The sequence below is a fragment of the Hyperolius riggenbachi genome, chromosome 2, assembly GCF_040937935.1.
Source record: "Hyperolius riggenbachi isolate aHypRig1 chromosome 2, aHypRig1.pri, whole genome shotgun sequence".
NCBI lineage: Eukaryota > Metazoa > Chordata > Amphibia > Anura > Hyperoliidae > Hyperolius > Hyperolius riggenbachi.
The window spans coordinates 266,494,234-266,566,322 of record NC_090647.1 but is presented as its reverse complement, the minus strand read 5'-3'; the positions used below and the strand labels follow the sequence as shown (position 1 = coordinate 266,566,322).

Below are 72,089 nucleotides of genomic sequence, written 5' to 3'. Positions count from 1 at the left end.
TCCAGAAAGCAGGTAAGTCCTCTCCGCCCGCTCCTGCCCGTATATCTTAAGCTGCTGCTAATTAGGAGGGGGGAAGCACCAGAAGGAGGGGACCCAGGTGAGTGCCACCCCTCCTTCCAAGCTTTCCCCATACCGGGGGCAACTATACTACTGGGGCAACTATACTAGCTATCCTGGGGGCAACTATACTGGGGGCAACTATACTAGCTTTACTGGGGCAACTATACTGGGGGCATCTATACTGGGGGCAACTATACTAGCTTAGCTGTACTGGGGGCAACTATACTAGCTATACTGGGGGCAACTAAACTAGCTATACTGGGGGCAACTATACTAGCTTTACTAGAGGCAACTAAACTAGCTATACTGGGGGCAACTAAACTAGCTATACTGGGGGCAACTAAACTAGCTATACTGGGGGCAACTAAACTAGCTATACTGGGGGCAACTAAACTAGCTATACTGGGGGCAACTAAACTAGCTATACGGGGGGCTACTATACTGGGCAGTGGGGGCAACTATACTAGATATTCTGGAGGCAACTATACTAGCTATACTGGGGGCAACTATTCTAGCTTTACTGGGGCAACTATACTAGCTTTACTGGGGGCAACTATACTAGCTTTACTGGGGGCAACTATACTAGCTATACTGGGGGCAACTATACTAGCTATACTGGGGGCAACTGAACTAGCTATACTGGGGGCAACTGTACTAGCTATACTGGGGGCAACTATACTAGCTATACTGGGGGCAACTATACTAGCTATACTGGGGAAACTACACTAGCTAATACCTTAAATTACAGTTAGCTCCGTCCTCATCTGGTCATGACCACGCCCATTTTTCGCCACGCTAAGCACGCCACAGGTTGTGGCCATGCCCATTTTGCTGGGGGGGGGGTGTTTGAGGGTTGGGGGGTCTTTTAATACCCAGCACCGGGTGCCAAAAGCCCTAGGTATGCCACTGTCCTGATTCAAAACTCTCTGCTCTCACTGATGGCTAAGAGGGTACAATTCTCCACTGCTACAGGAAAGTATAAGGAATAAGGATGCCAAACCATGCACACTAGCATAGAGGTAGTAACAGCTCAGGTGACAGTTTAGCAATGCAGGGAAGCAAACTACATTTTTATTCTGGCAATTCTCATAGATGGTAGAAGTAGGACATAAAATGAGTCAGGAAAGAGTTAACTGAAGCAGGGAAGAGATCACTGCTAGCTAGGGAAAAAAAAGAGAAACAGTCATAAATTAGGGTTAGAAAGTAATTAACAACTGCTGGGGTCAGTGTCACAGCTGTAAAAGAGGTGAAGAAACTAGCAGAGCTCACTGATGTTTGGGAATGCCTGCATTAAAACTCAGCAGAACTTCGTTCTATCTGCTTTGTAATGTAAATCCCTGGTATTTCTCACATCCACTTGTATGTCCATCATACAGAGGAATGGATTATCAGGTGAGGTGACAGCAGATGAGATGTTGATTGTCATAACACACCAGGAATTGTGAGAGAGAGAGATGCAGGAATTGGGGAACTGTGGAATTCAGCTATTAGTGCAGAACTGGGCGCTGGCTGGCTGCGCTACGGGACCAGACGAGATTATTTACTTTGACATATGACCTCTTCTCTTCCAAGTCTTGCCGCCCTTCTTATCTGATTTTAACGCCCTAGGCCATGGCCTTTCTGGCCTTCCCAGAAATCCAGCCCTGGAGCTGACTAATCCGCTTAGGGAGAGTTGACCAATCCAACCAGTCAATCACCTATATGCTGTTATATACTGGGTACCACATACAGTACAGCACCAATATCTGTTCATACCTTCCACCAGTATATGATGTTTTTTAAAAAAATTTTTAGGGTGTGTTGGAAGAGTGCCCCTATACGGCGAGTATATCCCAAACTCTGTATTTTAACTGGAAAAGTTGAGGGGTCGTCTTATACGCCGAGTCATCTTATACGCCATAATATAAGGGTATTTAATGCATATTGTATTTACCTACAATGCTTAAAGAGTACCTAAAGTGTAATTTGGAGTAGAAATCTTGATCTTTCCCAAATAGTACCCCTATATAGGTCCGATGAATAAATGTGACTATAAATAGCCAGTCCACCAGGAAATTACCATAGATGGTAAACCCGCCCCATCACAAACCGAAAACCTCTTCATTGAAGTTCGGAGCCCTGCGGTGAGTGGTCACCCCCACTGTGTTGCTCTGGCCTGCCTTCAGCTTGGAAGGAAGCTGGGGGCTGGTCACAGCAACACAGTGGGGGTGGTCACAGAGCTCTGGACTTCTTGACAGACTTTGGCCAAAAACTGCCGTGGTGTTTTTTTTTTACGGGGACGGGTTAACCATTTCCTGCAAAATGGACAATTTATATCAAAGTTCATTCGCCAAACCTACATTGGGATACAATTTGGGTAAGATTAATTGCATTGATTTTATACTGGATCTAAACTTTTCTTTGAAAAATGTAATTATGTTGTGAGAAGTTTAGTAGCTTCCTTACCCCAAGCAAGTTCCATAAGCCTGACTTCATTTAAGTCAAAAATACCAATGACAGCTTAGTGACAATCAGGGATGTGACAAAAAGCTAGCATTAATACATTGCATAAAGGATGATTTATCAATACATCACCAAGCATTGTAGTGGCTTACAATGAGTTGGCAGAAGAGTTTAAACTTTAAAGGGAACTTGAGGTGAGAGGAATATGGTGGCCGACCGTGGTGTTAAACCCCCTTAGTGACCAGGCCTTTTTTCACTAAATAGGCCATTGCAGCTTTAAGGCCTCGCTGCAGGGCCACACAACTCAGCACACAAGTGATCCCCCCCCCTCCCTTCTCCCCACCAACAGAGCTTTCTGTTGGCGGGGTCAGATCGTTCCCAGGAATGTTTGTTTATGTTTAATAAATATTTATTTTGTTATTTTTCATTAAATTTCCTTACTTTTTTTTAATTCCCCTTCCTCCCTCCCCACGTCTGCCTATCACAGCGGATCGCTCCTGTGTCCCCCAGGGGGGCAGCTGTGTTTTCTGCACTGTTCTGATGAAGGGGACCCTTTGTGGCCCCGAAACGATTGTTAACCTTAGTGTTGACATGTGATTTATATTAAATTTTGCTCATTGAGAAGCTGGTGTGCTGACCAACCTTTCTACTACTTGGACTTTACTTGGGATGTCGCTTAGTATTCAAGGTCATGCACCCGAAATAATCACCAGGACAAGTGTGCCTCTCTGCATCTTCTTTACCTATTTGTCCCCAGAGTATAGCGCTGCCTTAGATCGCCGCGTTGTACAGTACTATTAGACAGCGGTTCCGCTGTCTAATAGTCTCCGAGCGGCGATTGCCGCTGGGAGACTGAAGGCAGAGCTCCATGACGGAGCGGAGCTGCGCACGCATCAGCGCGCGTGCTCTCCTGAAAAGCCCATTCCCAGCCGTTCACGCCAATCGGCGTGGAGCGGTCCTGGGGCTGCCACACTGCTCACGCCAACTGGCGTGGAGCAGTCGGCAAGAGGTTAAGCAACCCTGACCAAGCACACAGGTCAGCTCTGACTAAAGTCTGACTAGATTATTTGCATGTTTCCGGTGTTTTATTCAATAACTACAGATGCCAGAAAGATCAGCAAGACAGCCAGGCAACTACGGTAATACAGTACTGTTTTATAGAGAAGTAACAATGGCAGCCTCCATATCCCTTTGACCTTTGGTTCCTTTTAAATCTCCTAATATAAATTGATGTTCCTTCGAAAATAGGTAGTTGAAAGCTGCATTAATTTAATAAATCTACTTTATATTCTAAAACTAATAAATAACTTGTCAGAAGGTGATTCTGCACACATAAACATACATCATCTAATGGAGTTTTTATTTTTTAAGCTCTAATTACTGTTGGGAAATAATAATGATTCTATTTTTTCTCTCATTGCTTTTCACATAAACTGAGTCTTAATCAGATACTCAGTTTTAAACTATAATTGCTAATCATAATTATTACATGTAATTTTTATAACATGAATACATTTTTAGAAAGTACTTTGTTGAGATTTTGAAGAGTGTAAACTCTGCAAATGAGAATAAAAGAGTATTCAATTATTTCACAATATAAAAAGTCCATAAATGTGGCACAGCAGGACCTCTGCAATCAATCAAGACAATGTTCTGCCTGCTCTCCTCATAGCGAGCAGAGATAGGATAGTATAGTCTCTACCACACACTTAGAAAGGGACTCTCACATATCTCTACTTAAAGTACACCTGAACTGAGAGGAATATAGAGGAATATAGAGGCTGACATTTATTTCCTTTCAAACAATGCAAGTTGCCTGGCCGGCCTGCAGATCCTCCGTTTCTAATACTCTTATGGCCTGTTTCCATTACAAAGCTGCATTACATCGTAGGCGGGGCCGGATTTACCATAAGGCACTGTAGGCACATGCCTACAGGCACCTGATGATGGAAAGGCGGCTCACTTCCCTCTCCTAGCGCATCACTCCTTCCTTCTTATGCAGAGTCCTGATGAGAGTCTGATTGAGAGGTTACTCACCCTGCTGTCTGTATTCCACTGATGAGTGCTTACTTCAGTCAGGGGCACCAGTAGCTACTTAATATTGAGGGTACTTCTGGCTACCTAATGCTAAGGGGCACCTATGGTTGCCTATGATGGCGGGCAAGGGAAGTAAGGGAGAAGTGACAGCTGGGCCAGCCAGCACACTTGCGGAGTGGTTAAGTTGGTGTTTTTAGGTTCACGGAGAGCAAAGTCTAAAAGGTTGCATCCGCGTCCTGTCTCCTCTATTCACTTCCGCATTGGGAGATGCGGAAGTGACGCAAAGGCAAGCGGAAGTGATGCGATGCGGCGAGGTAGCCGCATTCGCATCACTTCTATAGTGGAAACAGGCCCTTAGCCATAGATCCTGAACAAGCATGCAGATCAGGTGTGTCTGACTGGATTAGCCACATGCTTGCTTCAGGTGTGTGATTCAGACACTACTGTAGCCAAAGAGATCAGCAGGACAGCCAGGCAGGCAACTGGTATTCTTTAACCCCTTCCCAACTGCCTCATGCCGATAGGTGTCGGGAAGGTGGCAGCCCCAGGCAGGGCCGGATTTAGGCCAAGGTCTCCTAGGCCATGGCCTAGGGCACCATAGGAGCAAGGGCACCAAAGCAGCAGGCTAAACTGTTGCAGCATTTGCAAGCTTGCAAGCAGGGAGATCAGGCGAGCACCTGACCGCGGTACTCTGCTGCCAGCCACCTGTGCTGCAGCCACCCTGCTCTCTCTGCACGTTGGCGTTGTGGCCGGCAGCTATGGACTTGGGCAGCGGACAGTTACAAGCGGAGGATGTGAAATAGCAGCTGCCAGTTGCTCACATCTCTGCTCGTCTCCAACATAGAAGCTTCCTCTTCCCGTCTGACTCGCTGGTAACATGCCAGCAAGTCACAAGTAAGAGATACTGGTTGGAGGGACAGATGTACAGCAGCGGCTGATGCTGATGCAGGGGAAGAGGAAGCTTCTACGCTAGAGATGAGTGGGCAGGTGACACTGATGGCTGCTGCGGTGTAAAGGCGAACTGGCTACCTATACTGAAAGGTGGGAGTGGGAAAGGGAGGGATTAAGGGAGTCATCTAGCTATCTATACTTGAGGGGGAGGGGTCATAAGGCTACCTATACAAGAGGAAAAGAGGGAGGGGTCATCTAGCTACCTAAACTGAAGGGGGACGGCTGGTGACAGGGGCCTTGGGCGGTAAAGAGTACAAATCCGGCCCTGGCCCCAGGACCAGCTAATGCCGCAAGACATCAAGTCTTGGGGCGGGTTTTGCAGGGGATCACCGATGTGCGCGCATCACCTCTTGAATGACAGAGCTCTGCTTGGTCATCAGTCTACCAGTGGCGATCGCCGCTAGCAGACTGTTAGACGGCGAAACCACCATTTATTTACATTGTACAGCAATCTACTGCAGCACTGTACTGGGGACAGTCTGTCACTCAGCTGTCCCTTGGAGGGGAAAAAACAAAGGATCGCTCTCATAGGCTGATACCTATGAGAGACGATCCCGGTGATTTGCTATATGCCATGCGCCGTGTGAAGCACAAATGGAAGAGTGGGAGGCAGAAGACAGATTGGCACCGCACGGTGGGTGACACAGGACAGGTTATGTTTATATGCACACATGGGGGGCACATTTATACACTAGGGGGTGGTGGCGGATGCAGAGTACTTAGCCGATTCCCGAGAGATTTCATGCGGAAATTGATTGGGAATCAGTCTGCGGTGTATAGGCAGCTGACAGATCTCTCTCTAATCAGATTCGATCAGAGAGAAGTCTGTCTCTTAGTTGAATCTGCCTATCATCACTAGATGTATGGCTACATTTACTATAGCCTGGCAGCATTAGGACCTTGCTGTGTCATTCCTGCAAGTCCAGGTCCTTATCAGTACTGCCAGGAGTGGAGGGGGGTAGGGAGAAGTAGAGGTGACCATTAACAATACAATCCTGAGAATGATCGATTGTTTCCAATCCAGCTATCCAATTTGAAATGGATCAATCCCAGTAATCTGATCAAGTTGACTAGCTGGTTTCCATCCATTAGTGGGCACAACCGATTGCTTCCGATCGCTCATATCGATGGTGAGAAATGATCAATCGTCCATGGGATTGCATCACTAATAGCCATCTTTACACTCAGGCCTACTTTACGTCAAACTCTTTAGAGCCAAAGAAGATTAGAAAGTGGTCCATATAGGTCTGTTCTACATTCAATTTTAGTTTATCTCAGTTGTAAGCAAAAACACTGCAAATCAGTAATAGGACCTAACAGACCCTTTACTCATATGTGCATAATATGATAAATTACATGTAAGATGCTGGCGGGACAAATCTAACATCTGCCAAGATGGCTGACTGCCTGACTGGGGTGTAGCTGTGACACCAGGTAACTATGGAGACAAGTCACAACATATACACTGAAGCTTACTTCATTATTGAGTGAATAATGCTAATTCTTTTTGAGGCTAAATGTACATTCATGATGAGTTATGCTCAAGCCTTCATCAATGCTGATTTTTTACATTTTTTTATACTTTTAACTTTGTTATAAAATATTTGTTTTGTGTTTTTCTGATTATGTTTAATATTTTACATTTATTGGTCAGTTTAAAGGTTCCCATTAATGGTCCAATCTTTTTATCCGATGCAATCTTTTAAAGCAATTTTTAGGATCAACTGTAATCAACAGGTTATCATTGATTGTTTCCCATGAACAGGTTGATTTGGGCATTTTCTATTCCAACCAATTTGATTGCAAAATCCAACATTTGGATCAATTACATTTTCTGATCCAATCGACCATAGAATCATTTTACATAGATTTTCACCATACACTGTGCAGTTTTCTACAAATTGTATTGAAATATCGCATCTGTTGAAAATTTGTACGGTTTCAGATGGTCCTATAGCTAAGTAAACTAGGGAAAGCTGACCACAATCACAAGCGTGTTACAAGATAGGGTAATTAAATGCTATAGAAAATGTATATTACAGTATTTTCATGAAATATGATATGAGGGTATTGTAAATGCATTGAATCCACATTATACAGTCCTGGCCAAAAGTTTTGAGACTGTCAAAAATATTAGTTTTTACAAAGTTTGCTGCTAAACTGCTTTTAGGTCTTTGTTTTAGTTGTTTATGTGATGTACTGAAATATAATTATAAGCACTTCATACGTTTCAAAGGCTTTTATTGACAATTATATGAGATTTATGCAAAGAGTCAGTATTTGCAGTGTTGGCCCTTCTTTTTCAGGACCTTTGCAATTCGACTGGGCATGCTCTCAATCAACTTCTGGGCCAAATCCTGACTGATAGCCAGGAGCGCCTCTAGCCATTTTGTCACTCCAGGCGAGAAAACCTGTGGCATCTCCCAACCCCCCCCCCCCCCAATGCCCCTCCCCCCCCTCCAATGAAAATAATCTTAATGCAGCAGTGTTTCACTAGGAAATAACCATAATGCGGCAATCTTTCCCCAGAAAATAATTGTAATGCAGCAACATTGCACCAGAAATTGCACTTATTGTGGCAGTGTTTCAGCCAGAAAATACATGTAAGGAAGACACACGGGGGACATAGGGAGGCACAGTGGGAAAGAAGGAGGAACGAGGGTCAAATGAAGTCAAAGGAGGACAGAAGGAGGCACAAGGGGACAGCAAGAGGCACACAAGGGGACAGCAAGAGGCACACAGGGGGACAGAATGAGGCACAATGGGTGACAAAAGGAGACACAATGGGGGGGGCAGAATGAGACACAAAGAGGACAGAAGGCGGCACAGGATGACAGAAGGAGGTATACAGAGGGGCAGTGGGAGGTACAGGGGGACAGAAAATGGTATGAGGGCCAGAAGGAGGCACAGAAGGAGGTACACAGACGGAAAGAAGGAGGGACAGGGGGACAGAAGGAGGCACACAGGTGAACAGAAGGAGGCACAAAGTGGGGCAGAAGGAGGCACAATGGGGACAGATTGAGGCAGAAAAAGAGGCACAGGAGTAAAGAGGAAGGCACAGGGGGGCTGAAAAAGGCACACAGGAGACAGAATGAGGCACAATGGGGACAGAAAAAAGCACAAAGGAGGCAGGAGGAAGCACTTGGAGACAATAGGAGGCACAAAGGGGGACAGAAGTATGCACAGAGAGGGACAGAAGAAAGCACAAAAGGGGGACAGAAGATGGCAGAGAGGCACAGGGGGACAGAAGGAGGCACAAAGGGGCACAGAAGGAGGCACAGGGGGGCCGAGGAAGGTGCAGGGGACAGAGGTGGCACATGGAGACTGAAGAGGCACATGGAGACAGAAGGAGGGACAAAGGGAGACAGAAGGAGGCACAGGAGGACAGAAGGAGGCAGAGTGGGACTGAAGGAGGAACAGGAGACAGAGGTAGCACAAGGGGACAAATAAAGGCAAAGGGACATAAGAAGCACAGGGGGACAGAAGGAGGCACAAAGGGGCACAGAAGGAGGCAGAGGTGGCACAGGGGGACAGAAGGTGGCACAAGGAGACAGAAGGAGGCACAAAGAGACAGAAGGACAAACAGGGGGTCAGACATGGCACAAGGGACTGAAGGAGGAACAAGGAGACAAAAGGAGGCACAAAAAGGACAGAAGGAGGTACAAAGGGGGGAAGAAGGATGCACAAGGCACAGAGGTGGCAGCTGCCTGCAACTTACGCTAAGTAGATGCAGCAGAAGCAAGTTATGGAACAACCATGGGGGTGGGGCGTAGTCCTTGGGGCATGGCTTAATTTGGGGGCGGGGCTTAATCCAGCAACCTGGCTCCCCTCAGGACCAATGGCACTCCAGGCAATGGCCTGTACTGCCTATGCCTAGAGGCTCCCCTGCTGATAGCAACCCATTATTTCATAATCACTTCTTTGAGTTTCTCAGAATTAGTTGTTTTTTGTTTGTCCACCCACCTCTTGAGGAATGACCACAAGTTCTCAATGGGATTAAGATCTGGGGAGTTTCCAGGCCACAGACCCAAAATGTCAACGTTTTGGTCACAGAGCCACTTAGTTATCACTTTTGCCTTATGACACAGTGCTCCATCGTGCTGGAAAATGCATTGTTCTTCACCAAACTGTTGTTGGATTGTTGGAAGAAGTTGCTGTTGGAGGGTGTTTTGATGCCATTCTTTATTCATGGATGTGTTTTTTTGGCAAAATTGTGAGTGAGCCCACTCCCTTGGATGAGAAGCAACCCCCACACATGAATGGTCTCAGGATGCTTTACTGTTGGCATGACACAGGACTGATGGTAGCGCTCACCTTTTCTTCTCCTGACAAGTCGTTTTCCTGATGCCCCAAACTTTTGGAAAGGGGCTTCATCGGAGAATATGACTTTGCCCCAGTCCTCAGCAGTCCATTCACCATACTTTCTGCAGAAGATTAATCTATCCCTGGTGTTTTTTTGGGAGAGAAGTGGCTTCTTTGCTGCCCTTCTTGACACCAGGCCATCTTCCAAAAGTCTTCAACTCACTGTGCATGCAGATGTGCTCACACCTGCCTGCTGCCATTCCTGAGCAACCTCTACACTGGTTGCACTCTGATCCCGCAGCTGAATCCTCTTTAGGAGACGATCCTGGCACTAGCTGGACATTCTTGGATGCCCTGAAGCCTTCTTAACAAGAATTGAACCTCTTTCCTTGACATTCTTGATGATCCTATAAATTGTTGATTTAGTTGCAATCTTAGTAGCCACAATATCCTTGCCTGTGAAGCAATTTTTATGCAACGCAATGATGGCTGCATGCGTTTCTTTGCTGGTCACGATGCTTAACAATGGAAGATCAATGATTTCAAGGATTATCCTCCTTGGCCTTAGGTTTCACAGCGCCCTGAGCAAAACCAGATTTTGGTGCCCCTCCCCCACCATTCATCTTTTTCGCGCAAGCGTGCGCAAACACACACAAAGGTCAATATGCAATTCACCTTTTCTCCTGAGATATCTCTTAGGAGATAATTTTTATCTTTGCTTTAAAATAAGGTAACCTTTCAGGATTTTACAATTGAAAAAGTACCTAAAAGTTGGTGGAAAAGTGCTACTAAAATTATTGTTTTTTATTGCTTGCTGGTGATTTAAAATGCATTTTATGACAAGTTGTGAAAATATCACCTAGGAAAAAACTCAGGAGAAAAAGTGAATTGCAAATAAGCCACTAACTCTTGTTTTAGCAAGAATAAAGAGTAACAGCAAAAAACAGTCTTACATATTTATGGAAACATGCTCTAAAGTCATTGTAACAGTTAACAAAACTCTGAATTGGAATTTGAATAAAAATGATAGAATTTCAAAATGAAATGGTACGTGAACCCTAGGATCCGTTTACGCTTCATACTGCAGCTAGGCTCAGGAATCAAGTAACTGAGCACAGGAGGATCATCATTAATCCCCCCCTTCAGTGCATATAGTCAGATCCCACCCCCACACATCTTTAGTGTATATAGGTAGATCCCCCCCTTAGTGTATATAGGCAGATCCCCCCCTTAGTGTATATAGGCAGATCCCCCTTTAGTGTATATAGCCCGCCCCCTCCCACCACCACCACCACCACCACCACTTCCCCAACTGGGATGCAGTTGGGGAACCTTACTTTTCTGGTTAACGAGATAAACAGAGGAACACCAAGAGCCCCAATAGTGTAGTATGTATTAACAAAGGGGGTAATGACAAAGAGTAATAGTTGTTATACTCACAAACATGGGTCACCAATAGGCAACCACTGTAAAGGCAGGTGGGGAGATTATCCTGACCCCACTCAGGAATAAGAAGTCGCTCTCTGTAGATAGTAGAAAGGGTCGCAACCCTCCACCAAGGGTGGATACAATATTATATAAGAGAGAACAGAGGCGCCAAAAGGATAAAAGGGGTTTTAAAGGAGCTTAAAAGCCAAAACTTGGTAATTAGAGGAGGCAGTGGTGGACTTACCCCCTCCAAGTAGACACAACACGACTGTACATTCAGTCTATTTATTAACGAACTCCAGATAAAACAAAGCAACGCATTTCACGGGTCAGCGCCCGCTTCCTCAGGCAATAGAAAAAGGAGTTACAGCATCTAGCAAAACAAACGACACTCAGCACCTCTGCAGAGGCGCTGAGTGTCGTTTGTTTTGCTAGATGCTGTAACTCCTTTTTCTATTGCCTGAGGAAGCGGGCGCTGACCCGTGAAACACGTTGCTTTGTTTTATCTGGAGTTCGTTAATAAATAGACTGAATGTACAGTCATGTTGTGTCTGCTTGGAGGGGGTAAGTCCACCCCTGCCTCCTCTAATTACCAAGTTTTGGCTTTTAAGCTCCTTTAAAACCCCTTTTATCCTTTTTGCGCCTCTGTTCTTACTTTTCTGGTTGTCTACTGTGTAGCTGGGGCCAGAAGATGGCCAGGGCTCAGAAGTCAGGAGTGACAAGTCTCTGGAGCTGCCTGCATCCCCCATAGAAGCAGCCATCCAATCAGACATCGCTGTGAGCGAGGGGCGGCACTGCTGGCACGCACGGCTCATACACACTCCGCAAGAGGCAGCAGCAGGTTCCTGTAATCTTAACCCCAATCACCCCCAGTGGCACCAGGGCGTGGAGGTAGCCAGTTAGAAATGCGGCCATAGCCAATACAGACAAGGTAGATGAATGCACGTGCGCTCCCTGGAAGCCGACGCCCTGAGCGACCACTCCAGCCACTCAGGTCAAAGGCCGGCCATGAGCCTGACATAATGATTCCCAACCTTGTGCTCGACAACATTCTCACCTGAGTTAACAAGACGATTACTGAAATGATCTCAGCAGGTCCTTTAACCTCCTTAGCGGTAACCCCGTGTGTGACACGGGGTAAGCCGCCGGAGGGTGCCGCTCAGGCCCTGCTGGGCCGATTTAAATAATTTTTTTTTTGCTGGACGCAGCTAGCACTTTGCTAGCTGCGCCAGCACCCCGATTGCCGCCGCCGCGCGCCCGATCACCACTATCCGGTGCGGCGCGCGGCCCCCCCCCCCCCCCAGACCCCGTGCGCTGCCTGGCCAATCAGTGGCAGGCAGCGCCGAGGGGCGGATCGGGTCTCCCAATGACGTCCCGACGTCGCTGACGTCATCCCGCCCCGTCGCCATGGCGACGGGGGAAGCCCTCCAGGAAATCCCGTTCTTTGAATGGGATTTCCTGATCGGAGATCGCCGAAGGCGATCGAAGAGGGTGGGGGGATGCCGCTGAGCAGCGGCTATCATGTAGTGAGCCCTGGGCTCGCTACATGATTTAAAAAAAATTAAAAAAAAAAAAAACTGCTGCGCTGCCCCCTGGCGGTATTTTTCATACCGCCAAGGGGGTTAACCACTTGCCCACCGCGCACTCATAACGCGCGTCGGCAAAGTGGCTCCTGGAGGACCAGCCACGCACATGTGCGTCGCCAGGTTCTCGGTGATTAATCAGCGATCGCGATCGCTGTGTCACGTGGTGCCGCCCCCTTGTGACTACAACCCGCCGGCCAATCCGCAGCGCCGGCGGGTTGTAACTTTTCAAATTAGCCACTTGAAATCGTATAATACAGTTTGTTTACCTAACAAACTGTATTATACTGCCTGCCTCCCCGCTGGTGGTCACACTTAGCGATCGACCACCGGCGAGGAGAGCAGGCACAGTGAGTGAACGCACCACACTCTTTAGGAGCCCCACAGACCCCCCGATCACCCTCAGCACCCATCAGACCCCCCCTGTACACCCCTGCAGCACACAGCTTAGACCCAACCACCCTCCATATCACCCATCAATCAATCCCTGACACCACCTGTCACTCTAATCAATCAGATCAGACCCCCAACTACCCCTTAGGGTTATCTGATCACCCCCCACCCCTTCAGATCCCCCCCTGTATACTGCATATCTCTATCTCCCTCTAATAGCCCACTGATCAACTGTCAATCACCTATCAGTCACCTGTCAATCATCCCTTGTCACCACCTGCCACTGCCCCACATCAGATCAGACCCCCCACTGCCCCTTAGGGACTTCTGATCACCCACCCACCCTTTCAGATCCCCCCGAGACCCCCCCCCCTGATCACATCAGCAGTCCATTGTTTACATCTTTTTTTCCCTGTAAAAACCAACTTATCACCCATCAATAACCCATCTATCACCCCCTGTCAACACCTGTCACTCCCATCCATCAGATTAGACCCCCAACTACCCCTTAGGGGTATCTGATCACCCACCCACCCCTTCAGATCTCCCCCACCCCTGACCCCCCCCCCCCCCCTGTATACTATCTATCTCCCTGTAATCGCCCACTGATCAGCTGTCAATCACCTATCAGTCACCTGTCAATCATCCCTTGTCACCACCTGTCACTGCCCCACATCAGATCAGACCTTCAACTGCCCCGGGGCTTCTGATCACCCACCCACCCTTTCAGATCCCCCCGAGACCCCCCCCCCCCCCTGATCACATCAGCAGTCCATTGTTTGCATCTGTTTTTCCCTGCTGTAAACACCCACTTATCACCCGTCAATAACCCATCTATCACCCCTGTCACCACCTGTCACTCCTATCCATCAGATCAGACCCCCAACTACCCCTTAGGGGCTTCTGATCACCCACCCCCTCAGATCCTCCCCACACCTTACTAGTGCATTACTTGCGTATATTCTCCCCCCTGCCATTGTGTATCTTATCTCCTGTCTGTAAGGCTTGATTGTGCTTTGTTTGGCTACAATTGTCTCAATTGTACTGTGATTGGCATCGATTGTCGTGTGATTGGCTTCGATTGTCACGTAATTGGTTTTCAATTGTCGTGTGATTGGCTTCAATTGCCCTGATTGGTTTTGATTGTGCCAATTGCCCTCTGATTGGCTGTTTTGCCCTGTGTCTCGATTGTCTCAATTGCCCTGTGATTAGCATCGATTGTCGTGTGATTGGCTTCGATTGTCACGTAATTGGTTTTCGATTGTCGTGTGATTGGCTTCAATTGCCCTGATTGGTTTTGATTGTGCCAATTGCCCTCTGATTGGCTGTTTTGCCCTGTGTCTTGATTGTCTCAATTGCCCTGTGATTAGCATCGATTGTCGTGTGATTGGCTTCGATTGTCACGTAATTGGTTTTTGATTGTCGTGTTATTGGATTCAATTGCTCCTTGATTGGCTTTGATTGCGCAGATTGCTGTAATTGTGTTGTAATTGCCTCGTGATTGTTTTTGATTATTTGTGATTGCTCTCTGATCCCCCAACCCCAACCCCCCCTCACCGTCACTATCCTAGTGATCTAAAAACAGTGATCAGTGAAAACTGTCACTTTTTTAGTATCACTAGTGGTAACAGTTAGGCCAGTTAGCTAGGCAAAAGGGTTGTTAGTGTCAGTTAGTGCTCAGCCCACTGCACCACAGTCACTAATTAGCGTCATCACTGTCGCTAATCAGCTTTGGTACTATATAGTATCTGTAAGTGATCATTAGTGATCACAGTCAGATCTATATTAGGGTCACTAGGATCCACAAAAAAACACAGTGTTTGCCCGATCAGACCTGATCGTTCGCCTGCACTGCGTTCAGCCCGCCCCACCGCAGTGACAGAAATTTATTTTTTCTGATCACTGCAAAAAACACTGTACACTAGCTGTGGCACTGTAAACAGCAGTTTTGATTTTTTTTTAAATCAAAACTCAGTGACCACAGCTTTCTACCTCTCAAGTACTCCATTTCGCTAGGTAGGTGCTCTTTTTCCTGGGTAGTCTCAGAGAAATACCTCCTAAATTTAGCAGGCCACCATGGCAAAAAAGAGGTTTTCCAACATCTACAGGTACATGGACCAGTCGGATGAGGATGATTGGGTCGACTTATTCGACGAATCTTCTGGTTCAGAGTACGATCCTGTAGACAGCAGTGGCTCTCTGACCGATAGTTCCGATGACGAGGTTGAGGTCCCGGCTAGAGCCAGGCGTACCACACCCCATGTCACTGGACTGCAGGTGGCGGAAGATCAGTCTCAAGGGCAGCAGAGTGATGCTGGCGTTGATCTGATTTTTCTTGGTGAGGCATGCACCAGCAGCGCAGCATCTCCTGGACCTCTCAACACCAGTACTTCCGTAGAAGACCCTGGTGAAGTGGCAAACACCAGCCCGGAAGTAGAAACTGGTTCGGTGGTACGTGAATTAAGACCCGATTCGCAGCCACCAAGTAGACGGGCCCGTACTCCCATTGGTTTTCCAGAGGTGCTGGCAAACCCTGATTGGCATTCCCCTGATCCCGCCGCACCCGTACTGCCCCCTTTCACCGCCCAGTCTGGAGTCCAGGTGGAGACAGTTGAACTAGGATCGGCCCTAGACTTTTTTTGAACTGTTCCTCACCCAGGATCTCCTTGACTTAATTGTGGCTGAGACCAACCGTTATGCCACACAATTTATAACTGCCAATCCGACAAGCTGCCACGCCCAGCCTTTTCAGTGGAAACCACTCCAAGTTTCCGAACTGAAAATTTTTTTGGGCCTTCTCCTCAACATGGGTATTACCAAAAAAAATGTATTGCGCTCTTATTGGTCTACACGCCAAATACATAACATGCCCGTGTTCTCTGCTGCCATGTCCAGGACGCGATTTGAGATCATCCTGCGCTTCCTGAATTTCAATGACAACGACACCTGTCATGAAAGAGACCACCCAGCTTATGACCGGCTCCACAAAATTCGGCCCCTCATAGACCACCTGTCATCCACATTTGCAGATGTTTATACCCCTGAACAGAACATCTGTGTAGATGAGTCCCTCGTACATTTTACCGGGCGCCTTGGCATCAAACAGTACATACCAAGCAAGCGCGCCCGGTATGGGGTGAAACTGTATAAGCTCTGTGATAGGGCCACAGGCTATACATCTCGTTTTAGGGTCTATGAGGGAAAAGACTCAAAATTGGAGCCGGTCGGATGTCCTGACTACCTGGGGAGCAGTGGAAAGATTGTGTGGGACTTGGTGTCACCCTTGTTTCAGAAGGGGTACCATCTTTATGTGGACAACTTTTACACAAGTGTGGCCCTCTTTCAGCACTTAAAGTTAGAAGGAATCCGATGCTGTGGCACCGTGCGGCCTAGTCGCCGGGGCTTCCCCCAACGGCTCGTTAACACCAGACTTCAACGGGGGGAGAGGGCCGCCTTGTGTACCGATGACTTGCTCTCGGTGAAATGGAAGGACAAGAGGGACGTTTACCTTCTGTCTACCATTCACACAGACACGACAGTACAAATTACACGGGCAACAGAGGTCATTGAAAAGCCCCTCGCCGTCCACAGCTATAATGCCAACATGGGAGGGGTGGACTTCAATGACCAGATGTTAGGGCCCTATTTAATTTCCCGGAAAACCAGACGCTGGTATAAGAAAGTGTCTGTGTATTTAATTCAATTGGCGATGTACAACAGCTTTGTTCTCTACAGTAAGGCTGGGAGAACTGGATCTTTCCTTCAATTCCAGGAAGACATTGTTTCGGCACTCCTCTATCCAGAAGGTGCCAGAGCCCAACCCCCAAATGCAACTAGCCGGCTGCATGGAAGGCATTACGCCTACCCGATTCCCAGTACCCCAACTCAACGCAACTCCAGAAAAAGATGTCGTGTCTGCAGCAAGGCTGGAATAAGGCGTGACTCCCCCGTTTACTGTCCCCGCTGTCCTGACCAGCCTGGCCTATGCCTAGGGGAGTGTTATGAGAGGTACCACGAGAAGGCACACTTTTAGAACCTAGGGAACTACAGACACAGCAGTAGGCACACAAGGGTCTCTCAGTGCTATTTCACACTGGCGCGATGCGTTAGGGCAAATTGCCTAGCAAAAGTCACACTTTGCGGTCCCCCCCTACGCCGGAAGTGCTTGACTTAACGCTAGTGCATGCCTACGTTACTGCGTGGCTTCTGCGGCAATTTGGGTCGGCCCGGAAGTCATGTTAGTCTACGGCGACGCAGTTAATTACTAGGCCGAATGCTACTCTTGTGGTATTCCCTGAAGATCTATTTTGGGCGAGACGGTGCGGCGGGCTCGACCGACCGGATAGGCCAGTATGCAGTGTGAACCCAAACATCAGGTTTTGAGAGATCCAAATACACTGGCCTGCCAGAAACCTCTCCTTTCACTTGGGACAGAATGCATAATGTACTTCGCCACATATCTGTGCGATTTGCACTTTGCACATTGACCCATGGGGGAGGAGAAGTTTATCCTCAGCTCGCAGGTAAAAAAAACAAAAAACAAAAAAACAGGTAAGCAAAAAAGTTCATATTTGGTTACCAATGTTATTGTTTGGTTTGAACATATTTAATAAAGTTTAAAAAGTTAATGTTATTGAAGTGCTTTGCTGCTTGCTTGCTTTTTTTTTTTTTTTTTCTTCTTCTCTCTTTTTTTCCAACCGACCAATCAGCTGCAGCACTGATGATGCATCCTGACAGAAGCATTGCGCTTCTGTCAGGTTACACAAAATCGGTGCATGCAGCGCTGTAGGACGAGATTTCTCCTCCACAGTAAAAAAGATACGTTTGCCGAGGCATATGGGCCAAGGTGTGGTGTTGGGGATTCATATGCTTTGGCAAGCACTTTGTATCAAAAAAGAACTCAAGCAATGATTTCTCCATTCACATCGATCAATGTGGATGAATAAATCAGGATTGCCTGGGCATACGAGCTGGTGGGTTTGGATTTTTGGGGTGGCAGCTCCTATGTCCAGGCGGACACCTTCCCCTCCTTTTTGTTTTGTTTTTTCGTTTTTCTTCTCTCTTTTTTCTATCCAGACCGACCGACCAATCAATCAATCAATCAATCAATCAGCTGCAGCACTGATGGTGCATCCTGACAGAACATTGCGCGTCTGTCAGGTTACACAAAATCGGTGCATGCAGCGCTGTAGGACGAGATTTCTCCTCCACAGTAAAAAAGATACGTTTGCCGAGGCATATGGGCCGAGGAGCGGTGTTGGGGTTCATATGCTTTGGCAAGCACTTTGTATCAAAAAAGAACTCAAGCAATGATTTCTCCATTCACATCGATCGATGTGGATAAATAAATCAGGTTTGCCTGGGCATACGAGCTGGTGGGTTTGGATTTTTGGGGTGGCAGCTCCTATGTCCCTCTTTCTTTTCTTTTTGTTTCACATTTTTTGGCAGATATTTGTTCATCCACATTGATCGATGTGAATGAAGGGATGTTTGCCGTTCATTTTTCCTTTCAGCCCAGAATGCACTACCTGTATGCCCAATATAAGGAGTATAGCAGAAATACTGGCCATACATGTAATGATTGCAGAGGCCCTAAAATGCCAGGACAGACCCCACAAATGACCCCATTTTGGAAAGAGGACACCCCAAAGTATTCCGTGAGGTGCATGGTGAGTTCATAGAAGATTTTGTTTTTTGTCACAAGTTAGCATAAATTGTTGTTTGTTTTTTTTTCACAAAGTATCCTTTTCTGCTAACTTGTGACAAAAAATATTTTTTTTTATAAACTCACCATGCCCCTCATGGAATAATTTGTGGTGTCTTATTTTTAAAATGGGGTCATTTGTGGGGTTTGTTAACTGTCCTGTCATGTGGGGGGGGGGCTAAATTGTGAGCACCCCTGTAAAGCCCAAAGGTAGTCTTTGCACGTTGGGGCCCCTTAGCGCAGTTAGGCTGCAAAAAAAGTGCCACACGTGCTATCGCCGTACCCGGGAGAAGTAGACCAATGTGTTTTAGGGTGTATTTTTACACATACCCATGATGGGTAGAAGAAATCACTCTGTAAATGGCAATTTTTTGTTTTTTTTTACACACAATTGTCCATTTACAGAGATATTTCTCCCACCCAATATGGGTATGTGTAAAAATACACCCCAAAACACATTGTACTACTTCTCCCGAGTACGGCAATACCACATGTGTGGCACTTTTTTGCACCCTAACTGCGCTAAGGAGCCCAGAGTCCAATGAGTACCGTTAGCATTTCACAGGTCATTTTGAGAAATTTAGTTTCAAGACTACTCCTCACGGTTTAGGGCCCCTAAAATGCCAGAGCAGTATAGGAACCCCACAAATGACCCCATTTTAGAAAGAAGACACCCCAAGGTACTCAATTAGGAGTATGGTGAGTTCATAGAAGATTTTACTTTTTGTCACAAGTTAGCGGAAAAAATGATTTTTATTGGGTTTTTTTACCAAGTGTCATTTTCCGCTAACTTGTGACAAAAAATAAAAACTTCTATGAACTCACCATACTCCTAACGGAATACCTTGGGGTGTCTTCTTTCTAAAATGGGGTCATTTGTCGGGTTCCTATACTGCTCTGGCATTTTAGGGGCCCTAAACCGTGAGGAGTAGTCTTGAAACCAAATTTCTCAAAATGACCTGTGAAATGGTAACGGTACTCATTGGACTCTGGGCCCCTTAGCGCAGTTAGGGTGCAAAAAAGTGCCACACATGTGGTATCGCCGTATTCGGGAGAAGTAGTACAATGTGTTTTGGGGTGTATTTTTACACATACCCATGCTGGCTGGGAGAAATATCTCTGTAAATGACAATTTTTTGATTTCTTTACACACAATTGTCCATTTACAGAGATATTTCTCCCACCCAATATGGGTATGTGTAAAAATACACCCCAAAACACATTTTACTACTTCTCCCGAGTACGGCAATACCACATGTGTGGCCCTTTTTTGCAGTCTAACTGCGCTAAGGGGCCCAGAGTCCAATGAGTACCTTTAGGATTTCACAGGTCATTTTGCGAAATTTCGTTTCCAGACTACTCCTCACGGTTTAGGGCCCCTAAAATGCCAGGACAGTATAGGAACCCCACAAATGACCCCATTCTAGAAAGAAGACACCCCAAGGTATTCCGTTAGGAGTATGGTGAGTTCATAGAAGATTTTATTTTTTGTCACAAGTTAGCGGAAAATGACACTTGGTAAAAAAAAACCAATAAAAATCATTTTCCGCTAACTTGTGACAAAGAGTAAAATCTTCTATGAACTCACCATACTCCTAATTGAGTACCTTGGGGTGTCCTCTTTGTAAAATGGGGTCATTTGTGGGGTTCCTATACTGCCCTGGCATTTTAGGGGCCCTAAACCGTGAGGAGTAGTCTTGAAACCAAATTTCTCAAAATGACCTGTGAAATCCTAAAGGTACTCATTGGACTTTGGGCCCCTTAGCACAGTTAGGGTGCAAAAAAGTGCCACACATGTGGTATCGCCGTACTCAGGAGAAGTAGTACAATGTGTTTTGGGGTGTATTTTTATACATACCCATGCTGAGTGGGAGATATAACTCTGTAAATGTACAATTGTGTGTAAAAAAAAATCAAAAAATTGTCATTTACAGAGATATTTCTCCCACCCAGCATGGGTATGTGTAAAAATACACCCCAAAACACATTGTACTACTTCTCCCGAGTATGGCGATACCATATGGGTGACACTTTTTTGCAGCCAAACTGCGCTAAGGGGCCCACAGTGCAATGACTACCTTTAGGCTTTACAGGGGTGCTTACAATTCCGCACCCCCCAAAATGCCAGGACAGTAAACACACCCCATAAATGACCCCATTTTGAAAAATAGACACTTCAAGGTATTCATTGAGGGGCATGTTGAGTCCATGGCAGATTTCATTTTTTTTTGTTACAAGTTAGCAGAAATGGAAAACTTTTTTTTTTTTTTTTTTTGTGTGACAAACTGTCATTTTCCACTAACTTGTGACAAAAAATAAAATCTTCTATGAACTCACCATGCCTCTTAGTGAGTACTTTGGGATGTCTTCTTTCCAAAATGGGGTTATTTGTGGGGTATTTATACTATCCTGGAATTTTAGCACCTCATGAAACATGACAGGTAGTCAGGAAAGTCAGAGATGCTTAAAAATGGGAAAATTCACTTTTGGCACCATAGTTTGTAAACGCTATAACTTTTACCCAAACCAATCAATATACACTGAATGGTTTTTTTTTTAATCAAAAACATGTTTGTCCACATTTTTCGCGCTGCATGTATACAGAAATGTTACTTTATTTGAAAAATGTCAGCACAGAAAGTTAAAAAAATCATTTTTTGCCAAAATTCATGTCTTTTTTGATGAATATAATAAAAACTAAAACTCGCAGCAGCAATCAAATAGCATCAAAAGAAAGCTGTATTAGTGAGAAGAAAAGGAGCCAAAATTCATTTAGGTGGTAGGTTGTATGAGCGAGCAATAAACCGTTAAAGCTGCAGTGGTCTGAATGGAAAAAACAGCGCTGGTCCTTAAGGGGGGGTAAAGGCTGAGTCCTCAAGTGGTTAATGACAGCAATGAAATGCAGTGGAAAGGGTTTTTGGGGATTCAGTTAATTTTCATGGCAAAGAAGGACTGTGCAATTCATCCGAACATTCTTCACAACATTCTGGAGTATATACAAATTGCTATTATAAAAACTTAAGCACCAACTTTTCTAATTTCCAATATTGTTGACAGTCTCAAAACTTTTGAACCAGGACTGTACAATATTAGTTAACTTATAACCAGCACATCTGGAGTAGATACTGTTAACCACTTGCCGACCGCACGCTTATACCGTGCGTCGGCAAAGTGGCAGCTGCAGGACCAGCGACGCAGTACTGCGTCGCCAGCTGCAGGCTGATTAATTAGGAAGCAGCCGCTCGCGCGAGCGGCTGCTTCCTGTCAAATCACGGCGGGGGGCTCCGTAAATAGCCTGCGGGCCGCCGATGGCGGCTCGCAGGCTAAATGTAAACACAAGCGGAAATAATCCGCTTTGTTTACATTGTACGGCGCTGCTGCGCAGCAGCGCCGTAAGGCAGATCGGCGATCCCCGGCCAATCAGCGGCCGGGGATCGCCGCCATGTGACAGGGGACGTCCCGTCACTGGCTGCACAGGACGGATAGCGTCCTGTGCAGCCTCGATCGCCGGGGGGGAGCAGGTAGGAGAGGGAGGGGGGAATTTCGCCGCAGAGGGGGGCTTTGAGGTGCCCCCCCGCAACACCCAGGCAGGCAGGAGAGATCAGACCCCCCCTGCACATCATCCCCATAGGGGGGAAAAAAGGGGGGCAATCTGATCTCTCTGCCTACAACCTGATCTGTGCTGGGGGCTGCACAGCCCACCCAGCACAGATCACTCAAAACAGCGCTGGTCCTTAAGGGGGGGTAAAGGGTGGGTCATCAAGTGGTTAAATAAACTATAGTCCAATACAAAGACTATATATATTTCCCAAGAATTCATTTAATCTTGGCAGTAAAAATTAATCCCTATAACACAATACATTTGCTTGGTTGCTTCCAATAAACTAACCTAGACTACAGATGTAATGAGATAATAATCTCCCACAATCCCTTTCAGTCAATGCTACATTGTAATTTCTTTGCAAGAGCTTCATGTCAGTGCTGTAATCTCCTCTTTTTTTTAAACGTGTTTTATTTGTTTTATTTGTTCCTTGTGCAGCAAGGTACAACGTATTTATTTCTCAGATAGAGTCATACACATGCCATTTACATGGACAAAATACCCCCCCTGAGTACCAGAAATAACAACCTCAGGGTAGCCAATGGTACAGGTGTGCAAAATTACATGAAGTGGAGTGAGGAGAGGGGAGAACCTGTTCCACCTCTGGAACAAGGTAAAGTATGATGCCCCATTAAATATATATATTTACTTTAATGATCTATAGGCTCTTCAGACTCCTCCAAGCTCCTTATTTCTTCTGGCTTCCCCTCCATTTTGCTGTTATACCCCGGAGTCCACTCCATGCTTCCCTGTGTATGTGCTCCTGCACAGGTAAGCACAGCAGCCATGACCAGGAGCTTCCTGTACATCAGCAGATTGGAAAGAATCAGAACTGTGCATGCCCAGAACGCGCTGGGCAACAGCTACTACAGACAGCCATGCAGTAGCAAGTACAGAGAGGACACGCGGATAGATAGTGCATGCATTTTGGAGATCCCACTGGGATTCCAAACAGAGCATAAAGTGTGAGGGCAGAGGAGAGGTTGGACACAAAGTGCTGAAACATGATGATCTATAGGCTATTTAGACCTCTGCAGGTTCCTTTTTTATTTGTTCCCCTCAGGTCTACTTTGAGTATCAAAAACTGCAATTCAGTGCCACAAAAATTCTCCCTCCATATAGCCCACACAACCTAAATCCAAATCCCACTGTGTTGGTGGGTCACCTCCCAACAATTATAGTAGTAATGGTGCAGCTGAACTGGCCCAAATACAGATCCATACACCGCTCACACTCTGACCAAACTCACCACTCATAACCATAATGACACTAAAGTGTTTTGGTTAGTAAGCAGACTGTACAACAGAAAGGACCAGAGCTCAACCATATAATCTTATAGCAGATAAATACTCTTTATTCATCAGCAAAATATACAGGCAAACATGGGCATGACTTTCGGGCCAACATGCACTTTCTCAAGTGCCCACCGCAAGAGAGAGAACATTCCATTAAATACAAGTGGATAAGAGGTCTAATAGAAACATGCCTCATTAGGGGCAGGCACAAACTTACAGCATAGTTAACCCATGTATTGCATTACAAAAGCAGCAATGATAATACCATCACAAAAGACATTTACGTGAAAATTCATTAGAGGAGGTGGGCGAATTGGATAGAAATGATTTACGGATTGTCAAACCTAATGATACGTTCAAAAGCTCCTCACCAATGTGTATTCCCACTTTTTATAGGGATTCATATACATTGAAGAAAGCAGTTCTGAAGTTTTGGCCAGTGGTCGAGGCGGACTCACAGCTATCATCAAACCAGCACGACCGTCCAGTATTCATATTTTGTAAAGGTAAGAGTTTAAGAGACAGACTAGTCTAGGTAAATGTGGTAAGGACCAGGCTGGGAATCCAGAGATTTCTGGGCCCTCCTCTGTGTGGTACTTACCCATGTTTCAACTGCCAGTGCTGCTTGGGTATCTTGAGAGGTGCAAAAATCACACACTCTTGTACAAGTGCACTGTACGCCAATCGGGATTTTTTCACTTGTAGATCATAGTCTACCTGATTATCTGTCCTTGCAGTCTAGGCTATGTAGGCCTGACCGAGAAGAAGATTAAGGTGAGACTCAATGAACATAAAAGTAACATTCTGATCTCATTGGATACAGAAAGGAGAGATGGCATAGCCAGGCCACCAACTAAGAAAGTGGTTGACCAACAGCTAGCCAAGAATTTTTGAAAAATGGGCCACAACATGAGCCAGATTTGGTGGTGTGTTCTCAAGTGTGTCAAGGTACCCGAGGGTATGATGTGACCAACCTTTTGTTACAAAGTGAAGCATGGTGGATTGACAAGCTGGGAATGCTTAGGTCCCATGGCTTGACTAATGAATTATCATTTGAATGGTTTTTTTTGTGATGGTATTATCTCTGTTGCTCTTGTAATGCTTTACATGGGTTTACTATGCTTTAAGTCTGTGCCCTAAGGGGGTGTTTTTTTTATTCACTTTCATCCAATTGTATTTAATGAAATGTTCCCTCTCTCACACTCGAGAAAGGGCATATTGGGCCAAAACATCATGGTGGTGTTTGCCTGTACATTATGCTGATTAATAAATCAGGATTTATCTGCCATGATCACTATATGGTTGTGCCCTGTTCCTTTCTATTGTGTGGACTGTTTGGTGAGTGGTGGTCTCCTCATGTCCAGTGACTCCCAGTTACATGGAGAAGGCATGTGGTACACATCACTAATTATAGTGTGCAGACTGTACAAGATCCTTAAAGTCCTTATGACATTAACTAGCCAACTAGCCTTTTGAAGAGGGCTTGGGTGCTTTCCTTGTAATGAAGGGCATCCACAGCTACAATTACCAGGTAATTCATGGGAGAGTTGATCCAGGGATTTACTGCCATCTGGGTTGGGAGGGAATTTTTTTTCCTGTAAAGGCTAACTGGCCCAGGCCTTGTAAGGTCTTTCCCCTGCACCTGGATCAACTGGGATATGCGCTGGTTCAGGACAGTGTTTTTTTTTCCTGGTTAAACTTATTGAACGAATATCTTTTTTTAACCAAACTACAGTATGTAACTATGTAAAAGTGTCTCCAGTATACACTGACTAAAAATGATGGTCATGTCACCATGACTGTGCTTTCTTCTTTGAACAAGATGGTCATGCATTTTCCATTTCTAGCCACGCCCCCACTTATAAGGGTCTGTAGTTTGGGTCATGCCTCTTCCCACAGACAACTGCAGAGGGTAGAGGAGTGCTTAGCCATACTGGTTACACACAGTGCTGCAATTGCATCTCTATTTCAGGGGAAGGGTAAGAGAGTGTCTGTGGTCACATGAATGCAATTTTCATGAAACAAATGAAGGTCATAGTTTGTTCAAAGTTTCCCCTTTTCCTGGGAGTTGGGGTCGCCATAGGGACATTTAAAAAATAAATTGCACATCATCCAGTTTAATTCAAAAAGTTTTGTAACATATCTTATAAACTTAACATGCAGGCAATGAACTAATAGGACAAACATTTCTTGAATGATGATGCCAACTTTCTCCTGAGTTTTCTCTTCTCCAGCCCTCTCACAAACTAGAGTATTCCTCACTCTGGCTTCGGTCATTGAAAATCACATGACCTGTAATCTTCAGAGTCCAAGGGCAGAGTGCTGATTCTGTCAATATAAAAAAATAGCATAGATACAATAAATTGCAGCACTTAGAAGATAATCCCATGCTTTGCGTAGCTTATGACACTATGAACATTTAGAACACTAATGCGGACGTAGATTATAATAAAAGCCATTCAGATATTGTCAGCATTTCGTATGCTATCACAAATAAACAAATTCAAGCCCAAGCTTTTAACACTTTTTACATTTCTGTACACCCAGACCATCGATCGTCTAAGTCCTTGCAAGTGTGCTGGATTCAGACTTCCGACGCCACCCCTTGCCTAGCCAATCACTTAATCTCGAATATACAGTACATGCACACACACACACACATTATATATATTAATATATATATATATATATATATATATATATATATATATAACAAAAATAGAAGGAAAACATAAAAATAAAGGCCCTTTTTTGTTCTGAAGCAGAAATGTAAAATGAGTCTTAACAAATATTTTCTATTTGTCTAAAGAATACTATAGTGCCAAATATGTGTTTTTATTTCATACAGTTCGGCTTTAATTTTAAATTACATTTTTTTGTTATCTGTATTTACATTTACAAGTATGTGCTGTATCTCATTAGTATTCTGTTTATGAAGTAATTCCAGAATAAGTTGTTATGTGGAGATATAGTGAAGCTAGGTCTCCCTCCCGCTTTTGTAATTCAGCTTTAAAAGTGCAGTTTAGAAGATGTGATCTGCATGATGCCTTTGTTGTCATTTTAGGGCATTTCTTGGATTGTAACTTCAATATGGCTGTGAAAGATAACAGATGTGCTGCTCTCTTCCTGTGACACCAAGGAAAAGCCTGAGAATGACTGTGAAGCTAATTATGGAAATTGATTTTGATGGAAATGCTAAAACCCCAAAAAATTCTCCAAATTATATAGTAATACAGTACATTCTATGTTCTGCAGACTGCAATGCTTACTTATTCTGCTGAAAGGAGCTACTTCCTTTATTAGCTTAGTCCATTTAAACTGCCTAGCTTATGAGGGAAAAAGCACAAGATGATTTGTTTTTTCTTTATTCCCATACAGCAAACATCGTGCACCTTGCTTGGTGGCGACTTCTCACTCCTCATCAGACATGAGCAGCATGACACAAATGATAAGCCAGTACCTCTGACAGCAAACATCAAACATCAAGAGCTCATAGCCTGCTTGTCTAAGAAGGTCTGTGAACTCAAGTGTAGCCATAAGAAAGACAGCCTTTGACACCTTGTTCAAAGGCAAGGCCAATTTAAAGGATATGCTTGCCTGTGTCTGATTACTAGATCAGCAATGTTAAATGGGGCATGTGCAATTTACACTTGTCATATACCTGTGGTTTAGGCAGTATGGTTATTCAGCTTAATAAACAGTCATGGGGATTTAAAGCAAGCATAATTTGTACCTCTTGTGATTCCAGGTTGGAGTGTCTGCTTATACAGTACCTTGTGGAGTTCCATTTTTCTGTAAATCTTTCAGATGTTGAATGGATAGGATGTAAGCTGGCTGTTCTGGGATAAATTATTTCTCTTAAATGATTTCTCTCAAAGCCACCTTTCTGAAGTGAGAAGGGCTGGCATTTGTAAAAAGAAAAAAACCTTAGTGCTGTTTGGGAAGCTGTCTATGGAAATTGTATAAACAATTTGTGCCAATACATTTTTCATATTTCAAAATGAGATTGCAAGACAAAACCTACTGTGAGTGAGGCGGGGTCAACGCTGCTAGAAATCGTGAGCGGTTTTCCAAAACCGTGATTGCAGCACATGTAACGTACTTCAATGACATCACATTTTTGTGTGTACATATGCAATTTGCGTTTTGCCATTTTTCTGCCTTTAAACTTTGGATGGCAAGTAATTTTGGCGTGTGGCATTGAGCCCTGAAGCTGGGCGCCCAGCATAGTGGTAATTCGGAGCTCTGGCGGCTGCCAGACCCCGAATTACATTTCTGTAATGATCCGCTCAGCTGGATGCACCGGCAGACAGCTGTTTGACCATTCATCTAGTCTGTGGGCTGCAGGTCTCTGCAAGAGAGACCTGTTTTTCCATTACAAGTTTCTGGTCTGTTCTGCTGCTGAGGAATTTGCATACACTCGTTATGCAAATCCCTTACCTGCCTCCTTTGATGACTGGCAGTATAAAGAGCTATGTTTCCCAGAGTCCTTGGCTGGTCATAAGGGTTAGTTCCTGTGTAACACTCGCCTGGAGTGTCAGCCTTGCTCTTTGTTTGAAGATTAGCCTAGAGTAATTCCTGGAACTGCACTAGGCAGTTTCCCTAGTGCAATTAGGATTGCATATCTGTTTTGTTTGTCTGTTGCAATTGTCCTGTCCCAGCGGTGGTCGACAGGAAATCGTTCTGTATGTCTGGGTGCTAACCGGAACAGCGGTTGTTACTGGTAGCCCCTTCTGATCTGTTTTCCTGGATCACACTAGCCTCTTGCGCTAGTGCTGTGGATCCTTCTGGTCTGCTACTCTCTTGCTGTACTTGGATCGCACTAGTCTCTTGCGCTAGTGCTGTGGATCCTTCTGTTCTGTCTTCCTGGATCCCACTAGCCTCTTTCGCTAGTGCTGTGGATCCTATCTCTCGCTTGTTCCTGTTTTCGTGTGTCTGTCTTGTCTGCCACGAACGCTTGCTGGAGGCTCGGTGAGGTAACCGTTAAGCAAGCGCTCGCGTCCTCTGTTTCATGTTTGTCTGACGGTGGTTAGTTAGGCGTGCTTGTCTCTGTTGTGCTTATCACGCGGGGACCGCGCATAAACGCGTGCACTGTTGTGAATGAGTGCGGTGTTCGCGTTTAGCTAGCGTTTGTTATTTTCCTTATCTTCTCTTTGTATGATTTGCTGTGCCTTTGCTACTCTCGAGTTCTGCCTTGCTGTAGCCTTGTGTCACCTCTGGCAATCGCCTCTCTCGCGATTGCGTTCCTACTTCATATCTGCTGTTGTGTATGCACCGTCGCGGGTTGGCGACTAGTTTGGTGCACACACATACAATCTGTCCCTGTGCTCATTCTCTTCCGCAATCGCTTCTCTTGCGTTCTCACTTGGTTTCTTCTGTTGTGTGTCCACCGTCGCAGGTGGCGGCTAGATTGGTGGACAAACATGCATTCCTCATCTGTGCTTATTCGGTCTTGTGTCGCTGTTAGCAATCGCCATCTCCGGCGATTGCCTTCTCGCTTTGCCTTCCTGGTTGTGTGTTCATCGTCGCAGGGTGGCGACTAGTTTGGTGAACACACATACCCTCTGTCGCTTTGATCTCTCTCTTTCAGGGCTATCTTGCCCTGCGTTTCTTCCCTTCAGACAATTCCTGTCTGGCGTGTGTGGCAGGGCAGAGGAGCTGTTCCTCTGCACTCCACAGCTCCCCCTGTAGACAGGAATTTCCCTCTACAGGTGCATTGAACCTTTTGCTGGGTTCCCGCAAATTATACGCTTGTGGAGGATTTCCGCAGTGTCAGCGCACGTCTTGTGCGCTGATCACGGAGAGAATTCCACAATCTTTACAGTATGACCAGCCAAACCGAAATTCCCAGTGTAGAGGGAATTTCCGATTTGTACGATTTGGTCGAGTATGGGTCCTGTGTCTTTAAGAGCTTTAAAAGGCTAAACTCAGAGACCAAAGCAGAATTTCTCTCTGAATGTGTGAGGTTTTGCCTGAATCCCACCTTTTAGATTACTGATCCGTCCACGTCGGCTCTTCAGTTTGCCTATGTGCTCTTAAAAGGCGATTTGTTCACCTGGGCATATGATGTGCTAAAAAACAATTCTTGGAATGATAATCTGTATCAGTTTCTTGCAGTGATATTCTCTCACTGGTTTAAACTGCCTGGCTTACCACCTGCTCTGATTGAATGTGTAGCTGCTGATAAGTCAGCTGATCTTTCCCTTCCATGCAAAACCATTCCGTATGATAATCAGTTCAATGTTTCTCTTGCCACTTCAGGTTCTAAACAGCAGACTTGCAAAGTTGCTAAAAAGGGAAAAACTAAAAAATGCAAGCATCGGAATACAACACTCCCTATTGATGTTTACAATGATGTTGTTCAGTCTCCGGGTTTTTTACCCCAATCCAAAGCTTTTGTGGATCCTTTAATAGGCAGAATCATTTTCTATATTAAAGTGTGAGGAAACGCGGAAAAGCCGCCGTCTCTCGAGGTGAGGCGGCTGTTTCCGCGTCCAGCATGGCGTCACAACGCGGAAAAAACGCCGCATGCCGCATGGGCAGTGCGGCGGAATCCGCATTGGTAACGGCGGAATCCACATCAGAGGCGACCCCCGCATTAGATACATTGCAAAACAGTACTGGTGTGGCTGGGACTGATAGTCCACCAAGATTCAGACTTACACGCGCGCGAGCACAGAGGCAGAGTTTAAATAGCAGTTAGAAGGGTGTCGGCTGACCAGCTGGGTCAGCTGACAAATTCCACTGCTCCCATTGGACCAGCAATTAGGGAGGTCCTGGAAAGGTCCTAGAGTATATATACTGCTGGTTGTTCACTTGCTCTTGGTCTGGCGTGCGATCACATACGTGGGAGCACCCAGATCCGTAGTCAGATCCTGAAGTGTGCCGGGACCAGCTGGAGCTGTAATCCTACACTTAGCTAGATATTTGATAGCTAAAGTACTAGTTTGATTGTGATTATATGTTATGACTTTTGCCTGCCTCGACTATCCTCCTGAACTCTGATCTTGCACCTCGATATTTCTGATACTCTGTTGCCGAACCCCGGCTCGTTCCTTGACTCTGCTTCTGCCTCCTGATTTTGTACCCCGATATTTCTGATACCCCGTTGCTGAACCCTGCCTGTACTTTGACTCTGACTTTGCCTCCTGATCCTGTACTTTATCTGTCCGTGTGTGTACGACCTGGCTTGTCCGACCTCGAGAACCGACCTTACCGTTAGAGGCGGTTCCTCGCTCTGTTAGCGATCCTTCCTCCTGAGGGTCACTTTCAGATATCCCTTCCTACTATCAGTCTGACTCCTCCCGTCTTGGAGAGCTCAGGTCTGCGGAAGGAATCTGTGCAGTACTCCTTACTGCATTGAGGCCTTGTCCTCTTAGTGTTACAGTTACACCAAACACTACACTCTACTCGGGTGATCAGAGGTTAGTTTGTATATCAGATTATCGGTGAGACTGCAGTTCACTTATAATCTGGTATATATCTGTATTTCCGGTGATACTGCAGATCACCGGTAATCAGATACTCTCTGCGCCCACCGATCGTTACAGAACGCCAGACCAAAAAACAAAATGGACGCAAACACTGGTCGTCTGGGTATGCTTGCCACTTCGGTGGATAACCTTCATCAAGCACTGGGCCAGCACAAAGCTTTGATTGATGCCCTTTCAGGCTCTGTGCAAACCCTCCAGACGTCAGTTGATTCAGTGCGATCCCCTCCTAGTGATGACATACGTATGCCTGTACCTGATAAATTTTCCGGCCACAAGTCTGACTTCCGGAATTTCAAGAGTAGAGTGTTGTCATACTTCGAGTTAAGACCCCGATCCTCGGGGACTGAGACCCAACGGGTCATTTTCATTAAAACACTGTTAACTGGTGATTCCCAGTCCTGGGCATACAACCTGTCCCCCACTAGTTTAGCTCTGACCTCAGTCGAGGAATTTTTTAAGGCTATGGCCGTAATATACGACGACCCTGACCTTGCGGCAACTTCAGAGCGGAAGCTCAAACTTTTGCGGCAAGGCAGAGGGTCGGTCGAGGATTACGCAGCAGAATTTCGTAGGTGGTCTGTTACCGCCAGATTCGACAATTTTGCTCTGATGGATTATTTTCTATCTGGGTTGTCGGAGGAGGTCTCTGATTTGATGCTAACCTTACCCGAGCCCGCAACAGTCGATGAGGCCATATCATCGGCCATCAGAGTCGATCGTCGACTACGCCATCAGAGGCAGACTAGGGGCAGTCACCGGGTCAGGGTGACTTCGTATGTGGCACCTTCTGGTACGCCCGCAGTAACGGCATCTCCACCGGTGTCACCCTCTCCAGCCTCACCACCACCCGAACCCATGCAAATTGGTCGATCAAGATTGACCCAGGTGGAACGTAGGCAGAGAATAACAGAACAACTGTGCCTGTATTGTGCAGAAGCAGGGCACAGGGTGCGAAACTGCCCTAACAAGTCGGGAAACGGGTCTGCCTAGGAGTAGTGGGGGGTGACACCCTAGGCACTTCATTCTCACCCCAAAAAGAGAAGAAGTTACTTCTCCCCTGTACTATTACGTGGGAGGATAAGTCTGTGGACACTGAAGCTTTTATTGACTCTGGCTCAGCGGCCAATTTTATGAACCTTGAATTTGCTCGGGAGTTGGGTATTCCTCTCACTCCAGTAAGTCCCCCCATTCAGGTCACGGCAGTAGACGATTCCCCGCTGCAACGGGATCGTCCCCTGTCTCAGACTCCGCAGGTGAGGGTCACGATAGGGGTATTGCATGGGGAACAGCTACAGTTTTTCGTTTTGAACATGTCAACCTCCACTATTATCTTAGGTATGCCTTGGTTACAGGCCCACTCTCCACAAATCGACTGGGCCACGGGTCAGGTAACCAGATGGTCTGATCGTTGTCACCAACAGTGTCTAGGAAAGGTGACATTGGGTCAGACCAAGGTGTACGTGGAGGGTGTTCCCGAGGTGTATTCCGATTTTTCTGATGTCTTTTGTCCCAAGTCTGCTGATCAATTACCTCCTCATCGCCCGTTCGATTGCCCCATTGATCTCCGTGCTGGTTGTATGCCCCCTAGGGGTCACCTGTATAACTTGTCCGGTCCCGAGAAGTTGGCCATGCAGGAGTACATTCGTGACAACCTGGCCAAGGGGTTTATTCGGCCCTCTCGGTCACCTGCTGGGGCCGGTTTCTTTTTCGTTAAGAAAAAAGACGGGGGTCTTCGACCTTGTATCGACTACCGAGGTCTCAATAAAATCACGGTGAAGAATCGCTATCCGTTACCATTGATAGACGACCTATTCACGCAGGTCACTACTGCAAAGATCTTTTCTAAGTTAGATCTGAGGGGGGCATACAACCTAATCCGCATTAGAAGGGGCGATGAATGGAAGACGGCCTTTAACACACCCGACGGGCATTACGAATACTTAGTGATGCCCTTCGGGTTGTGCAATGCGCCCGCCGTCTTCCAGGAACTAATCAATGAGGTATTCCGGGAGGTATTGGGTAAATTCGTACTGGTATACCTCGATGATATATTAATTTATTCCAATAACCTCCTTGAACACAGGGTCCATGTGAAATTTGTCCTAAACAAATTAAGACAGAATAGACTCTACGCCAAGTTAGAAAAGTGTATTTTTGAGGTGACATCCGTCACGTTTCTGGGGTATGTGATTTCTACCTCAGGTCTGTCAATGGACCCTGCTAAAGTCACAGCTGTCCTAGAATGGCCGCAACCTGTGGGTCTGAAAGCCCTCCAGAGATTCCTGGGTTTTGCAAATTATTATAGGAGGTTTATAAAAGGGTACTCCACGATCATTGCACCCCTTACCAGTCTCACAAAAAAGGGGGCAGATACTACCCACTGGTCTCCGGAGGCTCAGAATGCATTTTCTAGTCTGAAAAAATTGTTTTGTTCCGCACCAATCCTGAGACACGTCGACACCGCTTATCCGTTCATTGTTGAGGTCGATGCCTCGGAGGTCGGGGTAGGGGCTGTGCTGTCTCAGCGATCAGGGTTACAGGGAAGACTACACCCCTGTGCGTACTTTTCCCGTAGGTTCTCTCCGGCGGAGAGAAACTACGATATAGGCAACAGAGAGCTCCTGGCCATTAAATTGGCATTTGAGGAGTGGCGCCACTGGTTGGAGGGGGCAGAGCACACGATCACTGTTTACACCGACCACAAGAACTTGGAGTACATCGAGGGGGCTAAGAGGCTTAGTCCTCGTCAGGCCCGGTGGTCCTTGTTTTTTACGAGATTCAGGTTTATAATCACATACACTCCAGGTAGCAAAAACATCAAGGCAGATGCCCTCTCCAGGTGTTTCGAACCTGAGACAGCACAGCCTCACACTCCTGAATCCATCATTCCGCAGAAACTGGTGTTAGCCGCCACGGAGTCTTGGGAAGAGTGGACAGAGATCTTGGGTCCCTTTCAGCAGGAGGTTCCTGAAGGGAAACCCGAAGGGGTCTTGTTCATACCACTACCATTCCGGTTACAGGTTCTGCAACTCTTTCACGCCCATAAGAATGCTGGTCATCCTGGAGCTGCCAGAACGCAGGATCTGATTGCCAGGTGTGCTTGGTGGCCTTCCTTGGCAACAGATTGCAAGGAGTATGTTAGGGAGTGTGCGGTGTGCGCCCGGAGTAAGCCCTCCCGGCTGGCATCTGTAGGAAGGTTGCAGCCTTTGCCCACCCCGAGTGAGCCATGGACCCACTTGTCCATGGATTTTGTGGGGGAATTGCCCAGGTCTGAAGGCATGTCGGTCATTTGGGTGGTAGTCGATCGGTTTAGCAAAATGGCCCATTTTGTGCCCCTGAAAGGACTCCCCTCGGCTCAAGAACTGGCTGAATTGTTTATCATTCACATCTTCCGGCTGCATGGCATTCCGGAAGACATCGTGTCTGATAGGGGAGTCCAGTTTGTGTCTGGATTCTGGAGGGCATTTTGCCACCAAATGGGCATGAAATTGTCTTTCTCGTCAGGCTACCACCCACAGACCAATGGGCAGACAGAACGCATTAACCAATCCCTGGAGCAATTTCTGAGATGCTACGTTTCTGAGGCGCAGAGTGACTGGGTGAAATTTTTGCCCTTCGCGGAATTCGCTCAAAATAATTTAAAGAATTCCTCGTCTGGGTTTTCCCCATTTCAGATTGTAACAGGGAGGTCACCCAAATTTTCCCCTTTTCCAGTTGTCTCGTCTCCATTTCCAGCACTGGAAAATTGGCAGAGATCACTCAGGGACAATTGGGGAATTGTTAAGGGGAATTTACAGAAGGCGTTCCAGAGTCAGAAGGGTCAAGCAGATAAGAGACGGTCCGTGGAATGGAAGTTTCGGCCAGGGGATCTAGTCTGGGTGTCCACACGTCACTTGACCCTGAAGCAGCCATCTGCCAAACTGGGTCCCAGGTTTGTGGGCCCATTTTCCGTGACCAAGAAGATTAATAATGTTACTTATTCCATTGACCTTCCCACCAGCATGCGGGGGGTGAGGTCCTTCCACGTGTCCCTTCTTAAACCAGCAGTCCAGGTAGGTCCTACTCCTCCTCCTCCCGTGTTGGTGGATGCCCAACCCGAGTACGAAGTGGAGAAGATCATAGATTCACGTACTGTACAGAACTCGGTACAGTACCTCGTACATTGGAAGGGGTACGGGATTGAGGAGAGGCAATGGGTACCTAGGAACCGCATGCATGCGGACGAGTTAGTGAAGGAATTTCATGCTGTACATCCCGAGAAGCCTGGTGGGAGTTGTCCGGAGTCCACTCCTCGGGAGGGGGGTACTGTGAGGAAACGCGGAAAAGCCGCCGTCTCTCGAGGTGAGGCGGCTGTTTCCGCGTCCAGCATGGCGTCACAACGCGGAAAAAACGCCGCATGCCGCATGGGCAGTGCGGCGGAATCCGCATTGGTAACGGCGGAATCCACATCAGAGGCGACCCCCGCATTAGATACATTGCAAAACAGTACTGGTGTGGCTGGGACTGATAGTCCACCAAGATTCAGACTTACACGCGCGCGAGCACAGAGGCAGAGTTTAAATAGCAGTTAGAAGGGTGTCGGCTGACCAGCTGGGTCAGCTGACAAATTCCACTGCTCCCATTGGACCAGCAATTAGGGAGGTCCTGGAAAGGTCCTAGAGTATATATACTGCTGGTTGTTCACTTGCTCTTGGTCTGGCGTGCGATCACATACGTGGGAGCACCCAGATCCGTAGTCAGATCCTGAAGTGTGCCGGGACCAGCTGGAGCTGTAATCCTACACTTAGCTAGATATTTGATAGCTAAAGTACTAGTTTGATTGTGATTATATGTTATGACTTTTGCCTGCCTCGACTATCCTCCTGAACTCTGATCTTGCACCTCGATATTTCTGATACTCTGTTGCCGAACCCCGGCTCGTTCCTTGACTCTGCTTCTGCCTCCTGATTTTGTACCCCGATATTTCTGATACCCCGTTGCTGAACCCTGCCTGTACTTTGACTCTGACTTTGCCTCCTGATCCTGTACTTTATCTGTCCGTGTGTGTACGACCTGGCTTGTCCGACCTCGAGAACCGACCTTACCGTTAGAGGCGGTTCCTCGCTCTGTTAGCGATCCTTCCTCCTGAGGGTCACTTTCAGATATCCCTTCCTACTATCAGTCTGACTCCTCCCGTCTTGGAGAGCTCAGGTCTGCGGAAGGAATCTGTGCAGTACTCCTTACTGCATTGAGGCCTTGTCCTCTTAGTGTTACAGTTACACCAAACACTACACTCTACTCGGGTGATCAGAGGTTAGTTTGTATATCAGATTATCGGTGAGACTGCAGTTCACTTATAATCTGGTATATATCTGTATTTCCGGTGATACTGCAGATCACCGGTAATCAGATACTCTCTGCGCCCACCGATCGTTACATAAAGGAGTAAGAAAGTCTATGCATGTACCTGACCCCAACCCATATGAAAGCTACTTAGATACAGGGTTATTTGAGCCCCCATTTGCTTCCTGGGATATTAGGGCCTTGCTGGAGGAATTTGATTTTGATTGGAAAGCCTTTTGCGATTTTTACATCGCAAAAAGCGAAGATGTCTTGAATGATTGTCTCGATTCTATCTACCTTTTGATTGATTCCGATGAGTGTGACAGGTGTTTTGTGGATCCAGTGATGTGTGTGTGGCAGACGATTTTGGATGAGTTGGACACACACCAACCAATTGATTCCAATAAAGAGACATCGTTGTCGGATGATTGTTCCTGACTTTCTGGGGTAAAGCATGTGAGTCTTGACATTGTGCGATCTGAAATGAGTGGGTGTGCCACTGTGGTTGATTCCTGTGCGAATCCTGGAGGATTCTCGAGGAGAACGCCAGCGCATACCACTAAGGCTGCATCTGAAATGACCACCAGCTCAGTGTGTAGCACCTATATAGACTCTCCACACACTTTGCATTCAATTCAGATGCAAATCATATGCAAATCTGCTACTACTTATCATGCAAACAGGAAACTCAGGAGGAGGGGCTGGGAGCAGCTAACCTGACAGTTACATAGTTACAAAGTTAAGGAAAGGTGGGGGGAAAGGCTGCGCATACCTAAACACATGCTGCAATTGAATGGTTAATCGCATAGGCATACACCGCCTCTGCCAGACTGAAAAATGCATGCCCTGCATCCAAGACAAGTGCTAACATTTATTAAACTAGGAGGTACTTTAGCTTCCAATATGCTACACACTGAGCTGGTGGTCATTTCAGATGCAGCCTTAGTGGTATGCGCTGGCGTTCTCCTCGCTGTTCTACCAAATGTAAGTTACACATTTTTTTCTGCTTAGCTGCTCCCGAGGTTTTAAATTTAGGTTAGGTCACTTGCCCGGAGGTCTGCCTCACCGTGGCGCAAATGTCTAGTATAATATACTTTGCATGCAAACCATATTGGAAGCTAAAGTACCTCCTAGTTTAATAAATGTTAGCACTTGTCTTGGATGCAGGGCATGCATTTTTCAGTCTGGCAGAGGCGGTGTATGCCTATGCGATTAACCATTCAATTGCAGCATGTGTTTAGGGATGCGCAGCCTTTCCCCCCACCTTTCCTTAACTTTGTAACTATGTAACTGTCAGGTTAGCTGCTCCCAGCCCCTCCTCCTGAGTTTCCTGTTTGCATGATAAGTAGTAGCAGATTTGCATATGATTTGCATCTGAATTGAATGCAAAGTGTGTGGAGAGTCTATATAGGTGCTACACACTGAGCTGGTGGTCATTTCAGATGCAGCCTTAGTGGTATGCGCTGGCATTCTCCTCGCTGTTCTACCAAATGTAAGTTACACATTTTTTTCTGCTTAGCTGCTCCCGAGGTTTTAAAATTTAGGTTAGGTCACTTGCCCGGAGGTCTGCCTCACTGTGGCGCAAGTGTCTAGTATAATATACTTTGCATGCAAACGATATTGGAAGCTAAAGTACCTCCTAGTTTAATAAATGTTAGCACTTGTCTTGGATGCAGGGCATGCATTTTTCAGTCTGGCAGAGGCGGTGTATGCCTATGCGATTAACCATTCAATTGCAGCATGTGTTTAGGGATGCGCAGCCTTTCCCCCCACCTTTCCTGGAGGATTCTCGCCTGACTGCGTGCAGTTTGAATCTGTGCGATCTGATGCCTGTTTCTCGGATGTTCCTGCAGATTGCGATCGGCATGGATGTGCCAGTTTTCTCAAGGATGTGTGGAACCCCTTTTCATTTAGAGACAAATCTTTAAGATCTTCCATCTGTGATCCTGCTATGGGGAAAATTCCTAAACTATGTAGCATCAAAAGTAAAATTAATATGTCTAATAAAGTTTTTCCTGATGATGTCGCTATTTCTACTGCAAATGCGTCTTTGTCTCACCATGTTCACACCTGTAAGGGCCCGATGCCTGGTGACAGTTGCTCCAGTGTTTCGGTCCTGAACGCCTTACAGTCTGCCCCGCAGATCGCGGAGGTTTGCGCTATGGAAGCGTCAGTTTCACAACCTAAAGTGATTTTTGATTCGCAAGTTTTGCGTTCTGACTCCTCGGATTTGACATTGTTAGCCGCATCTAAGAGTGAGACAGCGCTTTGGTTTTGCGAATCTGATGCTGAAGCTTCTTTGCTTTGCCCAGAGAAGCTTTCTCTAAATCTGCCCTGTACCATGAATGAAAACATGATCTCCACTCACACTGACATTTGTGAGTCCCTTTCTTGTTCTGAGGAAAATGCTGATTCTGCACTCTGTACACTGGATGAGTTAAGATGGCCTTGTTTAGAGTCTCCTGCAGTGTCCCTAGAGGCTCGTCTGGGTATTGCCACTATACTCACCTGTTTTTCTGCAGTTTTGGAGTTGCAAGCTGGTTTGAGTGCTACGCAGAATTCTGGGTGCAGTGAGATTGAAGTTAGGGAGTCAGTGTCTGTTCCAGTAAATATTTCTGTACGTTCCGCTCATGATGATGAAATTCAGTCTCAGTTTATGGTGGAACCTTCCCTGGGACATCTGCCCTGTCCACAAAATAAAGTTCCAGTTTTGCCCTGTAACATGGATAGTTCAGAATCCTTCTTAGAAAACTTGAAAAATGATGTTCCTGAGGTTTTGTTTGATGTTCTGGAGGTCTCCGAGTTCCTCCCAAAGGGTGCAGAACTTATAGGAGATGCCTCTGGCTCCCCAACTCCTTCTGAAGTATTGCTCACTTCAGTAGGCATTCCTGCCATGCTGACTACTTCTGCAGCTCTTGTGGAGCTTCAGTTATGCGTAGTCAATGATGAGTTTTTGTCAGATACCATTACAGTCACTGAGACTTCTAAGCCTGAGTCCGAGTTTTTTTTTGAAAGTCCAGTGCTTGAGACCACTGCTCATGATGATTCTCTGCCCGGTACTGGTTTTGGTCCTGTCGTATCGGACTCTGAGGTTAGCAGTTCCCCGACATGTTCTGAGGTTTCTCCTGTGCTGGTGTACCCCAATGTGCTCTGTGACCCAGAAAGCCCAAGTGTGCCTCGGTTACCAGCATGCTCAGATGCTTACTCGGTGGAGACATGCTCTGATATGGCCTGCCTGCTTGCATGCCCAGAAGTGGTCCCTGAAAGTCCTGATCTTGATGGGTGTCCTCGTAATTCTGAATCCGGAATTGTCATTGGTTCCATAGGGGTTCTTGATAGTTCTCCATGTGAGCCTGGTGATTGTTCTGCCCTCTTGGGATCTCTGTGGAGCTTCAAAAGGTTCTGGGATATTCCGGGAGAAATTTTGCTTGGTACCCTGGATAAGATCAACAGTGGCTTTTGTGTTGTAAGGGACACTTCGAACAGGTATTGTGGCAGGTTTGGTATTTTCGGACGCTCCCTGGAAGGTGGTGGGTTTTGTCTGGAGGGTGTCGATGGCTTCTTCTCTGGCGTTCACAGTCCTGATGGGTGTTATACTGAGACTGGTAGTACTGATGGGCATGTTTCGGTGGCGTTTGCTTCCGATGAGGTCGGTTTCGTATGGACTGACTCTGAAATTGGGCCTTGTCGGGCTGCCCCGACCTTCATGAGTCTTCAGTTAGAGTCTTTTGTTACTATCAGTCTAGAGGCTTGTCTGGAATCCGACCCTAGAGGGGGGGGGGGTACTGTAATGATCCGCTCAGCTGGATGCACTGGCAGACAGCTGTTTGACCATTCCTCTAGTCTGTGGGCTGCAGGTCTCTGCAAGAGAGACCTGTTTTTCCATTACAAGTTTCTGGTCTGTTCTGCTGCTGAGGAATTTGCATACACTCGTTATGCAAATCCCTTACCTGCCTCCTTTGATGACTGGCAGTATAAAGAGCTATGTTTCCCAGAGTCCTTGACTGGTCATAAGGGTTAGTTCCTGTGTAACACTCGCCTGGAGTGTCAGCCTTGCTCTTTGATTGAAGATTAGCCTAGAGTAATTCCTGGAACTGCACTAGGCAGTTTCCCTAGTGCAATTAGGATTGCATATCTGTTTTGTCTGTTGCGATTGTCCTGTCCCAGCGGTGGTCGACAGGAAATCGTTCTGTATGTCTGGGTGCTAACCGGAACAGCGGTTGTTACTGGTAGCCCCTTCTGATCTGTTTTCCTGGATCGCACTAGCCTCTTGCGCTAGTGCTGTGGATCCTTCTGGTCTGCTACTCTCTTGCTGTACTTGGATCGCACTAGTCTCTTGTGCTAGTGCTGTGGATCCTTCTGTTCTGTCTTCCTGGATCACACTAGCTTCTTTTGCTAGTGCTGTGGATCCTATCTCTCGCTCGTTCCTGTTTTCGTGTGTCTGTCTTGTCTGCCACGAACGCTTGCTGGAGGCTCGGTGAGGTAACCGTTAAGCAAGTGCTCGCGTCCTCTGTTTCATGTTTGTCTGACGGTGGTTAGTTAGGCGTGCTTGTCTCTGTTGTGCTTATCACGCGGGGACCACGCATAAATGCGTGCACTGTTGCGAATGAGTGCGGTGTTCGCGTTTAGCTAGCGTTTGTTATTTTCCTTATCTTCTCTTTGTATGATTTGCTGTGCCTTTGCTACTCTCGTGTTCTGCCTTGCTGTAGCCTTGTGTCACCTCTGGCAATCGCCTCTCTCGCGATTGCGTTCCTACTTCATATCTGCTGTTGTGTATGCACCATTGCGGGTTGGCGACTAGTTTGGTGCACACACATACAATCTGTCCCTGTGCTCATTCTCTTCCGCAATCGCTTCTCTTGCGATTGCGTTCTCACTTGGTTTCTTCTGTTGTGTGTCCACCGTCGCAGGTGGCGGCTAGATTGGTGGACAAACATACATTCCTCATCTGTGCTTATTCGGTCTTGTGTCGCTGTTAGCAATCGCCATCTCCGACGATTGCCTTCTCGCTTTGCCTTCCTGGTTGTGTGTTCATCGTCGCAGGGTGGCGACTAGTTTGGTGAACACACATACCCTCTGTTGCTTTGATCTCTCTCTTTCAGGGCTATCTTGCCCTGCGTTTCTTCCCTTCGTACAATTCCTGTCTGGCGTGTGTGGCAGGGCAGAGGAGCTGTTCCTCTGCACTCCACAGCTCCCCCTGTCGACAGGAATTTCCCTCTACAGGTGCATTGCACCTTTCGCTGGGTTCCCGCAAATTATACGCTTGTGGAGGATTTCCGCAGTGTCAGCGCAAGTCTTGTGCGCTGATCACGGAGAGAATTCCACAATCGTTACAATTTCCCTTTGAGTTGCAACAACTCATAAGGGGAATAGTATTTAACGCTGCCTCGGAGTTTAGGGGCAGCAGGAAGAGCCATCATTCGTCTCTCACCGTGCCGAACTGAGCGGTGCCGAAACAATATGTACTCATTTTTCATGTAAATTACCTTTATTTATATAAAATATATACCAAAAATATATTCTACAAAAAAAAATTGCAAATTCAGACTCATGCATGCCAGGACTTCACATACTGAAAAGCCTAGGACACAGGTGACTGACCCCTAAGAGTTTGCAATATTTAACATTTTATTTTAGTTTAGCTACACAGGTCCAATTGTCAGGAATCAGAAGGTGCTGGTGATTTGTTCTGGCCTCTTGTGGGAAACTACAGCAGTTAATGATGTTTTTAGGAAGGTCTATATGCGAGAAAAGCACATTACTATAGATGAGTCTGATTACTGTTATTTTTTCAAGTAGGGGCTTTTTGGTAGGGTACAATGAGAAAAACACAGCATTGAAAAAAAATAGACCTTTATTTCCAAATAATATATTATACCCATACATTACACTAGGAAAATAATTTTAAATGTTGGGATAGTTAGGACAAATAGGCAAATAAAATGAGTGGGTTTTATCTATCTGCATTGTTTATTTTAAAATGATTGTGGTTGAAAACAGAAATGTTTTTCTGTTGGGGAGTTCTTTATTTTTCCCTTTAAAATGCATAGATAATAAAGTAGTTACTAAAAAAGCCTCACCTCTAAAAAGCCTAATTTATGGGGAAAAACAATATATAGAAGTGAGAAGTAGTGATAAAGTTATTAGCAAATGAATGGGAGGAGTGCTGAAATGTAAAAATTGCTCGGATTCATAAGGTGACTAGAGATAGCCAGAACACTTCGCTGGTGAGCACTATTCGGAGAAGATCGGTTATTCGTTCTCGCTGCGAGCACATGTCGCTATTTGACCCGCCCCCATACATCATCATTGGGCTGAACTTTGACCCCTTACATCACAGTTAGCAGGCAAATGGCAGCCAATCAGCCTGCACTCCCTAACGAACAACCTTCCCGCCACCTGTAAAAAGGCTACAGTTCCCGCCATGTTTCAGTCTGTCTTCGGCTGGAAAAGTGAGTGGAAGGGACAGAGCTTGCTGGAGATAGGGAAAGCGTTAGCTAGGTTTGTTTATTTTGATCCTCGCTGACATACTTGTTAAAGCATCCCAATCAGACCTTCTGAGGGCTACTTCATCCTTCTGCTTTTTGTGTGTGTGCATCACTCCACAGCCCACAGGCACCCATCGTTGTGCCCAGTGCCCACTATAATTGTGCGTCACAATAGACACAAGCACAATATTGGTATATATCCAGGGCATCTGTTATCACATTATTGTGTTTTAACTGTTGCATATTCTCAGTGTCTGTCTGATAGTACACAGACAGAGCCAACTGGCACTGACCAACACCTGTGCCCACTTCTAGTGATATTGAATTGTGTGCCACATAACACACAAGCACAGTTTTACCACTGGTGCTCCAGGGCATCTGTTATTATCAGTGTATTGTGTTTGAACTGTTGCATATGCTGGTCCGTTCACTTAAAGGAATACTATCGATACCCAAGTGTTCTAAAATGACAGTGTGCAAATAATGTCTAAGTAGCTGTGCAAACATTTTCCTACTTTTCATGTTAAATATCAGAGGCAAAAGCTGTAATTTATTGAGGGTAGGATTTATCTATATTGGGACAAATCAATTGCAGAAGGGGTGTCTGCTTCAATGCACAGCCAGAGTTGCATATCAAACTACAGAAAGCAAATATCAAACATATCAAACTCTGAAAGCAAAAACAGTATGAAAAAGCTGTGACAATTAGTTATATTTCCTCTGATCTGTTCAGACAGGTCAGTCAGAAACACAGGACACAGGAGCTGCAGCTGTTGGGAGCTCTCTTCTCTGTCACACACAGAGCTACACATAGAGTTCACTGATCAAGTGTGATGGAATTTCCCCTCTCCTCATGGCTCAGTCAGCCGTCAGTTTTGGCGTCAGTAAAGTTTGAATGTATCTTGCTAACAGTAAACAAAGAAGTTGCTACTAAAATGTATACACCAGTACTTAGCAGCACTTCCCAAACAATTCCTGTGTCAATTGAAAAAAATATGTGAATTGATAGTATTCCTTTAAGCATTGCAGCACGCACTAAATTAATAACAAAAAAAAAATTGTAAATGACATGAACTTTTTTTTCTAAAACACAGGTTTTTTTTATAAATAACGCCCAAGCTGGTCCATTCAGTTGAGCGTGCATGCAGCACCCACACACCTAAGGGCCTTACACACCTGTTACCGCCCAATCTCGCATGGCTGCATGGTCGCGTAACTAGTTAGCATGTTGGCGTTCACAAATAGGCCCAAAAAAATGTATTAGGCTGTACACTAAGCCTGCCTGTCTGGTGAAATGTGTAGCAACACTGTTCCGTTCAGTTGAGTGCACATGCAGCACCACATACACACACATACACACCTAAGGGCCGTACAGACCTGTTAGCGCTCAATCTCGGTAAATGCGGTATTTGGTCTGTCAGTGTGAAGCGGGCATAACTCTTACATTATCACTCTGGACATTTAAAAGCAGCCCTTTATTCCTCCAATGTAGGAATGTACTGTGATTTCTGCCCTTTAGGGATTAAAACCCAACTCTACGTCAACTCCATAATTTTTGGTGGGACTTTTGCCATGGATCCCCCTCTGGCATGTTGGCACGCCCCTATCCAGGTGTTAGACCCTTTGAAACAAGTTTTCCATCACTTTTATGGCCAGAAACAATCTTTGTAGGTTTCCAAATTTGCCTTCCCTTTGAAGTCTAATGTGGTTCGGTTTGCGCAGCCTCAAACTTTCCCGGAAGTTTGAGTTCGACGTTTGCGAATGGGAAATTTGATATCCACAACATCTCTAAAGGTGACAATAACCCTAAAGACTGAAGCAGTTAAAATGAAATGAACATGGCAGCCTCCACATTTTTCACACTTCCGGTTCCCTTCAAGCCTAATCAAACATTCAAAGAGGCTTTGGAGAAAATGTAGCTAATTAGCCCAACTAAAGGCTAAAAGTAAAAAAAAAAAAAACTAAACCAAAACAAAAAAAAGTGCAGAACTCATGGTCACTAATACAGCACTGCCCTTCATATCTTACCTACCAAGCCTATTTTCCATGGAGCAGTGGTGTGCAGTCTGTCCTTTATCCTGGCCACGACTCCTGTTTCTTACATTAGAACTCTGGCAATGGCTTCTCTGCTGTTTCCAGCTTATCAGAGCTCATCTGCCAATACTAGGCTTCAACTGTGTACAACAATACAGCTCCCTAGTGGAAGGCACCGGCCTTATTCCAACAAGTTGTGATAAATATGATCACTGGTCAACAACATTGGGGGGTAAAAGAAGAGATGCTTGAGTCAGACAGCATAGAGAACTTTTCTGAGATGTGACAGACTCAGTATGACTCGGTCTGAACACCATGACAACACTGGACTTAAACTGACCCTATTTTGCAGTCTAAACATAAATATTAAAGAAAACCTGGGAAAGGGAAAAAGTAGACTTTTACTTATTTGGAGTATCTTCCAGACCCCCCCCCCCCTTCCCTTTTGTCTTTGAAGTTCCTCAAGGTCCCCTCTGTTTTGCCACCGTCACCCCAAATAAAGTCAAGGATCCGGCAGATACAAGGAAAGACTTGTAACTGCATGCATAGAGTACTCCTGACCACAGGATTACAATCGAAGAGGCACCTAGCTAGAATTGGGCATGTGCCGCAGTGCGTGGCTCAGTCAGCTGCGTACTTTAGTTGGGGTGACAGCGGAACAACGGAGAGGACCAGGAGGACACCGAAGGACCTCAAAAGCTACAAGGGGCTGGAAGAAACCCCAGGTAAGTAAAAATCAACTTTTTTTTTACCCTGCCTCAGTTGTCCTGTAATATATTTGGACATTGAGTTAAAGCCTGATTCTTAGCTCATATGAGGTTTCAAGTTTTACTCATATATTTTACTCAAAATGCAATGTGGGGAAAACCTATTTATAACTGTTCCAATTTTTGATCAAAAAATTATTTATAAAAACTGGGCAATGAACAATAATGAATCAGCAAGAATATACCAACATCTGTATTTTTTTCCAAACCCCACCAGAATCAAATATCACTTTTGGGTGAACCTTCAATAATGATAAATTTGGAACAATCTTTACAATTTTTATTATTATAGTTTTGCTAGGAAAATGAGTTCGTAAATATTATGTGCTGTTCCAACAGTATGCTTCCTTCATAAATGCTAATGGATTTCTTATGTATAAACATTTCAAAAATAGCACGCTCCTACATAAGGTGTACCGCTTGTTTTTTATCTCATTGTAAACATCAAAACATGTTTGATATTTCATTAAATGTATTTTTGTCATTAGCAGTAACATATGACTGAGAATACTGTGTTTACACAAGTCCTGACAGGTAGCAAGAATGAATAAACTAATTAAAGGTAAATGCATGTGAAATAATGGTGATAACAAAAATCTGTGCTTCTCTGGTACTGTAAATTGCATTATAACAAACATATTAATGAGACAATTTCTATAAAAGGTATTCATGCATGTAAACCCCTGAAGACTGTGTTGCAGATTGGAAGCACAGGATTATGGCTTCAAGTGAAGGTAAGCTTGCCTATTAAAAATGCATGAGCTGCAAAAGTTCCATTAAAAAATGCTTTTCCCTAACATCTCTGTATTTATGACGAAATTGTTGTTTTTGAAAATAGCAATATTACAGGTGGTTCTTTAATTATACCATCACATCTTTCTATAATCAGTAAAACTCCAAAACACTAAGGCCAGGGTCACACTTATTTGAATCACATATGTTTTAGAAAATGCAGGCAAAAATGCACATAATGATGATGAATTTATAGGCTGCACAAAAATTGCATTGGTATGTTTCTGTCAATGCATTTTTAGATGCTCAACAAGTTCATTCTTTCTGCATACTGTATACAGAACCATGTGTTCTGCATGCAATGCTTTCCTATGGTAAAAAAATGCATTTGTTTCGCATGTGGCTTTGTCCAAATAAGGTAAAAACTAATTTGAAAATTATTTATTTTTACTAGTTAAATATGAATATTGATTAAAAAAAACGGAAACACATGAAAAATGTAAAAGACGCACATAGAAAAATGCAAACGCAGGAAAAATGCAAAAAACACTTATAGCAGAACTGCTGGTTTTCTGCATGGACAAGTGTGAACCTAACCTTGGGCCCTGTTTAGAGTGGTCAGTTGTGTTGCAGAATAATTCTGCATGTCAACTCACTGCCCCATACACAACTAAGCAGTATCACCTCCCATCTCCCATACCCCCCTCCAGAAAAACACAATTGGGTACAATGACTCCCTTGTATATCAACAAAGTTAGGCAAATTCACCCTCCTTTTTGTCATGCTGCAGAGTCCCCCCCCCCAAAAAAAAGAATACAAACAAACAAAAACAATTAAGCAGAGCCCCCCCCCCCCCCCAGTGTGCTCCCAATCAGTGATGTATGTGGTGAGTACCTGTAACAGAAGAAATACAGATACTGGTGATGAACCTGGCTCCTCCTCCTCATGTCTTCTGTACAGCCTTTGAATAGGCCACCAGCCATCAGCAGTTCTGGGTAACGCAGCTCCTTCAGAAATGCAGAAATGTGATCAATTTTCTCAAAAGCTACAAAATCTATTTTAAAAAGAACTTTGTTGACATTTTCCCACTATTGACCCTGATATACTTGGCAAATATAGTGATAATAGCATTATGGATTTTTGATGAATTCTCTGTTAAAAAAAAATCATGGATTTTTTGATCTACATATGGACTGGAATTGATGTCTTGTACAATTATATGCCTGCAGTGTGTATATGTATTATATACCTCAACTATGAAAGAGGCCGTAGTGTGTGCATTTATTATATGCAAAAGTTTGCTGGAATGTGCCAATATAGATATGCTAATTGGTGGGCTGCATTGGCCTTGATTCATGAAGCTGCGCTGCTCCATAGAGCGCGAGCTCCATGATAGTAGCACGACCTAAATCCAGGACTGCATGCTAGATGCGGTCGTGCAGCATAGTGTGCCTTCCTTAGTTACGCACACTGCTTACATAGCAATGTGCTCTTCTTTAAATGCCAGCCACTGCTGTAAAGTATTGCAGCCGAGATCGTTCACTAGCACGGCTTCTACTATGTTAATTACCGCGCATAGCATGTTGCTATGTAAGCAGCACGCATAACTAAGGAAGGCCCGCTATGCTGCATGACCTCGCAGCCCTGGATTTAGGTCGCACTGCTGTCAAGGAACTTGCACTGCTATAGCAACGCAGCGTCATGAATCAAGGCCATTGTGTCTTAGCACACTTAGGTTCCCCACTTCTGCATTCCAGCATTATATTACTGTGATGGGACATCATTACGCCATGCCACAGAACTCAATTGAAGCATGATACTTAACTACTTGCCGACCGCATCTCGCAGATGGGCATGGACGTGGCAGCAGCCCCAGGACCGCCTAATGCCGTTTGGCGTAAGGTCCTGCGGGACTCTTTTGCAGGAGATCGCGTGCCCTGATGCGTGCACATCTCCGCTCCGTACAGCGCTGCGATCTAAGGCAGCACTGTACTGGGGACAGCTGTGTGACATGGCTGTCCCCTCCAGAGGCTCGGGGGTGATCCGCTGTCAAAAGCTGAAGCCTACGACAGCCGATCACAGTGATTGGCTGACGGAGGGAGGGAGGGGGGCATGTAAAATAAATAAAAAAATATACATTTTTATTATGAAAATAATAAAATAAATATTTGCCAAAAAATACATAAACATTGGGGGGAGGGGTGGCGATCAGACCCCACCCACCAACAGAAAGCTCTGTTGGTGGGGAGAAAAGGGAGGTGGGAATCACGTGTGTGCGGACATGTGCAGCCCTGCAGCGAGGCCTTAAAGCTGCAGTGGCCAATTTATTGAAAAATGGCCTGGTCTTTAGGGGGGGTTTAACACTGGAGTCTTTATGTGGATAAACCTTGCAGGCAGTACTGTAGATCCCCTGTTGACAAAGCGGTATGACTGCTGTGGAACCAGTGGAGAAGTCTCTGCAGATCTACCTTCTCCTCCATTTCACTAGCTTCTGTACACTTGCCTCTTTCTGCTACTTTTCCTGGGTGACGTATGCTCTCTCTCCATGCACTTTACACTAGTAGCTGTCCCAGCATCATACATTGCTAATTGCACTATTGGTACTTCTCACGGAAGCGGGAAAAAAGGGCGCAGGCCGCTAGTGGACAAAAAGGGCGCCGCCATTCACTCTCATAATAAATAACGTTTAATGGGCGCCGAGCAGGAAAAAAGGGCTCAGGACATAAATAACGTTTACAAACGGCGCCAGGAGATTTTTAATGATTTATAAGTGTGCTTGTGGTGATTTACGTTTATAAAATGCCCCCGTGCCGAATAACGTTTATAAAAATACTAAACATATATATCTCATTTAACTAATTAAAACATTATTGAAAGTTTTATCCCTTACTGTTTGTAAAACATTATTATTCACAAAATAAAGCGATCAGTACGTAACGTAAATTGCAAAATATTTCTTGCATCCACAATTAGTAAAACATTATTATCCACATAATAAAGGGGGGTCTTAGGTTTAGGCACCACCAGGGGGGTCTTAGGTTTAGGCACCAACAGGGGGGTCTTAGGTTTAGGCACCACCAGGGGGATCTTAGGTTTAGGCACCAACAGGGGGGTCTTAGGTTTAGGCACCAACAGGGGGGTCTTAGGTTTAGGCCCCAACAGGGGGGGTCTTAGGTTTAGGCACCAACTGGGGGGTCTTAGGTTTAGGCACCAACAGGGGGGTCTTAGGTTTAGGCACCAACAGGGGGGTCTTAGGTTTAGGCACCAACAGGGGGGTCTAGGGGTTAGGGGTAGGTACAGGGAGGGTTACTTAGGCACCAACAGGGGGGGTCTTAGGTTTAGGCCCCAACAGGGGGGTCTTAGGTTTAGGCCCCAACAGGGGGGTCTTAGGTTTAGGCCCCAACAGGGGGGTCTTAGGTTTAGGCCCCAACAGGGGGGGTCTTAGGTTTAGGCACCAACTGGGGGGTCTTAGGTTTAGGCACCAACAGGGGGGTCTTAGGTTTAGGCACCAACAGGGGGGTCTTAGGTTTAGGCCCCAACAGGGGGGTCTTAGGTTTAGGCCCCAACAGGGGGGTCTTAGGTTTAGGCCCCAACAGGGGGGGTCTTAGGTTTAGGCACCAACAGGGGGGTCTTAGGTTTAGGCACCAACAGGGGGGTCTTAGGTTTAGGCACCAACAGGGGGGTCTTAGGTTTAGGCTCCAACAGGGGGGTCTTAGGTTTAGGCACCAACAGGGGGTCTAGGGGTTAGGGGTAGGTACAGGGAGGGTTACTTAGGCACCAACAGGAGGGTCTTAGGTTTAGGCACCAACAGGGGGATCTTAGGTTTAGGCACCAACAGGGGGGTCTTAGGTTTAGGCACCAACAGGGGGGGTCTTAGGTTTAGGCACCAACAGGGGGGTCTTAGGTTTAGGCACCAACAGGGGGGTCTAGGGGTTAGGGGTAGGTACAGGGAGGGTTACTTAGGCACCAACAGGGGGGGTCTTAGGTTTAGGCACCAACAGGGGGGTCTTAGGTTTAGGCACCAACAGGGGGGTCTTAGGTTTAGGCACCACCAGGGGGGTCTTAGGTTTAGGCACCAACAGGGGGGTCTAGGGGTTAGGGATAGGTACAGGGAGGGTTCTGTGTAAGAGTAGGCTTAGGTATAGTTTTAGTAAAATTTTAGTAATAATTACTAATGTTTTACAACACTTATTATGAACGTAGTTATATTTATATCATCGTTATAAAGAATATTTTCAGATTTTATTATAAGAACAAACCGTAAATGAAGGTTATTCACAATAATATAGAATTATAACAATTAAACATATATTATTTTAATAACGTAATTATAAGTTTAACTTTAGAAACAGAGAAGATTAACGTTTTCACAATGTCCGATTTCATAAACATTATTTAATGATTTATAATTTTGTTAAACATTATTTGTAAACGAAATATAGCACACTATTTTTATAAACCCTATTAATGATTAATTATTATTTAGAGTTTACACCCCGCGCCCTTTTTGTCCGGGCGCCCTTTTTGTACGTACGCACTTCTCACTGTATTTGTTATTTTGTCAATTTCTTATTACACTTATGAATTAGGTTTACAAAGTTGTGTTAGAAATTGTTTTTTTATGGTTTGTTCGCACCTAGGGCATTTTCGATATTTTTTAAGCGCCGGCAATTTGCAAAATCGCCCTGAAAGCGCATGTGCAATGATTCCCTATGAGAGAGTTCACATCTGCGCCATTTGTTTCCGATCCGCTCAGCAAAGCGCTGCCTGTACCATTTTTAGAGCGATTTTGCTGCAATGGAAAGTATAGGAAAAGCGCAAAACTCTCACAAAATCGATTTGTGCGGTTATTGCGTTCCCGCTTTCATGAATAAATACATTGTATTTATTAATTTCCAAGTTCAGAAGTGAAAAACAAATCGCTCTGCAAAAACGCTTTGAAAAGCGCTTTACACAAAATCGAAGCGTGCAGGTAAGCGTCGAGAGAAGAGAATAAAAATGAACAAAAAGTTGCTCGTCAGCAATTTCGATTTTTAGATGTGAACAAAGCCTCAATGTTGCATTAGCACTTTACTATTTCACATACTGATTGCATTATTAAAAAACAAATATCTAAGAAACAGTTTTTTCTGTAAACCCCACAGCTTTTAGCCAGCAACACTAGAATGTTTTTCAGAGGTCTCTCAGCACAACCTGTGTGGAAAAAAATGGTTTACTAGGTTACACTTCTCCCTGGCTGTAAACTGTTTACTTTACACTGCTGAGACAGAGAGAGTGAGACAGGATCAGGCACACAGCTGCAGCTGATGATTATTTACACACTATTTGAAGGTATTCTTTCTGCTTTCTATCATTCTGAACTCATTTTACTTACAGTATTACAGCCAGTGAAGTTTTTTTCTGTATGCTGCATGTGCTGGAGACAGTCCTCCATAGTAATGCCCACAGTGAGAACTCTCTGTCTTTGTTCTTCACACAAATGAAAAGATAAAAAAAAGCCTTATATTGCTATTTGCTAGTAATTACTGGAAATATATTTAGCTTTTAGAATTTTAGCTAACTTTGATAGTTGTCCTTTAACCATGGACAGCCTTCCCTGAACATTAATGGTGACATTCAGTCTGGGATGTTCTTTACGTGGGTTATTTATTTTCATTAAAAGACTATTGTGGATTGTGGCAATACTTAATCATGGTTTATTACCCACATTGTGAATGGGGTTTTAACCACTTGAAGACCCCCCTAAAGACCAGGCTGTTTTTTTTCATAATTGGCCACTGCAGCTTTACGGCCAAGCTGCAGGGCCGCAAACACAGCACACGAGTGATTCCCCCCCCCCCCTTTCCTCCCCATCAACAGAGCTCTCTGTTGGTGGGATCTGATCGCCCCCCAGTTGTTTGTTTTTTTTGTAAATATGTATTGTCATTATTTTTATTAAATAAATCTATTTCTTTTTCCCACTATTCCGCCCACCCCCTGCCAGCCAATCATGGCGATCAGCTGTCATAGGCTTATGCCTATGAGAGCCGATGGCTCTCTTGTCACCCAGGGAGACAGCAGTGTCACACGGCTGTTCCCAGTACATCGCTGCTGCGTATCGCATCGCTGTACTGTGTAAATAGATGGCAATCACGCTGTCTAACAGTCTCCCGAGCGGCGATAGCCACTTGGAGACTGAAGACAGGGTGGAGCTCCGCCCCCCCCCCCCCCCCCCCCCCAAGAAGGAGATGTGCACGCAGCCTGCACGCGATCTCCTTCAGTAGCCAGCTCTAGGACCTGTTGCCAATTGGCGTTAGGCGGTCCTGTGGCCACGCCCACTTGCGTGGAGCGGTCTTAGAGTAGTTAAGAATGAATTGTGTGCTCAGAATCATGTCATTGAATAAACTTGTGACATCCTTTTCTGACAGTTGTGCTGTGTCCATAGACCCCTAGGCACTTTGATCTTTTTATTACAGTAAGTACAAATGTGTCTGCAATGATTATCTCAGTGAGTAGCTGTACCCTCTGAGACACAGGTCATCTTCAGAGCTCTTGAGGGTGTCCTGGCTATGTACAATTAACTCCCCATTTCTTCTAGATCTCCAAATATATCAGAGCCATTAATTGCACTATTAGTTGTTATAGCTCTCATGGGATTTTATATCTCACATGAGGCAAAAAATAAGAGGATTAAAATGTGTGCAGAAAGTCTTTTAGTAAAAAACAGGCTTTCAACTTATACAAGGGATAACTTATAAAGCACTGGGTGGAAAAAATGCAATTAATATGATAAGTTGATGCCTCAAAGCAGAACGCCTGGCCCAGCTCTATAGTGCCAAATACTAAGCAGTCAGAAATACAATTTAGCTGAACAATACACAAGAAGCTGAATAGACATCAAGACTGAGAATGCCGAACCTAATGCAGATTTGAAATCAACCTGTTTTTCTCTATAGCAAACCAAGCTGTGTTTAAGATGGGTCTGTCAATCTTCCTGAACTGCCAGATCTCAAGAGACAACTACTGAAGTGGAAAGGAGCAGTAACTTTCTGTGCTATGACCACCGTAATACTGACAGTAGGCTGTAAAATGAAATCCTATATAATAAAACCCCCGTGTCTCTGCATCCTGTGTGTGTGTGTGGCCCTGCTTCCAGACCTGACAGTTTGCTGTCTGTAAACCTCATTGCATTGTGGGAAATAATAGCTTTTTCCAACTGCCAAGCAAGCAAAATCTCCCCCTGTGTGCATATACTGCAGACAGCGGTGGAGGACGGGCGAGCAGGACGCATCTGTGCTCGCGTTGCTTGGGGAGGGGCGCCCAAAGCCTAGCACCCATTTTTTTAATGGGTGGGCTTTTTTACTAGTATTTAAATAATTACTGTTTTTCCTAACATTCTCACCTTGTCATAATTAAAGTGACACTAAAGCGAAAAAAAAAAACACAATTATGATATAATGATTTGTATGTGTTGTACAGCTAAGAAATAAAACATTAGGAGCGGAGACATACGTCTAATATTGTTTCCAGTACAGGAAGTGTTAAGAAACTCCAGTTATGTATGCAAAAGAGCCATTGAGCTCCACGACTTTCAAAGTTGCAGAGAGCTCTGTCTTCTGAAGCTTACTTTAAGTGTCTGGCACTGTATTGTTTGTTTTCCTGCAGAGAACAGGTCAAAAGTTCACCTGCCTGCTCTGTAAAATCATTTAGGGGCAGATTTATCAAAGCATTACCAACAGTTTTTTCTTCTAAAACTGTTGTAACCAGCAGAGGAACTGTTCTGAATGATAATAAGAAACTTCTCAAATCCTACGTAATAGTGGCAAGTTTACCATGGATTTCTAGAGCTGCACAACAGTTAAAGGGAACCTAAACTCCCCCCCCCCAAAAAACGAGTTTCCCTTACCTGGGGCATCTACCAGCCCCCTGCAGCCATCCTGTGCCCTCGCAGTCACTCATAGCTCCTCTAGTCCCCCGCTGCCAGCTAGTTTCATTTTTGCCGGCTGGAAGTCGACCGGCCGCCATGCGTACCTTTTTACGCATTCCCGCTGGTGCCGAAAACTATTGCGGACATTAACAAGTACATTTTTACGCGTTACATGTGTCATCCCGTAATGCATAAAAATGTACTTGTTAATGTCCGCGATAGCTTTCTGAACCAGCGGGAATGCGTAAAAAGGTACGCATGGCGGCCGGCCGACTCTTAGTCGGCAAAAAAACGAAACTAGCTGGCAGTGGGGGACCGGAGGAGCCATGAGTGACTGCGAGGGTACAGGATGGCTGCAGGTGGCTGGTAGATGCCCCAGGTAAGTGAAACTCAAGGGTTTTTTTTGAGTTAAGGTTTCCTTTAAGAAAAGTGCAAATCCATTCCTAAACTGCTTCAGAGCAAGAAGTGCTTAATAGCACTTCAAAAGATTGTGTAGCAGTGCAGGCTAGACATGATTTGTGAAGGGCTTCTTCCCCCTCACTCATAGCCTGGTGACAGCAGATGTATTGGTTTCCCCAGCAACAGTAATTTCCCTCACACACTGCAATGCCTGAGAGACCTTCCTAACTCCTCCTATTAATATCAGTTTAAGAAGGAATCTGCACATCTAGTGATTTCTTAGGATGTCTGAGACAGTTCTGCATGGATTTCTAAAAACCTACTAATATTTTGTCTCAGACACTCTTGATAAATGTCCCCCTTATTAAAACAACTATATAACTGAAAATACAAATATGACACTATTTTATTTGCTCCTAATGTTGTAGTAATTATCTATACTACACAACCAATTCATTATATCATAATGTATTTATTTTTTGCTTCAGTGTCTCTTTAATGATACGCACCAGCAGCTTACACTCCTGCATGAAACGCAATGAATGTCACCTGGATCTAGATTGCATTGTTAGAAATAATCCAGTACAGCAGCCTTTCTCAACATTTTTACCTTGGAGGAACCCTGTAAATACCGTATTTTCCGGACTATAAGACGCACTTTTTCTTCCCCAAAAGTGGAGGGGAAAAGTCAGTGCGTCTTATAGTCCGAAGGTGCCCGCGTTTGTCTCTGTCTTCCGTCTGTCCTTCAGTGTCTCACTGGCCCCCATGTCCCTTCTGTCACATCTGCCATCATGCCCGGTGTCCCCCTGTACCTCACCGGCCCCTCTGTCCCATCAGTCCTCCTAGTAAGTGAATTGCTGCTTACCGCTAATAAAATGATGTCCCGGGTGTAGAGAGCCGGGACCTCCGTGCAGCCATACAGCGCCTCGCTTGATCGTGCAGCCCCTATACTTCGCCAGCCCCTCTGTCCCGCCAGTCCTCCAAGAAAGTTACGAGTCCGACATCCCGGGTGTAGAGACCCGAGATCTCCGTGCAGTCATTCAGCGGTTCGCTCGCTGAAGCCTCCAGACGCTGTGCAGCCAATCAGTGGGAGCGCTGCAAGGGAACCGCTGATCGTGATTGGCCCATTGACGGAGCCACTGTCCCGCCTCCGAGACCAGCGGCTCCAGTCAGAATGCCAGGCTGCCGTGAATGACTAGCAGCGCTCCCACTGATTGGCTGCACAGCGTCTAGAGGCTTCAGCGAGCGAACCGCTGAATGACTGCACGGAGATCTCGGGTCTCTACACCCGGGACGTCGGACTCGTAACTTACTCGGAGGACTGGTGGGACAGAGGGGCTGGCGAAGTATAGGGGCTGCACGATCAAGCGAGGCGCTGAATGGCTGCACGGAGGTCCCGGTTCTCTACACCCGGGACATCATTTTATTAGCGGTAAGCAGCACTTAACTTACTAGGAAGACTGATGGGACAGAGGGGGCTGGCGAAGTATAGGGGCTGCACGATGCCTGAAGGATCCAGCGAGCGAGGCTGCATGGAGGTCCCTACACCCGGGGCATTGTTTTATTGTTTTAGCAGCGGTAAGAAAATTAGTTTATTAAGAGGACACAGGTGGCTGAAGGGACAGAGGGGGCCAGTGAGGTACAGGGGGACACAGGGCACAGCTTCAAATAGAGATCACTGATCACAGGTCTGATCACACTGAACACACAATATCATAGGGGGCAGATGGGACAGAGGGGGTCAGTGAGGCACAGGGGGACACAAGACACAGGGGAGCAGATGGTGATAGACTGATCTCAGAGGTACACATGAGGTCAAAGGGGACACATTAGGGCGCAGGGGACCAGTAAGACATGGGACACTGACCAGAGGGGAGACGGGGCAGATGGGACACCGGAGGACACGGGGGCAGATAGGACACTGGAGACACAAAGGGGCAGATGGGACAGAGAGACACCGGTGAGACCCAATAATTGGGGGGGAAAACTTCTACAAGACGCTCCTGGACCATAGACGCACCAGGTTTAGTATATATATTTTTTTCTCTGGTTCTTGCCCTCTAAACCTAGGTGCGTCTTATAGTCCGGTGCGTCTTATAGTCCGAAAAATACGGGTAACTTTTGGATCTCAAGGAACCCCTGCAAACAATTTTTTGGTCTCGAGGAACCCCTACATTTATTTTTCAGGACGCATGGTCTTAAGTAGGTTAGGCTGTTAACTTTACTATCTCCTATTACACTGCCACTCATTATACTGTCTCCTGAACCCCCAATTCAGTGCTTCTTGTTACAGTACCACCGATTATAGTATGCTCTATTATACTTCCCCCACGATGGGGTAAAATGCCAAGGAACCCCTGCAGAGTCCTCAAGGAACCCTGGGGTTCCAGGGAACCCTGGTTGAGAAAGCCTGCAGTACAGGGAGGCAGCAATCACCTGGTTTACTTTGCTCCTCTAAAAATACTATCCATGCTAAATGGATGCCTGTATGAATTATTGTTAAAGCAACAGGGCATTATTCATTAGAATTTCACCAAAAACATTAAGTCAGTGCTATTCAACATATTTTTTCATTTGCTTTAACTATTTAGTTATGCAGCCTTATTCTCCTAGTCCACTCTGGGAGACCAGGGCCCCTGTTCAATTGATTAATTTTCCTATTTTTAATTAAATTCACTTTACCAGCACCAGCAAGCAAGAAAATACTAAAAATAATAATTTTGATAGTACTTTTCCATTTACTTTTTGGTAGTTTTTCAATTGCAGAGTGCTGAAAAGTTATTTTAAAGAGACAATGAAACATTGGCCTCAATTCTGGTACCTATGTGTGGTAAATAATTTTTGGGCAGTAAAATACCACAATTGGTATTTTCTGTTTTTGTTTTTTTCCTGGGCAATTCTAAAAGATTTTTTCCCATTTCTGATGCGGTAAATGTGCATGAATTCAGTGGTAAGCATGCAGTAAATAATAACAATAGTCTTTAATTGTCTTCCATACGTTGGGATAGTCTTTGAAAGGTTTTTATTTGTATTTTTTTTGGGGGGGGGGGTTGATTATGTAGCAACCTATGGAAAGCTTTAGTCCTCACCCTGTGGAGGTCCACAGAAGTTCCGACCAGGAAAATGTGGCTCAGGAGGGCAAACAAAATCAGAGTGCTTGAGTAGCTCATCCTTATTGCTTGTGATCACATTGACAGGGTGGCATTAGTATGGGCTTGCTGGTGACATGATTATACTGATGCAAGCCCCTTCTCAGAGGAAACCTTAACTGTCCTAAAAAAAAAAAAAAAAAGTAGTAGTAGTATTGCCGTATCCAGTTTGTCGAGAGTCCTCCTCTACTACCCGTTCCTTGACCTCACCCTGTGGAGGTCCACAGAAGTTCCGACCAGGAAAATGTGGCTCAGGAGGGCAAACAAAATCAGAGTGCTTGAGTAGCTCATCCTTATTGCTTGTGATCACATTGACAGGGTGGCATTAGTATGGGCTTGCTGGTGACATGATTATACTGATGCAAGCTCCTTCTCAGAGGAAACCTTAACCTCCCTGGCGTTCTATTAAAATCGCCAGGGAGGCTGCGGGAGGGTTTTTTTTAAATTAAAAAAAAAACTATTTCATGCAGCCAACTGAAAGTTGGCTGCATGAAAGCCCACTAGAGGGCGCTCCGGATGCGCACTTTCGATCGCCTCCGGCGATCAAAAGTAACAAGGAAGGCCGCAATGAGCGGCCTTCCTTGTGTCGCTTTCCTCGTCGCCATGGCGACGAGCGGAGTGACGTCATGGACGTCAGCCGACGTCCTGACGTCTGCTGCCTCCGATCCAGCCCTTAGCACTGGCTGGAACTGTTTGTTCCGGCTGCGCTGGGCTCGGGCGGCTAGGGGGACCCTCTTTCGCCGCTGCACGTGGCGGATCGCCGCGCTGCGGCGGCGATCGGGTAGCACACGCGGCTGGCAAAGTGCCGGCTGCGTGTGCTGCTTTTTATTTCATAGAAATCGGCCCAGCGGGGCCTGAGAAATCCTCCTGCGCAGGTTACCCCGAGCTGAGCTCGGGATAACCGGCAAGGAGGTTAACTGTCCTTAAAAAAAAAAGTAGTAGTAGTATTGCCGTATCCAGTTTGTCGAGAGTCCTCCTCTACTACCCGTTCCTTGACCTCACCCTGTGGAGGTCCACAGAAGTTCCGACCAGGAAAATGTGGCTCAGGAGGGCAAACAAAATCAGAGTGCTTGAGTAGCTCATCCTTATTGCTTGTGATCACATTGACAGGGTGGCATTAGTATGGGCTTGCTGGTGACATGATTATACTGATGTTCAGAGGAAACCTTAACTGTCCTAAAAAAAAAAAAAAGTAGTAGTAGTATTGCCGTATCCAGTTTGTCGAGAGTCCTCCTCTACTACCCGTTCCTTGACCTATATTTGCTTAAAGGGAATCTGAAGTGAAAATAAACTTGTGAGATATTTAATTGTATGTGTAGTATAGGAAGAGTTAAGAAACTTCAGTTATCTATGCAAAAGTGCTTCTCTGAGCTCTTCAACCCAACTTGGGTTAAAGATATCGCTGTTTTCTGAAGAACTTATACATCAAAGAATCAATGAAAGACAACTTCAGAAAAGTTTCAAAGGGTCATTAGCTCTGCTCTGCTCTGTTTCATAGCTTAAAGAGTGTAGTTTGTAACTGCAAATATTAGCGGATGATGCAATATTATAAAGAAAAAGCTATATATAACTGAAAATAAAAATATGAGACTCTTTTCTTTGCTACTAATGTTCTATTAATTACCCATACTACATATACAATTCATTATATCATAAGGATTTTTTCGCTTCAGTGTCACTTTAAGATGACTTTGTATAACATCAAATTTACCCTTAGATAAATCTGGCCCCCCACATATGTCTGATAACAATGCTGTTATTAGTGTACTACACCCCAAGAGTTATTGTAAATGTTATCTACTGATAGTTGTCAGTGCTTGTTACGTTTTTCAAAATTTAAATAAAAACATTTTAATAAAAAAAACATGAAATGTGACTCTTCCCTTCCATTGCTTTGTGTTCCTGTTTTAGGGGAACTGCAGTGCAGCTACCACTGTGAACTTAGCCTTGCAGAGTTGTTTGATTAGTTTTTAGAGTTGGTTTTACAGTAAAGATCAAGAATGATGGATTTATTACTATTAATTCCAAAGTAGGATGCTTTGCAAGTCTTTTAAGATTAGCAAAACAGACAAATGATAAGCGCTCAAGGATGCACCTGAATTGTAAGCCATCAGCGGCAATGCAGAGCCCCCTAGGGCTGAATACATGCCTCTAATGCAAAACAGATGCAAAATTATGTGCTAAACTCTAATCTAAAAATTTGAGAGTGAATTTAAAACAGTGAAGGCAGCTAGCCACTAGTATACTTACATTTAATTTTGCACAGTGGGAGACATGGCAGCGCTTTCAAACAGACCTCATACCTGAATGGTTTAACTGCAATGGTGAGCAGAGCTCCAGAAACTGGACTATATTACACACCCAGCATACACTGCAGGCAAAGAGAGGGAGGGGGAATTAGTGATTAAGCTGCATCAGTGGGCAGAGCTCCAGAACCTGGACTATATTACACACCCTGCATCACTATAGACCAAGGGGGGGTGTTAGCTTTAGTGATAATTAGTGCACAAATTATGACCTAATAGACTTCCCCACGGCGGTGACGTACCCCCTTGGGGAAGACCTACCTCTAACCTAGCGATAAAAACATAATTCCTCGTGCTGCTATTCATAAATGGTATACACATTTCATAAGACAAGCAAAACAGACAAATGATACGCGCTCAAGGATGCACCTGAATTGTAAGCCATCAGCGGCAATGCAGAGCCCCCTAGGGCTGAATACATGCCTCTAATGCAAAACAGATGCAAAATTAGAGGCATGTATTCAGCCCTAGGGGGCTCTGCATTGCCGCTGATAGCTTACAATTCAGGTGCATCCTTGAGCGCTTATCATTTGTCTGTTTTGCTTGTCTTATGAAATGTGTATACCATTTATGAATAGCAGCACGAGGAATTATGTTTTTATCGCTAGGTTAGAGGTAGGTCTTCCCCAAGGGGGTACGTCACCGCCGTGGGGAAGTCTATTAGGTCATAATTTGTGCACTAATTATCACTGAAGCTAACACCCCCCCCCCCCCCCCCTGGTCTATAGTGATGCAGGGTGTGTAATATAGTCCAGTTTCTGGAGCTCTGCCCACTGATGCAGCTTAATCACTATTTCCCCCTCCCTCTCTTTGCCTGCAGTGTATGCTGGGTGTGTAATATAGTCCAGTTTCTGGAGCTCTGCTCACCATTGCAGTTAAACCATTAAGGTATGAGGTCTGTTTGAAAGCGCTGCCATGTCTCCCACTGTGCAAAAGTCTTTTAAAATTGACTGCAGTTTGGGGATTGATACTTCTGGCTGAGTGAGATGCAGGTTACCAGCATAGGCTGAAACAGTTTTTTTTTAGTTTCAGGACCCCAGATATCTTTACCTAGTTTGTATGGCATGGATTGAAATGGCCTCTATGGGGAGCTCTATAGTATAGTTGTGCTGAATCTTCCAGATTCCTGTAGTCCTTTTTCATCTTCCCATTGTCACCCATTCCTAATTACGGGTAGTGGAATACAGGTACTATCATTGGCTTTGTCATCAATCACCAATCTCACATCCCAACAATTGCCACTGCTCATTAAAGTAGTGATTTTGCGCTTGTGAATGACAAATCCACAGATCTCCATTAATCCACTAACTCCTAGCTTCCACAATAAAAACATATTTTAAATCTCATAAAATTCCATATAAAACAAGTCTGCTTGTCACAGACTATAAAACAATGCAGGTCCCCATAGGAGAAAGTCCTCTGATCTCACACTATCACAGCATATAAATTTGTATATACGGCATAGGGGAGGCACCTTCAAGGTTGCGACAGAGGATCTCACCCTCCGTGGCATCCTGCTCTTATCCTGACGCAATCACTGGCACTCTCCTTCTCCCCTCCGCCATAGTATACACTGCCTACACTTCCTAGATGAACTAGCATGACATAGAATTAGGCTCCGCCCGCTCTATATTATAGTAAGGAAGGATAGAATTATTCTGCTCTGTGACCCAAGTATTTTGGAAGTGTGCTTTGTCAAAGGTTACTGATTAAAATGTATCAGCCAACTGTGCCTTAACCAGGTAAATCTAATGTATATAATGCCATGTAACTGCAATATGGTAAATATAATACTCTTATTTTGGTAAATATGACAAATCATATTTTGTAGCAGACATCATCCCACAAAAGATGTTAATATAGTAGTTCACTTCATTAGAATAAAATAATGATATTACTAGATAATGCCAGTGTGTGTGTGTGTTAGATTATAGCAACTAATGGCAATAGTAATCAATGATAATTGCACCTATGCAGATAAAAGTATACCGAACAAACTGGACTATATAGTTATGGAATATCATCTGGAGTGCCCTCCCCCTAGAGAAGGAACCTGGGTTCAGTATACATTATATGATAAATGAACAAGGTGCCAATAGTAGTGCCTATCAATCATCAGAAAATAACTGTAGTGTAGTCATAACGCATAGTGAGCACACACACATTAATAAGCATAGAAAAACCTGTGAACAAACTATGTAAACAAAGGAAAGTGCTAGGATCAGATGAGCTATAATTATCATCCTCTGGGACACAGTAAGAATAGCAGTATACGTCCCTGATTCAGAGAGGTGCAGCCATGGGTGGTATGGGAGGAAGGAGCCCCTGGCGGATGTCTCCACCGGTATCATGGCATCAAAGCCGCTTTTTCAAGGAAGAGACCTTTGTCATTCATCTGGCGTGTAACGCCAAATCTTATAGTGCAGGGCGGAGGTCACGTGAGCACAGAGCGTGTGTCACACGCGATCAGCCTAGAGTGCACACGGCATACAGTGTGAGACCAGCATTCAGGAAGATAGGAGACCACGCTGGAACGCAAACAGGAAGTAAGTCTAAAAAATAAGTATGCAGGTAGGAAATTCAATTCAAATTATGCACACCAGCGCAAAACGTATAAGAGTATATACCATCTGACCCAGCACATAAAAATGTTCAGTCACAAAGGTCATAAATAATAATCAATAAAAGCATATGTAACCAATACACAGCAACAAACAATATAATAATAAGGAAAGTGCCCATTATTGTCATTATGTCCATCTTAAAGACAGACTGAGTTCACATAAGGCAATGATCGACAACATACAAGATGGGTCCACAAAAAGGCAAGCAAGTAGGCAGGTCCAGATTTCCAAAGCAAAAAATGTCCGAAAAGTTCAAAAGAGACACAGAAAGGCAGCTCCCAATAATCAAAGAGGAAAGGCAGTCCAGCAGTCCATAAAAACCTTTGGATCAGTGAGTCCGGATTTATATATATGATGAATACAGACAAATGCACGAAGAGGTCCATCAGAGGTCCCAGACAGAATAAAAACACATTCATTGTTGGTACAGATCAGATTTAGTGAGCAATCCTATTCCAGGAGAAACATGCAAAGATTATGGTCACCAAGATACATATCAGATTTTTCTGTGAGCGGGGTCTACTGTTGATTAGTTCGGTAGGATTCTTCATCCTGGCCACATGGAATGCTTTCATAATCACTTTTCTGGTATATCCACGGTACAAAAACCTTTGTTGTAGGTCATTGGCTTGTTTTGATAGTGTAATAAACTATTAAGAGTGGTCGGTTTACGGTTTAAATCAGAGATCGGAGTACCATCATTTTGAATCTATATTGTCAAGTCCAGAAACACTGCCTGCTAGGGGGATACCCTTTTCTTTTGGTAAATATAACAAGTCATATTTTGTACGCAGACATCATCCCAAAGATGTTAATAGTTCACATCATTAGAATAAAATTACGATATTACCAAATAATGCATGTGTGTGTGTTTGTATAATATATATAGTGGCAAAAGGCGACACGGCCGCCAGAAAACGCGTTGGCTTGACACCATCAAAGCGGACACAGGATTGAGCTTAAGACAACTGGCAGAAATGGTACAAAACCGGACAGCATGGAGAGAGCTAACTCATAGAATCGCCAAGAGTCAGATATGACTAAATGGTTGACTATATATATATATATATATATATATATATATATATATATATATATATATATATATATATATATATATATATATATATATATATATATATATATAATCTGTCTTCACCTGTAGTGCAGATTTATTCAGAAGGATGAGACCATATATACTTTATGAGGTTTGCTAGGAGAGGTCGATGCAATCCACTATTGAAATTATAAATAGTCATCGAGGACGTCTTTATGGATTGGCGGATATACACTGAATTTCTCTGAATTTCCTCTGTCTTATGCATAATCAAACCAGCTGCAAAAAAAATACTGAGCGCATATGCGTAACATGCACAGTGCTGAAAATATCTAACATGTAAGAAGTGTGTGACTATATGAATGATAATATGCTGATTGAAGAGTCTTTTTGATTTATAAATGGAATGAGGTTTCAAAGAGAAGTTAATGCTTACAGAAGCAAATTCAGGGTTTTATTTATTTTTCAGCGCATAGCATTGCTATTTTATTTCAGTTCCTTTTCTTCTTCTTAAAGGAGAACTATAGTTGCACAGTTTGGTTTACTAAAGATCTTTTAGTGAATATTGGAGTATGTAAATGGTTCAGAAAACTTGGTCTAGATGTAAGAAAATCTTCTGCTGTTATAAGACAAAGGTTTCCATCCTTAACCTTTGTCATTTTGGATCACATATAAATTGCTGAAGGGTTAGTGGATTTATAGTTGATGCCACTGAGGCCACATGGGCAGTTAAAAAAAAAAATATCAATGAGGATGCATGTATACAATTACAAAATTACTAATTGGTGAAACTTTATCAAATCTTGCTATGGTCAGGAATAAACAGATAGAGGAAATTTGAACCATTTAGAAAATATGCATGAGAAAACATTTTACAAGGTCCAAGCATGTGATTTCAGTGGCATCATCTTCATTTCTTATCATGAAATGGACTAGGTATTACCTATCCCCTCAGCAAAAATCTCTCTCCTAACCCCTTAAAGTGGACCCAAATTAAAAATACAAGATTTCAGAAATAAAATCTATTTTCTAAATTATAATAATAAATAGCAGCCTTTTTTCAGCTGCATTATGCCAAATATAAAATATTTTACATTTACTGGAGGAACCCCTCCCTTCCTTTCATATTGCCAGGACAGAATCCGGCAAACTGGTGGAGTAGATGGTGTCCAGCAAAGGAGGAATTGCTAATGGCTGCCACCAGTATAACCCTAGTTATGGAAAGAGAACGGTGAAAAGCATGCACTGAAATGCTCATAGGCTTGAAGGAGTGTTCATTTATCTTTGTATGTGTCAGAGTTGTGCAACTAAATATTTTGAATGAAAATTTTTTTTGGTTTGGGTCCACTTTAAATATGCAACATCCTAATCACAGCCTTGAGGGCAGCCCCTTCCTGACACCTAATCGTAACTTCCTCTCCCTTATCGTTAAAGCTCACCTGAACTTAGAGAGAGGCTGCCATATGTATTTCCTTTTCAATAATAAAAATCATCTGGCTGCCCTGCTGATCCTGTGTTTCTCTTTGTATATTCTTTTTATTGGCAATTTAAGAAATACATGACTTATAAACATTTTAACATTTCAACATTTCAAAGACAATGGTAGAACAATGTTTGCTCTAAAAGAGCTATCATGAATTTGTACAAAGTATTCTCGTACAACCATCAAATGTATTCCTACTAGTTGAGGGTTGTAGAGGTGAAAGTCTTCTTAAAGTGTGCATAAACTGGGGTTAGTTAAGTATGAAACTGTTATAAGAGTAATTATATTGTGAGGTGCTTCGGTTAGAGCCTCGTGTTGGTAAGATCTGATCTGCAGGGGCCTCAGTCCTCAGTCAGTCTGACTGGGGCATGCAGTTTAAAAGAAAGTCAGTCAGCAGGGACTTATGGGGAAGGGGGGGGGGGGGTATTGTCGGACATTTTCTGGCTTATCAGGTGGGTATGAGCCTTTTGTTTGTTAGGTTGATAGAGGGTGTTTATTGGTGTGGAGAGTTAAAGGTGCTGGGAGTTAATGTAGGAAGGTCTTCCAGTCAAAGATCCATTTGTTACGCCAAATGCTGCTATGGTCCTGCCTTAGCCTAAGCAGGTATTCCATTTTGAGGTTTTGGTCTATAAGATTTAGTAGATGTGGTAGGGTAGGGATACTAGTTTGATCCTGTGTTTCTAATGTATGTAGCTATAGACCCTGAACAAGCATACTGTATCTGTTACAAACCCCACAGGACATGCACAGGTGATCACGGTCTGCAGCAGGATATAACAAGGCAGGACACAGAAATAAGTAAATAGCCACAACTAGTAAATAGCCATAATAGTAACTAGTCTAAGACGTAACATAAAAATATATAGTATATTCACTTGATTGTGGAACACACAGAGAAACAAAAAACATATTTATGTTTATTTTTTTTAATATACAGTAAACACACACACACACACACCAGAGCGCAGAACAAGATAACAAAGCAGTGACAAGGTCAGAGATATTCAAATCAGATACCAACGAATTCGAGAACAGGACTGGACCAGGAATATAGGAGGCCAGAGTTGAACAATCACAGGGGAAGCTATGGGATGTTCTGACACCTGCTGCAAGAAGAGCTGGCCTTATACAAAGGGAGAGATGGGTGTGTCAGCAGATTAGTTATGCAAAGTCTTACGCACAATGACCTCTGCTGACAGAAGATGGAAGTCCCAGAGGGTCCAGGAGTCTGGTGCCATCTCTAACCCTAACAATTTATGTCCATCTGCTTCTACATTTCTTAATACTAACCATCCAAGGTGGTATCAAAACCCAGGTACGACATACTGTATGTTTGTAGCACCAGTTCTGTTACATATGAGGCTGATAGAAAGTTACTATAAAGTGTAACGATTGGTGTAGCAACACAGACGTCTGGTTATTGTGTGATCTGCAGTATCACCAATAATCCAGACACTATACCTGATTATGTGGTGATCTGCAGAATCACCAATAATACAAGTATAGCTAACAGATAACAGGAGTGTATAGTGCTTGGTGCAACTGGATAACTGATAGTTTAACTAGACCTCAACAGAGGAGCTGGTGGGTACTATCAGTAGAACCACACCAGTGACAAGGGCTCACTGGTGAGTGGAGTGGTCAGACAGGCTAGGTTCGGCAACAGACAGGCAGGTACAGTACAAATACGGCAGGCAAGAGAGTAGAGATAGTTCAGGCAGAGTCAGCAACAGAATCAGATGGGCAGAAGTACAGAATCGATAAGCAAGAGCAAAGTCAGAAGTGAGCCAGAGTCGTACACAGAATATAAAGTAATAACAATATATAACAATCCTAGTCTTGTGTGAAATCCCCGGTTTCCTCCCGGATCAAAGCACACCGGATACTGACTAAGGTCTGAGCGCTAACGCCAAGTATTCAGGACAGCAGACAGTTTGCAAGTGAACACCGAGGGCTTAAGAAGCAGAGGAGACCCTACAGCCGCACCCACTCCCATCAACCAATCAGAAGCGCCGCGAGTCTCCCCTGACGTCAGCCGACCGGCTAGTCAGCTGACGCGCCTCCTCCCAGCATAAAGGTCCAGTCTATGCGCGCGCGTGATACAGCAACCCTATGAGCCACTGACAAGCCCGTTCTCGGCGTGCTAGACGCCGGAGGAACGGGCGAACTGCCCGACAAGGCAACTGAAGCAGCTGCAAAAGCACTCTGACTGCCCGCAGCTGCATCTCCAGAGACCATTACATAAAGTTACTGATATTCTACTATTGGCTTTGCAACAGTATTTTTTGTTGGAGCCCTTCTCCCCATCTATCACTTAAAGGGAACTTTTTAAACAATACCAGTTTCCTGGTAGTCCTGCTGATCTCTTTGGCTGCAGTAGTGGCTGAATCACACACCTGAACCAAGCATGCAGCTAATCCAGTCCGACTTCAGTCAGAGCACCTGATCTGCATGCTTGTTGAGGGGCTGTGGCTAAAAGTATTAGAGACACTGTATCAGCAGGAGAGTCAGGCAACTGGTATTTTAAAAGGACAAATCCATATCCTCCTCAGCAGGGGCGTAGGAATAGGCCCTGCAGCCCCTGCGCCCGTGGGGGGGCCCGGCCCCCCCCTGGGGCCCGCTCGGGGCCGTTTTGTGGGTGCTGGAGGGGTGGCAGCATAAGGGGAAAGCCTTGCCCACAGTCGGCGGGGAGAGGGGTAGTTCCCCCCTCTCCCTCACCTCGGGGCTCTCCCCTCTGCGCTCCCCTCCAGCTCGTAAGTGTCTGTGGGGCTGTGGTGGGCAGCGAGCGGCGGGCAGATACATACCTGCTTCCGTGCGTTCCATCGGAGACTTCTCCCTCTAGCGGCTGACGTCACTTCCGGAACCCCTCTCCCCGCCGACTGTGGGCAAGGCTTTCCCCTCAGAAAATCTGCAGGGGGGCCCGGTGGGGCCTAGTTACACCCCTGCTCCTCAGTTTAGGTTCCCTTTAAAGGGACACCGAGGAGTGCCTGAATTTGAAAGACTGCACTTACCTGGGGCTTCCTCCAGCGCATGCGCAGTACTGTCACGCCGGCCAGCGTGATGATGCGTAGCGGGCAGCGTGATGACGAGCGGCGTAAGAATCCAGGAAGAGCCGGCCCAACACCTGCCCGAGTGTCGCTGGTAATGGGGGCAGGCGGAGGCGCATGGAAAGGAGCCAGGAGGACACCAGGGGACCTCGCGGCCTGCGGTGGGCTGGAGGAAGCCCCAGGTAAGTGCAGTCTTTAAAATTCGGGCACTCCTCGGTGTCCCTTTAATGAGTGCCTTCTACTCTCCAACCCTATCCTTACAATCTCCCTCCCCAAAACACACACAGTATAAGCCACATTCTAAAATGTAACCCTAACCCTAACGTTTGAGCTCCTGGAATTAAGGGAGTGTTAAAAATGCTTTAGATGCCTCACATTTTTATGGACTGATAAAATGTGTTCTTGCACCGATGGGAAAATGCGATGTGCAGAGATCCACTCTGGAGTGATGAGTGCTCTAGTCAATTTCTAAAGATCCGCACCATCAAGTATAAATCTTTATTAATCAAAAGTTAAAACATAATAAAACAGCATGGGTCAATGGTAGATGACACACAGGCGTTTCAGACTTCCACAATCCTTTCTCAGATCATCATGAACCCTCACTCTGCGAGTGTGGATTCATGATGATTTGAGAAAGGACTGTGGAAGTCCAAAACACCTGTGTGTCACCATTGACCCATGCTGTTTTATCATGTTTTAACTTTTGATTAATAAAGATTTATTCTTGATGGTGCGGATCTTGAGAAATTCAAATTTTTATGGAATCATTTTTTTCACCCCCCTGAATTAAAGCTAAAAGTCTTTACTTTAACTGCATCTGAGGAGTTTCATTTAAAATTCATTGTGGTAATGTATAGAACCAAAATTAGAAAGAAGTTGTCTCTGTCTAAATATTTATGGACCTAACTGTCTATAGCTTGCCAAATCCTTGGCTGGGAGATGGATGTGACCAGAGGCGGAAGAGAGATGGTGGACTATGTACCAGCTTCAGGGATGCCAGCAATCTTATGAAAAGAGCTAGGAATTAGAGAGACCTATAACCTTAGAAGAAGTAGATCAAGCCATTGCACAGTCTCCATCTGGGAATTTCCTAGGACTGGATGGTTTTAGCATTTGTTATTATAGACCATTTAAGACAATTCTAGCTCCTCGTCTGTTTAATGCTTTGAATTCCATCACGGGGAGAGAGGGTAGCCTTGTCAAATTGGGCAGTGACATGTTAGAGTTACACATTTCTGTAATTCACAAAAACATAAGGACCCGGTAGTCTGTACTATTTACAGACCAATCTCATTACTCAATGTGGACTTAAAATTACTAGCAAAGATACTAGCTAACCATTTATCCCTCTGTCTCCCAAGACTTATACATCTAGATTCGGTGGGCTTCATCCCTGGAAGAGTAGGCTGTGATAACAGGGTCCAATCACCGATTCTGATGCAATATGCAAAGGTAATCAGTTCTCCTGTCATGTTCCTCTGGACTGGCACCGAGAAGGCATTTGCTTGCACGGACTGGACTTTTATCCGGGCTGTGATCGATCATATCGGACTAGGTAATAAGTTGGTTGAAAAACCATTAAAGTGAACATCCGGACTAAAAATCGACTCAGCAGCACTGAAAAGGCTTTGTGTTTCTTTAACAGTTTCACAGCATCAGAACTTTGTTTCTCTTATACAAACCTCATTTTTAGCTGCACAGAAGAAAACTGCCCGGGCTTTTTTCCCCTGATGCTGTGCAAAGCATGATGGGATTTCTGATTTTGAGCAGACAAAAAAGGAGGATCCGCAAGCCAGACCAGGTAGAAGTGTAAATTCTGGGATTTGTGATTTTTGTTGTTCTCTTTCTGCTGTTTTGGTGCAATTTTTTTTTTTTACATTTTCAATTTGACATTTGAAGCCTAGCGTGTGCAGCTGGGAGGGGTAATCAGGACACAGGATAGTTGGAACTGTGTCTCCTGCTCCTTGTCACCTCCTTTCAACCAAAAAGATGGCTGCCCCCATGACAAAGATGGCAGCCCCCATGAATCACAAACATTTGCCTGTTCTTTTAAAACAGGGTGGATAAGAGATTATATTACCTATCTATTCTAATTAACATAACTAATGTAACTTAATGACAGTATGTTTGTTTAGGCCGAAGTTCCCCTTTAACTATGTATACCTCTCCCACAGCCAGGGTAAGGGTTAATAGGGCTCTGTCTGACCCACTGAGTATAAGAAATAGCACATATCGGGGCTATACTCTGTAGTGTTGGGCGAACAGTGTTCGCCACTGTTCGGGTTCTGCAGAACATCACCCTGTTCGGGTGATGTTCGAGTTCGGCCGAACACCTGACGGTGCTCGGCCAAACCGTTCGGACACATGGCCGAACTAAGAGCGCATGGCCGAACGTTCCCCGAACGTTCGGCTAGCGCTGTGATTGGCCGAACGGGTCACGTGGTTCGGACCCGAACGTGCTCTGATTGGCCGAACTGTCACGTGGTTCGGGTAAATAAATACCCGAACCACGTCATATCTCCGCCATTTGTCTGTGGGTTTAGCTTTGGGTAGGCAGGCAGGGTAGTTCGCGCTCCAGCCACGCTAGCCAGGGTCCCCCCTGTCATTGTGTCGCTGCTGGGAACAGTAGTACACCGCTCGCTCAGCCACACTATATAGCATTCTGTTTACTGCCACTCTGTGTACCTCGCTCAGCCACATTATATAGCATTCTGTTTACTGCCACTCTGTGTACCTCGCTCAGCCACATTATATAGCATTCTGTTCACTGTTCTGTGTCTGCTGGGAATAGTGGTACACCGCTCGCTCAGCCACACTATATAGCATTCTGTTCACTGTTCTGTGTCTGCTGGGAATAGTGGTACACCGCTCGCTCAGCCACACTATATAGCATTCTGTTTACTGTTCTGTGTCTGCTGGGAATAGTGGTACACCGCTCGCTCAGCCACACTATATAGCATTCTGTTTACTGTTCTGTGTCTGCTGGGAATAGTGGTACACCGCTCGCTCAGCCACACTATATAGCATTCTGTTTACTGTTCTGTGTCTGCTGGCAGGGCCGGCCTTTGACCTGAGCGAACCTGTGCGATCGCTCAGGGCGCCGGCTTCCAGGGGGCGCTCCTGCCGCCTGGCCGCATGTAGCTGGCTGTGTCCGTTTCGCTCCGCCCCCCCCCCCCGTGCGGCCACCGTGATGGAGGGGGGAGCCGCGGGGAGAGCAGCCCGTCCTCTCCCTCCCTCCTCTCCGGGCGCTCTCCGTGCTCCCCCCTGCAGAGTGCAGACTGCAGCAGTGAGAACAACTCACCTCCCTGGTTCCGATCGCCGGCGCCTCTCACTTGCCGCTGGTCTCCTCTTGTACATTGTCACTGATGCACAATAAACTTCCTGCTTAACAGGAAGTTTACTGTGTATCAGTGTCAATGTACAAGAGGAGAGCAGCGGCAAGTGATACACCGTGAGAGGCGCCGGCGATCGGAACCAGGGAGG

The 72,089-nt window shown here is 45.1% G+C and overlaps 1 long non-coding RNA gene across 1 annotated transcript; it reads right to left on the bottom strand.

The window, feature by feature from the left end:
* Nucleotides 1-25,962: 25,962 nt before the first annotated feature.
* Nucleotides 25,963-53,748, bottom strand: LOC137546322 (uncharacterized). Its single transcript, XR_011026239.1, has 3 exons — nt 53,552-53,748; nt 47,527-47,639; nt 25,963-26,124 (listed from the first exon to the last, which is right to left on the bottom strand). It is a non-coding gene; the product is annotated as an uncharacterized lncRNA (long non-coding RNA).
* Between the last annotated feature and the right edge of the window lie 18,341 nt (nt 53,749-72,089).